A 72,089-nucleotide genomic window follows, 5' to 3' on the forward strand; every position below is an offset into this window, starting at 1 on the left:
TATACAGCCTGGTCCTACAGTACACTATACAGCCTGGTCCTACAGTACACTATACAGCCTGGTCCTACAGTACACTATACAGCCTGGTACTGTAGTACACTATACAGCCTGGTCCTACAGTACACTATACAGCCTGGTCCTACAGTACACTATACAGCCTGGTCCTACAGTACACTATACAGCCTGGTCCTACAGTACACTATACAGCCTGGTCCTACAGTACACTATACAGCCTGGTCCTACAGTACACTATACAGCCTGGTCCTACAGTACACTATACAGCCTGGTCCTACAGTACACTATACAGCCTGGTCCTACAGTACACTATACAGCCTGGTACTGCAGTACACTATACAGCCTGGTCCTACAGTACACTATACAGCCTGGTCCTACAGTATACTATACACTATACAGCCTGGTCCTACAGTACACTATACAGCCTGGTCCTACAGTACACTATACAGCCTGGTCCTACAGTACACTATACAGCCTGGTCCTACAGTACACTATACAGCCTGGTCCTACAGTACACTATACAGCCTGGTCCTACAGTACACTATACAGCCTGGTACTGCAGTACACTATACAGCCCGGTCCTACAGTACACTATACAGCCTGGTCCTACAGTACACTATACAGCCTGGTACTGCAGTACACTATACAGCCTGGTCCTACAGTACACTATACAGCCTGGTCCTGCAGTACACTATACAGCCTGGTACTGCAGTACACTATACAGCCTGGTACTGCAGTACACTATACAGCCTGGTCCTACAGTACACTATACACTATACAGCCTGGTCCTACAGTACACTATACAGCCTGGTACTGCAGTACACTATACAGCCTGGTCCTACAGTACACTATACAGCCTGGTCCTACAGTACACTATACAGCCTGGTACTACAGTACACTATACAGCCTGGTCCTACAGTACACTATACAGCCTGGTCCTACAGTACACTATACAGCCTGGTCCTACAGTACACTATACAGCCTGGTCCTACAGTACACTATACACTATACAGCCTGGTACTGCAGTACACTATACAGCCTGATCCTACAGTACACTATACAGCCTGGTCCTACAGTACACTATACAGCCTGGTCCTACAGTACACTATACAGCCTGGTCCTACAGTACACTATACAGCCTGGTCCTACAGTACACTATACAGCCTGGTCCTACAGTACACTATACAGCCTGGTCCTACAGTACACTATACAGCCTGGTCCTACAGTACACTATACACTATACAGCCTGGTACTGCAGTACACTATACAGCCTGATCCTACAGTACACTATACAGCCTGGTCCTACAGTACACTATACACTATACAGCCTGGTCCTGCAGTACACTATACAGCCTGATCCTACAGTACACTGCACGGTGGTGTAGTGGTTAACACTGTCGCCTCACAGCAAGAAGGTCCAGGGTTCGATTCCCGCTTGGGGACCAGGTTTCCATGATCCCAGGTACCCAGGTGGGGTATCTCCCAGGCCTTTCTGTGTGGAGTTTGCATGTTCTCCCCGTGCTCGCAAGGGTTCCCCCCCCGATAAGATAAAACCCAATGGAAAAACATGCACAACAACAAGATCGCTAACGCTGTGGCGTCCTTGACGAAGACGGACAGGAGCACTTGGATTGGTCCCCTGGCGCGGCTCACGTTGACGCCTGTCTGCTCCCGGCTGCCCTTGGGGGGGAAGGACGACGGGATGGGTTAATCGCAGATACGAATTGCATGCATGCATCGCATGTGTGCCAATTGATGACCTCGGAGCAGGTCCTAAATTCTAATTCTTCACTATACAGCCTGGTCCTACAGTACACTATACAGCCTGGTCCTACAGTACACTATACAGCCTGGTCCTACAGTACACTATACAGCCTGGTCCTACAGTACACTATACAGCCTGGTCCTACAGTACACTATACAGCCTGGTCCTACAGTACACTATACAGCCTGGTCCTACAGTACACTATACAGCCTGGTCCTACAGTACACTATACAGCCTGGTCCTACAGTACACTATACAGCCTGGTCCTACAGTACACTATACAGCCTGGTCCTACAGTACACTATACAGCCTGGTCCTACAGTACACTATACAGCCTGGTCCTACAGTACATTATACAGCCTGGTCCTACAGTACACTATACAGCCTGGTCCTACAGTACACTATACAGCCTGATCCTACAGTACACTATACAGCCTGGTCCTACAGTACACTATACAGCCTGGTCCTGCAGTACACTATACAGCCTGGTCCTACAGTACACTATACACTATACAGCCTGGTCCTGCAGTACACTATACAGCCTGGTCCTACAGCACTCTACTAATCCCCCTCTCCTCTCTCCTCTCTCCTCTCCTCTCCTCTCCTCTCCTCTCCTCTCCTCTCCTCTCCTCTCCTCTCCTCTCCTCTCCTCTCCTCTCCTCTCCTCTCCTCTCCTCTCTCCTATCCTCTCCCTCTCCTCTCCTCTCCTCTCCTCTCCTCTCCTCTCCTCTCCTCTCCTCTCCTCTCCTCTCCTCTCCCTCTCCTCTACTCTCCTCTCCTTAATCAGAGTTTCCAACGCTATAGGTCTATATGACAGGCGTTGTACTCTTAAACAGTAATGTATATTTGTATATCTGGTATGTCATAAATGTCTGGATGTAGCAGTACTGTCTATATCTCTGTATGTCATATATAGATGTAGCAGTACTGTCTATCTGTATGTCATGTTATGATGAATTGAAAATGGGGGACCCTGATGTAAACAAGACGAAAGTCTTTCTCTGGTCTGCATCCCCTTAACAATTGTGTGTATTGAGCCGTACTGTATTGTACCCATTCTGCAATCTGTTAAATAAAGTTTTCATTCATTCATTCATTCATTCATTCATTCATTCATTCATTCATTCATTCATTCATTCATTCATTCGTTCATTCATTGTCCTTGTGTTACATAAAACCCATCTGTAGCCTCGTGCAGAGGAAGGTGGTAAATACATGTTAAGATATTCCAATGTACAGTTTTGCATACCATTGACTCAGAATGGTCTGTTTTATTGAAATCGTCACAGCAGTATAGTTTGTTTATACTTCAGAAGTATGATATTTAAACCCCAAAATGAATGGAAGCGAATGAGGAGCCTGACACCTGGGAGGAATGTGGGTGTTGCAGCGTTGGGGATGTTTAAAAAATATAATTTAATATATAATATAATATAATAATTTGTGCTTCACCTAAAAATTTGGTCAGCAGCCTCCACTGACACAGAGACATAGAGAGCGAGAGAGAGAGAGAGAGAGAGAGAGAGAGAGAGAGAGAGAGAGAGAGAGAGAGAGAGAGAGAGAGAGAGAGAGAGAGAGAGAGAGAGAGAGAGAGAGACAGACAGAGAGAGACAGAGAGAATGAATAGTAATAAATTATAACCTAGTCCCTGCTGTCTGGACCCACGGCTAACCTGACAGGTGGTCTGTTACAGATATAACCATCCTGGAAGTCGTCCTTTTAAACTGTTTGGGACAAAACTAATAAAATAATAAAGAACATCTTTGTAGCCGTCGGTATTTACTCGAAGGATGCCGATTGGTCAGAACCACTGTGTGGTTCAGTCACAAGCGCATACATTGAAGCCTGACAAGATGGATTCTTGTGTGATCTCGCCAGGTGCCGTGCAAGGTTAGAGCCCAGCAGCTCAGCCTCATCCAGGTGGAGTTGGAGGTTAAAGGTTAATAGGGCCTTCAGCAGAGGGACAAGATATGTGGACCTCATTTAAACCTGAATATGAAAGCTGGGACATCCCCACATTAGTCTGGATTACTGATGCACCGTACCACATAATTTTACTGTTAGATCTTTCTGCGTGTCAGTTGTTTCCTCAAGCTATATGGAATTATACCAGGTAACATAAACCAGGTAACATATACTAGATAACATATACTAGATAACACTGGCTCAGGAGGTAGAGCAGCTGTCTGGTAATCCGGAGGTTCCTGGTTCGATTCCCCCTCCTCCTGGGCAGCGTGTCGAAGTGACCTTGAGCAAGACACTTAACCACTAATTGCTCCTGATAAGCAGGTCGGCACCTTGCATGCATGGTGTGACTCCGTCAGCCGTTAGCCGTCAGTGTGTGACTGAAATATGAGGTACACATTTTAAAGCATTTTGGATAAAAACGCTATATAAATGCAGTCTATTTACCATAACATTATACTAGATAGCATACTACTAACATACTAGATAGCATACTAACATATTATTAGGTAACATATACTAGTAGTGGCAGAGACCTGATTTGCACTGGCATGTTTCTACATAAATCCATTGTTGGATCTGCTTTTAGCTTGTGAGCAGACATGAATGTCCTGCAATGTACCTTAAAACTCAATGTATTAGTATCCCTTGAACAGTGTAATCCTTAACACATTGACCGCCAGCAGCAGGGGGCGCTGATCCCCCTTCATCGCCAGGTCTTTATTCAATGATATAGTTTTAGTTTTAGACTGCGAGTGCTTAAAATATATCTATCTATATTATATCTATGGGTCTAATAACTCCATCGAGTCTCAGTGAATTGCTTCCAGTCAACATGACCGAGACAGATTGTTTTTTCATCCGTACATTTCCGTTTATACCATTTTGAATAGAGTATGGTTTGGGTGCTTTTCAGTAATTCCAGGAAAAAGACGAGAAAAAGGCATTTTACTGTGATCCAGTCATCACGTTGTAATTTTTCGGCTGAATATCTAATCATCCTGAAATCAACGCTAGATTATCATTATTTTATTACATGGCGTTTTCACATTCGCCGAAATGCTTGCTTGTGATTGGTCAATAGCCCCCGACAGCGGTCATTATTTTTCAATAATGACCGCTGTGGGACAATAATGACCGATGTGCGCAGCTGTTCGCAATCAAGCCCACATCAGTGCAGCAAATCAGACACACCTGCCGCGGCTGCACTGACAGCGGAGTGTGTGTAGATTACAGCGGAGCCAGAACAGAGGCTGCCCGCGATAATAATAATCACTTTATTTGGGCTGACAGAGCCACAGAACAACTGCGATTTGTCAAATGAATTAGGTATATTGTTAGTAAGTTAGCCATGTAATAAGCGGGATAATGTATAGCTTTACTCGGTCATTGTCGCAAAATAATTGACCTTCACTGACGTTTAAAACACCTCGCCGAAGCGGCTCGGTATTTTAAACTACGTGTCGGTCAATTATTTTGTGACAATGACCTCGTAGCTATACATTATCCCTTACATATCTCGTCGTGCATACATGAAATGACCGTCGTAGCGGGGCGCTCGCCCCCCCCACCGCAGTCAACGGTAATAAGCACAACACGGTCTACACAGATACTGTAGCTGTGATCGCGGTAGAAATAAATGTCAGATCAACGATCAAATTTATATATAATGTTCTTACCTTGTATCTGATGTAATGCAAAAGTAATAATCCAAATATCTGATCGCAATTCCAAATACTGCTTGTGGAGGTCCATACTACACTACTGACCATTTCACAATGACGGGCGGGCGGGGTTACTGTTCGATGCCATCGTTGTATAGAACTGGCTCGCCTGAGTATTTAAACCCCCCCCGCCCGGCTCAGATCAGCTCCTAAAACACACCAGCCCATTTTCAATGTGATGCAATAGCTCCGCCTGGCAGTAGAGGGCGGTGTTGACCGTCTACCAGCTCAGACAGGGTCTGAAGGCTATACCAGAGGCTGCAGCTATGAATTATGAATAATAATAATAATAATAATAATAATAATAATAATAATACTTCGTTTTATATAGCGCCTTTCAGAGGACCCAAGGTCGCTTTACATAAGGGGGGGGGGGGGGGGAGATAACAAGTCAACAAACATAGTGGACAGACACAACACATACATATAAAGTGAGAAGGTTAGGGGTTGAAGGCCAGGTTGAAGAGGTGGGTTTTGAGCAGTTTTTTAAATGAGTCCAGAGTTGGGGTGGTGCGGAGTTCTGCGGGGAGGGAGTTCCAGAGGGTGGGAGCTGCCACACTGAAAGCTCTGTCCCCGAATGTCCGCAGTCTGGTTCGGGGGATGGAGAGCTGACCAGTGTCCATGGATCGCAGGGACCGTGACTGAGTGTAGGGGTGGAGGAGGTCAGTGAGGTACTGAGGTGCCAGGGCGTGAAGGGATTTGTAGGTGAGCAGAAGGGTTTTGTAGGTGATGCGGGATTTGATGGGGAGCCAGTGGAGCCAGTGGAGCTTAGAACCCTGGCAGCTGAATTTTGAACATACTGGAGCCTGTCCAGGGTTTTGCTTGGGACCCCGGACAGGACCCCGTTGCAGTAGTCCAGGCGGGAGGTGACGAAGGCGTGGATGAGGGTCTCAGCTGTGGTGTCGGAAAGTGATGGTCGGAGTCTGGAAATGTTTCGGAGGTGAAAGAAGGCGGATTTGGTGAGGGAATTTACATGGGATTGATAGGAAAGGGTGGAGTCCAGGATAACGCCCAGGTTGCGGACCTTAGAGGATGGGGAGATGGAGCAGCCGTCAATGTTGAGGGTGAGATCCCCAACCTTCCGGAGCAGGGCCTTGGGTGCCACAACCATGAGCTCGGTTTTATTGTTGTTGAGCTTGAGGAAATTTGATGACATCCAGGTTTTTATTTCGTGCAGGCAGTTGATAAGGGAGTGTGGGGGGAGATGGGGGGATGGTTTGGTGGAGAGGTAGAGTTGAGTGTCGTCGGCATAGGAGTGGAAGTTGAGAATAGATATAGCGAATAAACAAAATAACGATCCCAAAAAAGTGCTAACTCGTTTCTGGCACTGAACACATGGCGGGCAATAACGAGTTAACTCGTTTCCGGTGCAGATTGTGTTAATGACCAACCATTTCACCCCAGTCTGTAGTTGTTTTTATTGTTTTACTGTTTTAATTTTTATATGTATTGTTGCTGTATTTTCTCAACATGATTGGAAATTAGTTTACTTTCCAAGAGACGTTTTTAAAGGTGCAGTGTAGTGAGTCAGAGAAGTGAATAAAGGTATATTTTCTCAACTGAATAACAACAAACCTGGGCCCTATTCCCCGTACCTGGTTCAACTAAGTAGATCAAAAGTCCCATTATCCAGATTCAATTAACCTGATGTTTGAATCCGCGCTTTTCCTGTTCCTCGAAGGTGGATTCAGTCTCGTTCATTTGAACCAGACTTGAGACTCAGGATAATTGCGCGCGGCCGCCTCAGCTGAAAAGACAGCAGGTGTCGATCGCAGAAATCCTGATTTTCTAACGGCATTGATTAGTTGATTGATTTAAAACTTTATTAACAGATTACAGAATGGGTACAATACAGTACGGCTCAATAGCCTCGCCGACAAGTTAAATGCATATCTATAGGTTCATTTTAAGTCCCTCATTACCCCAATAAATCAGATTATATTTCTTTAAATGTGCCTAGGCTTAATGGAATGAATAATCAAATGAGATCTTGCTAGCGAAAATTATTTGTTCAACTCTTTCAGAATAAGGATAAAAACAAGCCCAAATAGTATATCTAATTGATACGAATTATATTATGAGGATATCTGTAGGCCTACTGTATGTGCTTATGTATTATGTACTATATAAATATTATACATGGTTCCCAGAGAGAGGCTTGGTACACTATTAATCAGGTTTTAATCTGTTCATCCATACATGCATTGAATTGATTAACCTTCAGTTTATACCAGTGACACCTCATGTTCATCATCAGATAACAGTGCTTGAAATGCATTTTCTCAAATTCATTCATCAAAACGTCAAAGGCTCATTCAATTTATCAAGTCACGTCATCAAATCCATCAAACAGCGGATCTCCTCATATATTTTAAACCCAGTTACAATATCACAATAACGTGTGACACTGTCACAGTGACAGTGATACAATTAAACACTCCACAGATTCAGATTCCTCATAATTCATATCCACAATCCGCGCATAGACGCTTCAGCTTGAATGAAACACAATCCGGGCACTCCGTTAAGCAAATACACAGCAAAGAATATGAAACTAATCAGAGCCAAATGCCCGATAGGTTTCATTCATTAAAAATATCCCTGCGGGATTCACATTTGCAATGATCTGTTTAGTCGGTTATTAAAATAACTGTGTGTGTCGCGAGCACCGTATCCGTATAAATATGACGTGCATAATAGGACAATGTAAATTCATAGGCTGAATATGATTTATTATCAGCGTTACTGCAGACCTATTATTTTACATTTCAAACGAAGCACAAAAACATAATTCAGAATGGTATAATGGGATCTAGACTGTGAGAAATATTTCAGGAAGGGAGCTGGCATTTCTTTGCGAGGGTGTGGCCATGCAGGTTATCCAGCTAACTGAACTAAACCCTGCCCTCGACCAGGTTCAAACTTTCTGATCTGTTACCATGGCGATTTAGAAAATCCGACGTCGGGGAACGGAAATGTCTGGCTTAAGTCAAGCTATGCTGAAAATTATCCGGCTAACTCAGTTAGCCAGGTACGGGGAATGGGGCCCTGGAACACTATCGTGCTGTTGTTTACAAAGACAGGGCCTGCAATTTAGTTACCAAACATATTCTAGGCTTACGTTTGATTCAGTCCCTAAGAATTATTTTGTTTTCATTCATAACATGAGATAGAATCATTATTTTTTTTTTTCTTTTTTGGTCTTTTTTCCCCCTCCATTTTCCTCCGATTTTCTCCCATCCCAATGTTAGTCGTATGCCAATTCCCAGTCCCTTCCTGGTCGCTGCGCTTTACCCCCCACAGTCAGATCATTTGGGAGAGTGGAGGCTACCACATGCTTCCTCCGACACACGTCCAGCCAATCACCGCTTCTTTTCACCTGGCAGCGCGGATTCTCATTGAGAGGGCGTAGCGTGTGGGAGGACCACACTATCCCCCTCACGTCCAATCCGCGCTTAGCAGGCGCCCCGACCGAACTGTAGGAGTCGCTGTTTACAACGACCCGGACCCACCCCGCCAGCTTCTCCCACCCTCTGATACAGCCAATTGTATCAGTGCAGACGGCCAGCCAAGCTGGTGACAACCCCGGAGCTGTGAGCTGGATTCGAACAGGCGAACCAAGCTCACAGCTCCGGGGCTGGTGACGAACGCAATCTCCGCTCGACCACCTAACCGCCCGAGAGATAGAATCATTCTAAGAATTACAGTAAATGTATTTTGCAAACAAACCCTGAAACGGCATAGTGCACCTTTAAATATGAGTTAATGAATTATGATTAATGTGGGCGGCTAGGTGGTGTAGTGGGCAAGGCACTCGCCACCAATGTGGAGACGCTGGCATTCGCGTGTTCGAATCCAGCTCTCCACATTGTTTTCAGTTTAGCTGGTCGTCCGCAGTAATACACATTGGCCGTATTACGGGGAGGGAAACTGAAGGGTGGGGATTGGGCGTTGTGGACCGCGTCTCCTACAGGTCGGTTGGTGCGCCTGCGTTTTGAGGAGTTTCTTGAAGCAGTCCAGAGTTCAAGTTTCAAGTTTCTTTAATAGTTGTCATACAGAAGTACAGAATACTTTTATACAAAATGCTTCTTACTGTTACGCTCCAGAGACTGTGCAAGACAAGATAAGTATGAAATAAAATAACATAGTATAGCATGTAAATTAGAAGTAAAAAAAATTAGGTCACAGTGTTCAGTATAGACATATGTACAATGTTCGATGCAAAATAGACGTAACTGAGTTACCATATAATATACAATACTATGCAGTGTACAATATACAATACTATATAGTGCAAGGCAGAAATGGGATGAGGTGCAATTTAGGTACAATTTACAGTAGGTGTACGAGTTGTAGTGCAAATCCTTTATCAATAAATATAAAGTGTGATTGTGTGATCTAAAGTGTGGAGAGTGGGTGCTGCAGTGTGTTGTTTGTTTAAGTGAGTGTGTGCTGTGTGCATTTGATGGTTGTTGCATAGTGTTTATTGGGGGGTGTTACGGAGTTCTGCAGGGAGGGAGTTCCCATGGTGAAAGCTCTGTCCCCAAAGGTCCGCAGTCTGGTTCGGGGAATGGAGAGCTGACCAGTGTCCGAGGATCGCAGGGACCGTGACTGAGTGTAGGGGTTGGAGGGGGTCAGTGAGGTTCTGAGGTGCCAGAGCATGGAGGGACTTGTAAGTGAGCAGGAGGGTTTTGTAGGTGATGCAGGATTTTATGGGGGTGGGGGTGATGTGCTGCCAGGGTTTGGTGCGGGAGAGAACCCTGGCAGCTGAGTTTTGAACATACTGGAACCTGTCCACGGTTTTGCTTGGAAAATTAACCCCGGACAGGACCCCGTTACAGTAGTCCAGGCGGGAGGTGACGAAGGCATGGATGAGGGTCTCTGCTGTGGAGTCTGAGAGTGATGATGAGGTGATTTGGCACTTAGGGCTGGAATTATTGTATGAAAGCTGCTAAATTATAGCTTCATTATTATTATTTAAACAACCGTGTACCGTCCGTCCTTGTTGCAATATATATATATATGGTGGTATTTTAGTATCAACTTTTTATGTAGAGTAATAATGAATCAATTTGAATAATTCCAGAGCTTTTACAAAGTACTGCCCCCCCCAAACAAATGATTAACTCATTCTGCGCCATCCCTTAACACTTTGGATGCCACGGTCCCGTCTCAAAACATGGTTGAATGCCAGCACCCACTTCAATGATAGCGTTGTGAACGCATAAACTATGTCATAAATTATGGTGATGTGTCTAATCTGGCCGTCACTTATCAATGACTTGTTTGCAGTCAACATTGTCGAAACGGATTGTTTTTTAATCGGTTCATACCATTTTGAAAAACCCTCATTTTCTTGAAAGTTTCAGAAAAATATAAAGATTCTGTGATAAACGGCCTTTACTGGAATATTCTGGAATGCACAAAAAACGTTGTCATTTTTCAGCCTATTTATGAATCGTTTTCAAATAAACGCTAGATTATCGATAGTATGTGTACTTATGCACGCTAGAGAGACGAGCTGAAAAATCTATTCTCATTTCCTGATCAGCGCACACACACACACATATGGCACACGCTGATATCTCTGTGAAAACAGCTCTGATTATCCTGATCAGATGTGTTAACAGAATTCGGCTATAGGGCGACAATAATGTGGTCAAGAGGCATGGTTTCTATCTTGAGCCTTAACTGGCGTGGTTTATTTATTCACATGAAGAGCAGCAGTTCTACAGGTCTTCTCTCACTGAGAGACATGGGGGGAGAGAAAGAAGTGGGAGGAGACATGGCTACTTATACTCGCCACCTGGTAGTACTCCTGAGTGTCTCCGCCTAGGACGCCCTCTAGTGGACACAGTAATATATGCAGGTAGATAGTTAACACTTTCTATGCCACTCACGAGTTTTCTCGGAATTATTAATATCTCGTTGAAAGCCACTCACGAGATTTCTCTGATTCTTTTTTTTTTTAGCGATCTGAAATCATATTGCATCACGCAAGCCTACCCTAGTCTACCCGAGCGCCGCCGGCGATCAGATGTGGAAAAAAGCGCCCCCTATCGTCTCCCAGATGACATAAGGGATTTTGGAATGGACTCAATGAAAATGGATGGGGAAAAAAATCCTGTACTCCACATTTTCCAGTCCACTGATGCAGCCGGGGTTATCAGAGTTCATTCTGGAGCCTCTGAGCCCCGCGGAATCATGTGTTCTACTGTATCACGTTGGATCTATACACTTATCGATTTTTTCGAATGGTGATAAGGAATTGGAATATACCAGTTGGATACCATCTGATGTCAGGTAAGGAATCTATGTTATCAGTGTTAGGATAATCAGACTCATTTTGATGAAGATATAAGCTGTTTTGTGAAATGTCCTCTATCGGTTTCACTGTAAAAATCCAAGAGGAAATGAACACGGCGATTATCCGTGCGCGGCTCGAATGGGCGTGCGTGTATGTATAATATTGATAATCTAGCGTTTATTTGAAAACGATTCATAAATAGGCAGACAAATATCAACGTTCTGGAATATTCCAGTAAAAGACGATTATCATAGAATGGCCCAGAATGGACTGTTTTCTTTACCTCAAAACGGGTGCTTTTCAAAAAACCAATCTGCCTGGACAGCACTGACTGGAAAAGGATTATTTGATAAGCGACGGGCAGATTAGACACATAGCCATAATTTTAAACATAGATTAGGCGATATTAACGATAACATTGGCGCCGATGGTGGCATTCAAGCGCTAACTCTGGCGCCACCTCGTGGCACTGAAAGTGTTAATAGTGTGAACAGTTATATATGCAGTTAGACAGTTACTAACAATCCTACACAGAACCTCTGCCTTCAACACTCCCACTTAGGGTTTAGCATACTGGCTGACTTCTTGGAAAAACATTTTAAAAAGGAAATAATATAATCCCCAAAACATCAACAGGGTATGACAGTCAATATCTTCACATTAAACATGACCCTTGCAAATCCCTTCAATTTTAATTTGAAACAGGTTTCCTCATAGTGTCTGCTACTCTGTCGTCCATTGGACAGTAAACCGGTGTCATCCTTTCTTCTCTGATGACATACCTGATGAGATGAGATTTTCTATAATGGCATGTTTACATCTATGTTGACACATTGGGTTCCTAGCAATCACAATGGTCCCCTGGTTGTCCTCATAAACAACAGTCTCCATATATACACAATGTCCATCATTTTAAACAGTGTTGACAGAACGCCCATCATCTACAAAAGCACCATATTCAGCATAGAGGGTACATTTCAATTACCTACTACATATTTGAGCAATATATTCATAATCTTTTCTCCATCACTTCGAACAGTTGTTCTAGATAAACACATTTTGCATTGACATAGCTAGAAACATATACTCAGCTTCACAGGCTGATAGTATCACTGTGGGCTTTAAGCCTTAAACCTTTGCTGTCTTTTATGAAACACTGCTGTCCGTCTGTTGCACCTCTGGGATAACGAAAAACATATTTTTGACGTAGTTCAATGCTTCTCTGTGGGGTCAACAAAAATACTGTGAGTACCGGTGGTCTAACAAAATGAAGCTACCCACAGTTTATCTATACATCTCTCACTTCAGTCAAAACATCTCAGGAGCTTTTCCACATAATCTCCTCTGGGATACCTCCACACAATTTCAGTATTTTAAACATGGTAACTCATCCACCTCTGTACTTAAACATGGGACCCATTTCTGTATTTAAACGTGGAATTAAACATAGGATTCATTTCAGTATTCAAACCTGGATTCTACTCCTCCCGTATTTAAACCTGGAGTATCCTCCTTCAGCATTTAAGCAATTTTCTACGAACCATACTTTGTATTTGCTGTGGCCTTCAATACCCTCCTGGATTGAATACACCCACTTTCCTCCCACTGTCTGTCTGCCCTCTGGTAACTTGGTTAAATTCAACCATTTCCCTCCCACTGTCTGTCTGCCCTCTTCGGGGGACAAGGTGGCCTCTTTAAAGGTCGGGTTTACCCCACTGACTACCCTGTAGTAGTACTCAACGGGGTAGGTGTATTGTCCTCCTCATCACTCCCTTTCATGGCATAGTCTGTCAGATATTTTGGGGGTTTGTGTTCCCTTGAGGGATACCTCCCACTGCTCGGGGCACTTGACGTCACCCTCGGGTGCTCCTCATCATCGCCCTCTGGGGGTTGCTGACTGTCTGTCTGCACGACTGTACTAAGTACACTGGGTTGATGTGTCTCTGTTTCTACACACCTTGCTCTGGCTCCTCTGTCTGTGTCTCGCTCTCACAGGTTGTCTTCGTGACAAACTTGATTAGCATGTGCATTCTGCACTCTCCCGTTACCGGGATGATAAACTAGGAAAGCAGGGCTTCCTTTGTCGTGTCCTACGAAAATTCCTTTTACCCCCTTGGACTTGGGTTTTCCCCTGTCCTGCAGGTACGCATAACACACTGATCCAAATCGGTGCATTCTGGCTAGATTACACTTCTTTCCTATCAGTGCTGTATACGGGGTGGTGCCCAAGTGCTTATTAAAGCTTCTGTTTCTGGTGTAAGCGGCTTCTTAGGTAAGTTACTATCTGCTAGCTTACTCTTAGCCATTTCGAAAAGGGTATGCCATTCCCTCTCTGCCACCCCGTGTGGGGGATATGGACGTGACGTCTCGTGTCTTATCTTATACCTTCTCAACAGTGATTGGAACTCTCTGTTTGTGAACTCGGTTTCGTGGTTGGACCTCAAACATCTTACTGTACCATAAGGGGCTACGTCTGCCAGGAATTTCTCTGTGGCCTGGAGTGTGTCACTCTTTGCTTTGAGAACGTAAACAAACACTGCCCCTGTACATACGTCTGTAAAAGACTGTACATATCTAAAACCTCCTATGGACTCGTTGCTTACTGGGCCTGCTAGGTCCATGTCAACTAGTGCAAGTGGTACCCTTACTCTGTCTGTGGGATTTCTGTATCTCGGTTGAGTAAACTTCCCCGTTTTGCACATTGCACAATTTGTCAGGTCTACGCTTTTCCCCTTCAATGTGCATGCCCTCTGACACTACTTGCAGTTTCAGTAAATCCTCGTAATTACAATGACCCATAATCTCATGCCATGTCTGAATATCGTGACTGGCCGTCCCGCTGCACACATCATCATTATCATTACTGTAACTGAGGGGTACAATTCCCTGACTGTATTGAGAGTATGGTATTATTAAACCACTACTTAGTTATGTACTTTAATTACTGGCCATACAGTACATGAATATATATGGTGAACACCCACACAAGAATACGGCAATGACACATAAAGTTCTATTTAGAGGGTATTTATTATTATCAGAGCAAGCAACGTTAGGTTACAGATTGAGAATTATACTCGCGCTTGTAAGGCGAAGAACACACATAAAGTAGGTCAAGAGCGTAAGTCAATGAGAATAGTAAGATGGGTCTAAACTGACGCCACCTGTAGCATAGCAATTACATAAGGCACACTAGTACCAGCTGGAGACACTGGGGGGTTCCCTCCGGGTGTAAGGCCGGCAGGGTAGAGGAATGTTCGGGTGCAAAGTCTGGGTCAACGAGGAATAACGAGGTTCCAGATACAGGAACCAGTGCAGTACTCCCTTGATCGGTAGACAAAGCAACAGCTATAATCCAGTATGCTCGACAGCATGGATGAAAGCTAGCCAGCCTCTTCCTAGAGGCGGGCTCGAGGGATGCTCCTCACGGGGGGTAGATCCCACACGATAGTGGGGTAGACGGTTCTCTGCTCCAGCAGTCACGGTACCAAAGCAATATAATCCAACCAGAAAAGGTTCTGCAGTCGCCGGTGTAGGTTCTCCGGTGTACATATCCAACGGTTCTCGTCTAGGACTCCTCGGGTGGGGGCACGAGTTTAGGCCGCCCAGCCTGGATAAGTGCACTAGCTATATACACGACGAACCGGTGGTAATGCTGGTCACTGAAGAACGGTAGCCGCACGATACACTATAAATGATAGACTATTACTTCACATTAGAATAAGTCGAACTCAACGGTACTGCGTTAAACTCTGACACTTTAGCAATCTATTCGCACGCGGTTCTCAAGGCTCTATTCAGGGGCAAAGTTGCCCACTTCACTACACGTTGTCTCGTGGTGAAGGCATCAACGTTTTAGTGCTAAGTGCTGCTGTATCCACCTGCGCCGTATTTATACGTAAGGTGAATTATCTAGTGCCAACCTCAGTTCTGTCTCGTATTACTGCGCAAACCTGGACATGTTGAGACATGCCTTGGCGTTGCCTTTGAACTTGCCATTGGGGGTATGGTCGTTGGCGCCTAGGGGTCGCTGTCCAATAGGAGAACGAATATTATGGTCTGGTTTGTACCCAGGTAAAGGGATATTCCGTGTATATATACAAAGAATATACAAGGGATATCAAACGATATACAAATATTATACAAGGGATCTCAAGCAATAAATATATATATTCGGTTTAATCTTTTGTAACAATTACACTGGTCGTTGTCATTCCACACCGTTTTCAGATAATATATTCTCTGGTACATCTTTATGTCAAACCGGGTACAGTCAGGTTCTACAAGAACATTTTTACCTTTATCGAAGAATACCTTGGCACCGCTTGCAGTAGCAGCTATTACAAAGAATAGTCCTTGTGGGAATGATGGTACGTAGAGAGCGTTCTTTAACGTCACTGCACGCTGGCGCCCCTTACTGTCAGTGAGGCATACCTGTGCGTCTCCCCTCTCTTGCGCCAATCCGTAGGTGCGTCTCCCGTCCGCCAGCTCCATGCTGTGCCTCTCCGGGTGGAAAGTGTTGTCAAAGTTCTTGAACCGACTCCTGTCGTTGATGATATGGGACGACGCACCTGTGTCCACGATCAGTCCCCTTCTCTGGGCCCGCTGCAGCTGGGCCGGTCCGGCGCAGTCTTCTTTTTCCGTTATTCTCCGGGCATCGTCTCGATCCGTCTCACGCCGACCGTCACCGCCATCGTGTCCGCTGTCGTCATCCTGTCCACAGCCGTCTTCTTGTCCGTAGCCGCGATTTTGTCCGTGGCCTCCGTCTCGTCTGTAGCCGCCATTCCGTCTGTAGCCGCCATTTTGTCCATGGCCTCCATCCCGTCCATGGCCGTCGTCTCGTCCATGGCCGCCATCTTGCCCATGCGCGTATAGCGCGCTCTGGTCGTGTTTCTTCATGCACGCTCTGTCTGTGTGCCCCGTGGATTTGCAGAAGCTACACCAGACAGTCTTTGTGCAGTCGCTTCTCCGATGGCCTTTATCTCCGCATCGCCAGTTCCGTCGTGGTCCTGGTTCTCTCCCTTGGCGTCGCTCGGCCTTTAGCACCCTCTCCCCCTCCTCCGCAGCGGCTGGGTGGGTGTCTTCTGAGGCCTCGAAGTTCCTCAACTTAGCCTTGAACTGTCCCAACGTCATGTCCGTTGAACCGTGTGTTACCACGGTTTGTACAGCTCCGGTAGTCCTCTCATTATCATCGCCATCATTAGCCCATCGCTTGGTGCTTCTCCGGCACTCCTCAATGGCGTCGTGATCTGCTCCGCTTTGTTGACGTATTCGGTCACAGTCTCTGTGGGCCTTCCTCAGGCCCGTTAGTGCTATGTAGAGAGCCACGACTCTGGGTCTTCCTCGCCCTATGTAATGCTCTCTCAATTCCTCCAGGCTTTCTCGGCCTCAGTCTTTAGTGTCGCGGAATATCAGCCCCAAGCTGGTGTCGTCGAGCAGCGGCGCTAACTCACAGTACGCGTTTGCGTTACGCTGGTCGTCCAGGGCTTGCTCTTCCGCCGTCAGGTCTCCCATGGGGGTTGCCAAGATCGTCTCCTTCAGTCCCGCTCCGTGCATGCAGCATAGCATGCGCTCTTCCCAGAGCTCATAGTCCTCTGCTTTTCCATTGAATGTCGGCCATTTGCCCCTTCTCTTGTTTTCCATCCTCTTCGTTAGTGGTATGCTTAGCTTTTGCTCTTGTTGGCCTAGCGTCTAGCCACGCGGTGCTCCCGGCGCTAACCTATTCTTCAGCTAAGCTTGCTACAGTACCCTTATTATTTCGCCCCAGCGTTATCTGGGCCCATAACCTGTTAACAGAATTCGGCTATAGGGCGACAATAATGTGGTCAAGAGGCATGGTTTCTATCTTGAGCCTTAACTGCCGTGGTTTATTTATTCACATGAAGAGCAGCAGTTCTACAGGTCTTCTCTCACTGAGACATGGGGGGAGAGAAAGAAGTGGGAGGAGACATGGCTACTTATACTCACCACCTGGTAGTACTCCTGAGTGTCTCTGCCTAGGACGCCCTCTAGTGGACACAGTTATATATGCAGGTAGACAGTTAAAGTGTGAACAGTTATATATGCAGTTAGACAGTTACTAACAATCCTACACAGAACCTCTGCCTTCAACAAGATGTTCTCCAAAAAGATTATTCCAATTCCTGATTGCCATTCCAAATATCGATCGCGTTTATTGATTCAGCGCTGGGTACTGGAAATATGTATTTCACGCTGTTTTGCGGCTCGGCAATAACTTGGATCTCTTCGGATGCCTTGCCGGAGAAGTAAAATGAGGAAACTGGACCCCCCCCCCCCCCCCCCATCAGTCTAATCCAATGGGGTGCAGGGAGAGACGATAGGGGGCGGTATTTTCCCAATGGAGCTCAGAGAGTTTGCAGCACTAATGTGAGACTAGATTGATGAAATATGAATTCAAATCGCTAGTAAAAAAAGAAAAAAAAACGCTATATATGTCATCGCTGGCATTCAATGGTCGGCATGAACTAACGACATATAGTGTCGTTGGCACTCAAAGTGTTAATGTGCCAGAGGGCACTAGTAAGGCGTACGCCATCGCTTTAATCAATGGGGGGACTGCGAGATTTGCAAGTGCTTAAAATATATCTTATATTATAGCTATGGGTCCAATACATCAGTCGATTGTCAGTGAGTTGCTTCCAGTCAACATGCACAAAACGGATTGTTTTTTCATCCGTACATTTCCGTTTTGAATATGAATAGTTTGTGATTCTTAGTAATCCCAGGAAAAGACGCGATAATAGCCCTTTAGTGGAATACACTAAACACGTTGTCATTATCTAATCATCCTGAAATCAACGCTAGATTATCGTTATTATCCTTCCTCATGCAAGAATGAAAAGGGCCCTAGAGCGCGGCTCTCCCCCGCCACCTCCTCCCACTCAAGGGCACACAGCCACACACAGACAGCCGCAATCAGGGTAGAAAGAAATATCAGATCAACGCAAGATTTTATATATAGTCCTTACCTGGTATCTGATGTAATGCAAAAGAAATAATCTAATTATCTGATCGCCATTCCAAATACTGCTTGTGGAGGTCCGTCCCACATTACAGAGCGTTACACATGAACGGGTGGGCGGGGTTAGTGTACCATGCCATCGTTGTAAAGGCCTGCCTCATCAGAGTATTTAGACCCCGCCCGCACAGCTCAGATCGGCCCTGAAAAGAAACTACACGATTTGTAATAGAGTGCAATACCTGCTGGAAGGCGTAGGCGGCGGTATTTGCCCTTTTGCGAGCTCAGACCCATTCCCAATGATAACATCAGGCTGTATGGATGAAAATGGATATAGCTAATAAAATAAATAACGATTAAAACCCGACTATACTCGTGATTGCCGCTGAACGGTTGGCTAGTTAACCCGACTATACTTGTGACTGCCGTTGAATGAGTTAATGAATTTATAAAAAATTAAATACAGATTTAAATAATTGATTTTTTAATAATAATAATGTACCCGATGTGCAGGTTGGCACCTTGCATGGTTGTTTCTGCCATGAGTGTGTGAATGTGAGTGGATGGGTAAAATGTGAGGAACAAATTGTCGCTTTGGATAAATAAATGCAGCCATTTATTTACCATCTAGTGGCTGAATGTTGTCTATAGCACCTTTAACATCTAGTGGCTGAATGTTTTCTATACCACCTTTAACATCTAGTGGCTGAATGTGTTCTATATAGCACCTTTAACATTTAGTGGCTGAATGTTGTCTATAGCACCTTTAAATAAGACGTTGAGACCTTTTATTACCACCGTTGAATATATTTACCACCGTTGAATAAAATGTAAGGCCACTTTTGCAATAGAAATAAAATGTGAAAATGTAGACAAACTCAGTTCAAAATGATCAGTAAGGCAAAACGATAATTCCTGAATGTTATCTATAGCAGCGGTTCTCAACAGGGGTGCAGAGAGCGGCCTTGAGATTAAAAAGAAACGTTTTTTTTTTTATTCTTTTTGGATTACATAAAATGACCACTAAAGTGCTATCTGTTGCAGCTGCACTGTTTTCCATGAAAATACCATATTTGGATAAGTTTGACCATTTCTCAAAATCTGAAAATCATTATTTAATAAAACACAGAAAAGGATCACCAAGTTACTCTGGATTAAAAAAAATGTTAAACATTGAGACAAAGCTTCCTGACACATCTCCATCCAAACTCTTGGAAGAACTCATTGAAATCTCATCTGATACCACCTGGAGAGCTAGTTTCAGAGTGTGGTGCTGAGTACCAAGTATCTCATGATGCAGCAGTTAAGGTGTTGATACCATTCAGCACCACATATCTGTGTGAAGCTGGCTTTTCATCCATGACAGCTCTGAAAACAAAATATAGGGCCAAGTTGAGCCTTGAGGATGACATGCGTGTTGCCTTGTCAAAGATCTCCCGACGTATTGACCGTATTATTAGCCAGCAGCAGCAGACCTCGCATTGAGCTAGAAATGTCCACTGAGTGAACGAGTGCTTATTTTCTGTATTTATTTATATTTTTTGAGAAATGGTAACTTAGTGATCCTTTTCTGTATTTAACAAAAATACATGATTTTCTGTTTTTGAGAAATGGTCAAACTTATCCAAATATGCTATTTTTATGGAGAACAGTGCAGCTGCAACAGATGGCACTTTAGTGATCCTTTTCTGTATAAAAAAAAATACATGATTTTCAGTTTGAGAAATGGTCACACTTATCCAAATATGCTATTTTTATGGAAGTGTGCAGCTGCAACAGATAGCACTTTAGTGATCATTTTCTGTAATTTTATTTAAATATGCTATTTGATTTACTACAAGCAGTGTAATGTCAACAGTACTAAGCTGTTAATAATGCATTATATAGCCTGCATATACACACAAATGTGTTTCCCGGTTATTTTGAAAGCAAGCACTTTTGTCATCATTGTAGCAAAAAAGACAGGACCGGAAAAGTCTTTATCGTATGTAGGGGTGCCCTGGAATATTTTATTGAACACAGGGGTGCCTTGGCAGCAGAAAGGTTGAGAACCCCTGATCTATAGCACCTCTAAATAGGGCTGACCTCGACTAGTCGAATAGTCGACTAAACGATCGAAAGGAGCCAATCTCTCAGTCGATTGGATCATTCCATTTGGGCTGTGGGGGGTGCTTAATGTCTGGTCTGCCAGTCGACTATCAGTGAATTTTGGCCAATCAAAGTCGACTATACAAATCCTTAGTCGGGGACAGGCCTACCTCTAAATAAACAAGTTGCAAATGAAAAGCAAAGCAAAACAAAACAAGCGCAGTAAACTGGAGCAACAGAGAGCAGAATAACCGAGTGGTAAAGATAGTTTATTTAGAAATCAAAGACACAGGAAATAGGCTGAGATCAAAGGAAAGCAATGGCACATGACAGGGATACATAGTCAGTCACTACATCAGTGTTCATGTCCGCCCACTAACTAACTGGAAATGCAGGCCGGTCACCGCGCCGACGTCTTTGATACGGTAGAAGCGCGGTGTCAACATGGCGTCCCCAGCACGTTGACGCTCTGGTGTGATCTAGTGTCTCTACCGTCTGACCACATGTCTCTCTACTCCAGAATGAATCAGCACATGCGTTTTAAACACGTCACAGATAATAGAGTTCTTAATGATCAGATATGATCATTAGGTGATCATTCAGCCACGACGGCTGACATTAACAAAATGTGCTATTATCACCATTAATAGTTAATCTACAACATTTATTTCAGCCCCCCCCCCCCCCCCCCCCCCCCATGCATTCCGACTTGTCTTCAGATAACCAGGTTTGAAAACATGGATGTTAGGGTCTGAAGGAGGGTCTCCAGGTTGACTTATTTTCTGGGCGTGCCTCCTTTCTCCTTCTTAAAGCGGGCGATCTGGTTGAAGATGTCCAGTAGGTTTGTGGGCAGGTCTTTCTTGGGCCCACCTCCCTGCCCGTTACTGGACCCGGCGCCGGTCACTCTCCTGTCGCCTCCTCCCTCCGACTTGCCGCTCGTTCTTCTCCTCTCGTCGCCCCTTTCTCCCCTCTCCTCCCTCCCTCTGCTTTCCTCGTCGTCATACCTACCGCCGTCCAGGGAGGTTCTACCACCATCCAGGGAGGTTTTCCTGGACAAGGAGCTGTCCCGTCTCAGTCTGTTGTGGGAGCGTCTGGAGGCTGAACCAGAGCGTCTGGAGGCTGAACCAGAGCGTCTGGAGGCTGAACCGGAGCGTCTGGAGGCTGAATGGGAGTGTCTGGAGGCTGAACCAGAGCGTCTGGAGGCTGAACCAGAGCATCTGGAGGCTGAGCGTCTGGAGGCTGAAGGGGAGTGTCTGGAGGCTGAACCTGAGCGTCTGGAGGCTGAACCAGAGCGTCTGGAGGCTGAACCAGAGCGTCTGGAGGCTGAACCAGAGCGTCTGGAGGCTGAGCGTCTGGAGGCTGAACCAGAGCGTCTGGAGGCTGAACCAGAGCGTCTGGAGGCTGAGCGTCTGGAGGCTGAAGCGGAGCTCTGCTCGTAGCGATCAGACCTCTGGGAGGGGGAGCGTCTCTGGGATCTCAGAGAAGACTCCGATTCCACAGAGGAGGTGGAGCGTCTTCGCCTCTCCTTCTCCTCTAAGCTGCTCCTCCTGCAAGCCTCACTGTTCCTCCTCTCTCCTCTCCCGTTCAACTCCCTCCCTCTCTCTCCGCTCCTCCTCTCCCCACCTCCGCTCTTCCTCCTCTCCCCGCCTGTGCTCCTGCTCCGGCTGTCTCTCTCCATCCTTCCCCTCCTCTTCCCCTCCTCTTGGTCCTTTCTCCTCCCCTCCCTGCGCGAGGAGGAGTCCGAGGCCTCGTCTTCAGATGCTCCTGATAAAGAGTAGAGCTGGCTGATCCTTCTGTCCTCCTGCTCCTCCTTCTCCGCCTCTTCCCTCGCCCAAAACCCCCCCGGGCCTCCTTTCTGGTTGAGGAAGGAGGCGCAGGTGTTGGCAGGTGCAGGACACCACTCCTCCTCTTCCTCCTCCTCCTCCCTAGAGGAGATCCTGCGCTGTCTCTTCTCAGACCTCCTCCTCTTCTTCTTCCTCTTCTTGGACCTCCTGCGGGAGGACGAGGAAGAGGAGGAGGAGGAGGAAGAGGAGGAGGATCTCTTTCGTTTCTTTTTCATCCTAGAGAGAGATTAAGCAGTCAGGCGGATCTGAATCACAAACATTCTAATCAATACTTTAATCTGCCGTTCCTACGAGTGCCTTTAGATGTAATGCCACAGTAACCTTTTAATGCCACCATTTAATTAAATTTAACATATTTTAAGAAGATTAGCCTAAAAATACATACCTAAGTAAATGGAAGATTGCTCCACTTCTACAAGGTCCATTTGCAAATTGTGTCTGTTACTAGGCTTGAGTAAATTGTAATGAACCAAAGGAGAATATAAATTATTTGTATTTATTTTTTTCATATTTGACGGTGAATAACACCATGCTAACATTGACCAGACGTGAATAATTGCCACTGAGCTCATTCAGGTCAAGTGTACAAAACATCTAAGCAAATGAATAAAGGGCAGATGATTTACAGGGTTTTTTGTAGATACAGTATTGAATTTTGCCATCCGTACACATGCAATTTGAAATATGAATATAGAATATCAGGCCTATAAATGACCGTATTATGGCCAAGTCACATCTATGGATCGGGCAAAATCTCCTCTTTCCAATGGCAGAGTTCAATCTGGATTTAGTACCACCAGGCGTCCCTGACAGTGACAGGGCAGCACAAACTGTAAATGAAATCTACTGTAAGTACAGTTACTTTTTTGTAAGTTGGCCCGATCCATAGATGTGTGACTTAGCCATAATAAGGTCATTTATAGGCCTGATATTTTATATTCATATCTCAAATTGCATGTGTCTGGATGGCAAAATTCAGTACTGTATCTACAAAAAAAAACTGTAAATCATCTGCCCTTTATTCATTTGCTTAGATTTTCTGTACACCTGATCTCAAGAGGGTGCTGAATGAGTTCAGTGGCAATTATTCACGTCTGGTCAATGTTCACATGGTGTTATTGACTGTCAAATATGAAAAAAGAAAAAAAAGAAATTGTATATTCTCCTTTGGTTCATTACAATTTACTTAAGCCTAGTAACAGACACAATATTTCTGACACTGGGAATACATTTCCTGAGATCCATAGATGTCCCTAGATACCAAGAACATGCAAATGGACCTTGTAGAAGTGGAGCAATCTTCCATGTACTTAGGTATGTATTTTTAGGCGAATTTTCTGAAAATAATTATGGGTAGGGTTTAAGAGCCTGCAATTGGATACATTCAGAAGGGGCGTGGTCACCCTGTAATCGGATACATTCAGAGGGGGCGTGGTCACCCTGTAATCGGATACATTCAGAGGGGGCGTGGTCGCCCTGTAATCGGATACATTCAGAGGGGGCGTGGCCACCCTGCAATTGGATACATTCAGAAGGGGCGTGGTCACCCTGCAATTGGATACATTCAGAAGGGGCGTGGTCACCCTGTAATTGGATACATTCAGAGGGAGGTGGCCTCCCTGTAATTGGATACATTCAGAGGGGGGCGTGGCCACCCTGTAATTGGATACATTCAGAGGAGGCGCATCCTCCAGCCAGCTGGCCGGTAGTTAATATTCCAGACTCACCTCTTCTCCTCTTTCATGATCTTACGTAACTTGGCGGCGCTGGTCTGGCTGCTCTCTAGCTTCTCCTGCTTCTCCTGCTCTTTGGCTAGAGCTTCCTCTCGCAGACGCAGGGATTTCTTTACAGCAGCGACCAGACGACGCAACGCAACGCATGGTAGAAATGAAACCAGAGCAGCCGCACGGCCACAGAGGCAACGTGTTCCAACAGCAGCAACATCACAAGCAAAAGTTCATACCCCAACAACAACAGGAGAGGAGAGAAGAGAGAGGAGAGGGAGAGGAGAGGAGAGAAGAGAGGAGAGGAGAGAGGAAAGGGAGAAGAGAGAGGAGAGGAAAGGAGAGGAGAGAAGAGAGGGAGAGGAGAGAGGAGTGGGAGAGAAGAGAGGAGAGGGAGAGAAGAGAGGAAAGGGAGAGGAGAGGAGAGGGAGAGGAGAGAAGAGGGAGGAGAGGGAGAGGAGAGAAGAGAGGAAAGGGAGAAGAGAGGAGAGAAGAGAGGAAAGGGAGAGGAGAGGAGAGAAGAGAGGGGAGAGGAGAGGGAGAGGGAGAGGAGAGAAGAGAGGAAAGGGAGAGGAGAGGAGAGGGGAGAGGAGAGAAGAGAGGAACGGGATAGGAGAGGAGAGGAAAGGAAGGGAGGATGGAAGAGAGAAAATGATGATAGGAGGATGATAGAGATAGAAGGATGAGTTCATACCCCAACAACAACAGGAGAGGAGAGAAGAGAGAGGAGAGGAAAGAGAGATGAGAGAAGAGAGGAAAGGGAGAGGAGAGAAAAGAGGAAAGGGAGAGGAGAGAAGAGAGGAAAGGGAGAGGAGAGAAGAGAGGAAAGGGAGAGGAGAGAAGAGAGGAAAGGGAGAGGAGAGGAAAGGGAGAGGAGAGAAGAGAGGAAAGGAAGGGAGGATGGAAGAGAGAAAATGATGAGATAGGAGGATGAGAGAGATAGGAGGATGATAGAGAAATAGGATGATAGAGATAGGATAATGATAGAGACAGGGGGATTATAGAGATATGAGGATGATATAGATAGGATGATAGAGATAGGAGGATGAGAGAGAAAGAAGGATGAGAGAGATAGGAGGATGATATAGATAGGAGGATGCGAGAGAGATGGATGAGAGATAAGTGATAGATAGGTGATAAAGATGGGTGTGAGAGATAGGTGATAGAGCGATGGGTGTGAGAGATAGGTGATAGAGATGGGTGTGAGAGATAGGTGATAGAGAGATGGGTGTGAGAGATAGGTGATGGAGAGATAGGGGTGAGAGATAAGTGATAAGAGAGATAGGGGTGAGAGAGATAGACTGGCCCACAGACCGCACAGCCATACAGAGAGAGGATATATACAGGGATGAAAGGATTAACGCAGAAAGACAGAATGTAGGATAGACAGCCAGGATAGAGAGATAGAGAAACAGACAGACAGGATAGAGAAACAGACAGACAGATAGAGAAAAAGACAGGATAGAGAAACAGACAGACAGGATAGAGAAACAGACAGACAGGATAGAGAAACAGACAGACAGGATAGAGAAACAGACACAGATAGAGAGATAGAGAAACAGACAGACGGATAGAGAAACAGACAGACAGGATAGAGAAACAGACAGACAGATAGAGAAACAGACAGACAGATAGAGAAACAGACAGACAGATAGAGATAGAGAAACAGACAGGATAGAGAAACAGACAGACGGATAGAGAAACAGACAGACAGGATAGAGAAACAGACAGACAGATAGAGAAACAGACAGACAGATAGAGAAACAGACAGACAGATAGAGATAGAGAAACAGACAGGATAGAGAAACAGACAGACGGATAGAGAAACAGACAGTACAGAGAAACAGACAGACAGTACAGAGAAACAGACAGACAGACAGAGAAACAGACAGACAAATAGAGAAACAGACAGACAGATAGAGAAACAGACAGGATAGAGAAACAGACACAGATAGAGAAACAGACAGACAGTAGAGAAACAGACAGACAAACAGAGAAACAGACAGACAAACAGAGAAACAGACAGACCGTACAGAGAAACAGACAGACAAATAGAGAAACAGAGACGGATAGAGAAACAGACAGACAAATAGAGAAACAGACAGACAGGATGGAGAAACAGACAGACAAATAGAGAAACAGAGACGGATAGAGAAACAGACAGACAAATAGAGAAACAGACAGACAGGATGGAGAAACAGACAGACAGATAGAGAAACAGACAGACAGATAGAGAAACAGACAGACAGATAGAGAAACAGACAGACAGGATGGAGAAACAGACAGACAGATAGAGAAACAGACAGACAGATAGAGAAACAGACAGAGAGGATGGAGAAACAGACAGACAGATAGAGAGCGGTTGTCATAGTTACCACGTCAGCACCATAGAACACCGGTGGCCATCAGCAGAGACCGTGTTTGTTTGTTTGTTTGTTTGTTGATTTGTTTGTTGGTTCCCCGGGCAGGCAGGTGGTGAGGTCATGGCAACGCAATGGGTCAAAGGGCAAAGTCCCGGGGTCACAGAAACACAACACACAACAAAACACTTCATCAGTATTACTAACCAACCCACTGGTATCTGTGTGTGTGTGTGTGTGTGTGTGTGTGTGTGTGTGTGTGTGTGTGTGTGTGTATAGTTGATAATGCAGGGGATCTCAAACTTTTTTATACCGCGACCACATTTTATTTAGTATTTTTTTTTTTGGGGACCCCACACTTAATGTATCGCTTAATTTCAAACGTGGAATTAAGGAATATCAAAGTAAAAGCACACGTTGTTGAACTTGATCATGCATATTTATTAGAAAGTTTAATTACAGCACTATGTTATCAATACACATTTATAAAACGAGGCATATTTAGCCAGAATATGTTGCAAGAACAAAAAAAATATAGTGTGTCTAACCTGTATGGTTGAGTGTGTCTAACCTGTATGGTTGAATGTATCTAACCTGTATGGTTGAGTGTGTCTAACCTGTATGGTTGATAGTGTGTCTAACCTGTATGGTTGAGTGTGTCTAACCTGTATGGTTGAGTGTGTCTAACCTGTATGGTTGAATGTATCTAACCTGTATGGTTGAGTGTGTCTAACCTGTATGGTAGATAGTGTGTCTAACCTGTATGGTTAAGTGTGTCTAACCTGTATGGTTGAGTGTATCTAACCTGTATGGTTGAATGTATCTAACCTGTATGGTTGAGTGTGTCTAACCTGTATGGTAGATAGTGTGTCTAACCTGTATGGTTGAGTGTGTCTAACCTGTATGGTTGAGTGTATCTAACCTGTATGGTTGAATGTATCTAACCTGTATGGTTGAGTGTGTCTAACCTGTATGGTAGATAGTGTGTCTAACCTGTATGGTTGAGTGTGTCTAACCTGTATGGTTGAGTGTGTCTAACCTGTATGGTTGAGTGTGTCTAACCTGTATGGTAGCAGTGATCTTGCGTAGAGCCTCCTGGGCTTCAGGATAGGTGTTGTCTAGAGACAGAGCTCTACGATAAAGACCTTCAGCTGTTACCAGCTTCTCCTGGTCCTCTAGCCTACACACACGCACACAATTTAGATTAGATTACCGGTAGTCACATTTACAGTCATCATACAGCACAAGTACAGTACAACAAAAATAAGTCCAACCAGAGTGCAAATGTAACAGTAAAGTGTAATAGTATTCACACCACAACACACACACAGTACTAACTGCTCTCTCTCCACTCTGACTGAGGTACTTACTGCTCTCTCTCCACCAGGGTCTGACTGAGGTACTTACTGCTCTCTCTCCACCAGGGTCTGACTGAGGTACTTACTGCTCTCTCTCCACCAGGGTCTGACTGAGGTACTTACTGCTCTCTCTCCACCAGGGTCTGACTGAGGTACTTACTGTCTGCCTCTCTCCACTCTGACTGAGGTACTTACTGCTCTCTCTCCACCAGGGTCTGACTGAGGTACTTACTGCTCTCTCTCCACCAGGGTCTGACTGAGGTACTTACTGTCTGCCTCTCTCCACTCTGACTGAGGTACTTACTGCTCTCTGAATGAATGAATGAATGAATGAATGAATGAATGAATGAATGAATGAATGAATGACTTTATTTGACAATATAAAAAATAAACATGTGACAGAAGAGCACAGTCAGGATATACTGCCAAGGATGAAACACAAAAAAGCTCAGAGCTTATTTCCATTGTGGTCCTTGTAGGGGGGTGGGGAGTGTGATGCTTAATACATGCATCATACAAAACGTGACATCACAACACATCACATATACCATTTAACATTTATATACATAACAGACTCATACAACATGCAAGGGTGCCTTAAGCTAAGTGTCTAGGTCAAGTATAGTCCCTTTTGAGCCATGTCTTCAGGCTGGACTTGAATCTAACGGCATTGTCTACGATTTTCAGGTCACTGGGCAGACTGTTCCAATAGATAGCTGCTGAATACAGAAATGACTCCTTCCCCATACAGCTCCTGAATCTGACTGGCACAAAGTCAGTTGAGCTGCGCCTAGTTTGGTATGCATGGGTGTCTCTGATTCGGTTGAAGTAGTTGTTAAAGTACACTGGCACTACCCCGTGCACTATTCTGTGAACTAGGCACATCCCTATCTGGTTTACTCTGTCTTCCACCTTAAGCCATCTCATGATCTCAAAGTGAGATGGGTCAAGGTGGGTTCGGGCAGGTAGCCTAAGTATTACCCTGATTAGCTTGTTTTGTGATGTCTGTAGTTTTATTTTCTGACTTTTGGGGGCACTGTTGTACCAGGAGCCACACGCATAGTCATAGTGACACTGTATGAGTGCTCCAGCAAGAATCTTCATCGCTGACTGATCTAAAAAATTAGAGATTCTGGCTAGGTATCTAGTCCTGTTATTGATCTTTGTAAGTGCTTAGTGAGCCATGCTTTCCCCTGATAAGCTGTTTTCCAGGACGCAACCAAGATATTTCACAGATGTTTTGTCTGTGAGAACAGTATCTCCTATTCAGTCTTCCCCACGTGGAGGGACTGCTTGTTGTGGCCTAGCCAGTCGCTAACCTTCTCTAGTTCTGCACTCAATGTCTGCTCAACCACAATGTCTGCTCTCTCCACCAGTGTCTGACTGAGGTACTTACTGTCTGCCTCTCTCCACCAGGGTCTGACTGAGGTACTTACTGTCTGCCTCTCTCCACCAGGGTCTGACTGAGGTACTTACTGTCTGCCTCTCTCCACCAGGGTCTGACTGAGGTACTTACTGTCTGCCTCTCTCCACCAGTGTTTGACTGAGGTACTTACTGTCTGCCTCTCTCCACCAGGGTCTGACTGAGGTACTTACTGTCTGCCTCTCTCCACCAGGGTCTGACTGAGGTACTTACGGTCTGCCTCTCTCCACCAGGGTCTGACTGAGGTACTTACTGTCTGCCTCTCTCCACCAGGGTCTGACTGAGGTACTTACTGTCTGCCTCTCTCCACCAGGGTCTGACTGAGGTACTTACTGTCTGCCTCTCTCCACCAGGGTCTGACTGAGGTACTTACTGTCTGCCTCTCTCCACCAGGGTCTGACTGAGGTACTTACTGTCTGCCTCTCTCCACCAGTGTCTGACTGAGGTACTTACTGTCTGCCTCTCTCCACCAGTGTCTGACTGAGGTACTTACTGTCTGCCTCTCTCCACCAGGGTCTGACTGAGGTACTTACTGTCTGCCTCTCTCCACCAGGGTCTGACTGAGGTACTTACTGTCTGCCTCTCTCCACCAGGGTCTGACTGAGGTACTTACTGTCTGCCTCTCTCCACCAGGGTCTGACTGAGGTACTTACTGTCTGCCTCTCTCCACCAGGGTCTGACTGAGGTACTTACTGTCTGCCTCTCTCCACCAGGGTCTGACTGAGGTACTTACTGTCTGCCTCTCTCCACCAGGGTCTGACTGAGGTACTTCTTGGCGTTACGGTGATCAGGGCACGTCTCCAGTCCCACTTCAAAGTCTGTTATCGCCTTCAGGATGCTACCTTTATTAGCATAGCTGGGATACAGACACACAGAGACAGAGGGACAGGCAGTTATAACTAATTATTAGCTAACACCAACTAACTATATATTAACTAACTAGTTATTAGCTAATCCTAACAAACTAGTTATTAGCTCATCCTAACCAACTAGCTATTAATTAACCCCAACTAACTAGCCATTAACTAACTAGCTAATAAGTTACCCTAACTAACTAGCTATTGACTAACCCTAATCCAAACTAACTAGTTATTAACTAATCATAACTAACTAGATATGAACTAACCATAACCAACTAGTTATTAGCTCATCCTAACCAACTATCTATTAAGTAACCCCAACTAATTAGCCATTAACTAACTACAATAACTAGCTAATAAGTTACCATAACTAATTAGCAATTAACTAATCCTAACTAACTAGATATTAACTAACCCCAACTAACTAGCTATTAACTAACTAGTTGTTAGCTAATCGTAACAAACTAGCTATTAGCTCATCCTAAGATATAAGGTTTCAAAGGGTGCTCGATACCGCCGTCTAGCTGGATGCGGCCGGTATTGCACTTTGGCGATCTCATTCCCTATGGTAACACCAAGGTCCCTGGATGAATAATGAATACACAGCCGCTAAAACGCGAATCAGTTGACTGTATCACTTTCTGTAGCTAGCCTAGCACGCTAGTTAACTTTCTCGGCTCGTCTGCAGTCAGCCGCCAGAGGCGAAAATGTGTGACAAACGAAAAGGAGATGACGGCAGCTCATCTGCAAAAAAAGTTAGGACCTACAGCAATCGCGAAAATTACATCACCATGGGCTTCACTGAGGGACCAGACAAACGACCTGAGTGTGTGATTTGTGGAGAAAAGTTGGCAAACTCGAGCCTGAAGCCCAGCAAGCTGAAGAGACATCAGGCGTCTAAGCACCCAGAAACCGTTGGGAAGGATCCAAACTTTTTTCGGAGGAAAGAACAGTCTCTCAAGGCGAACAAGCCTGTTGATGTTAGAGTAGCGTGGAGCAGGGGTGGCAGTGATTTACAGAAGGCTACCGAAGCCTCCTTTGAGTGTTCGCTTTTAATTGCAAAAGCAAAGAAACCGCACAATATTGGCGAGCAGCTCATCAAACCAGCCTGCATCAAAATGGTTTAGAAACTGTGCGGCCCACAGGTGGCGGATAAACTAAAATCAGTACCACTCTCGAACAATGTAGTGAAAGACCGAATTGATAAGATGTCAAGTGATTGCGAGCAGCAGCTGTCAGAAAAGCTTAGAAAGGGTCCATTTGCCATACTGTACAACTTGATGAAACTACAACTGTCGCAGACGAGGCTGTGCTCATCGTTTATGTGCAATATATCGAAAATGAGGATCTGAAGCAGGACATTCTCATGTCAGTCAACCTTACTACCACCACTCGAGGTGAGGATATTTTTACTGCAGTGGATTCTTACTTCATTCAACATAAATGCAAACCGTTCACCATTAGGGCCTGATTTGAGAGGATGAATACAGGATTTGAATATTGGCCAAAATTTTGAAATACATATGGTGCAAGATTAGATTTGTTGATTGAAGGCACAAGTCAAAGAAGCATAGTGGGTCTAATTATGATGCATATGCCTGTGTATAAGCAGTTTGTTATTAAAATGACAAAAAAAAGGTATTAAACCCAGCTAGGACAGATTCTCTCTGCTACTGATTGGAATTTCCTGTCTCATATTTAGTTTAATTTGTTGCATTGATTTGTTCCATAAATGCAAACCGTTCACCATTAGGGACTGATTTGAGAGGATGAATACAGGATTTGAATATTGGCCAAACATTTTGAAATGCATATGGTGCAAGATGAGATTTGTTGATTGAAGGCACAAGTTAAAGAAGCATAGTGGGTCTAATTGTGATGCATATGCCTGTGTATAAGCAGTTTGTTATTAAAATGACAAAAAAAAGGTATTAAACCCAGCTAGGACAGATTCTCTCTGCTACTGATTGGAATTTCCTGTCTCATATTTAGTTTAATTTGTTGCATTGATTTGTTCCATAAATGCAAACCGTTCACCATTAGGGCCTGATTTGAGAGGATGAATACAGCATTTGAATATTGGCCAAACATTTTGAAATGCATATGGTGCAAGATGAGATTTGTTGATTGAAGGCACAAGTCAAAGAAGCATAGTGGGTCTAATTGTGATGCATATGCCTGTGTATAAGCAGTTTGTTATTAAAATGAAAAAAAGGAGGGGGTCCGCGAATTTCATCAGAGATGTTTGGGGGTCCCTGGGGGGAAAAAGGTTGGGAACCACTGCTCTAAAGGTTACTCACATGGCTCCTCTAGGGTTAGTTACTCACAGGGCTCCTCTAAAGGTTAAAGGTTACTCACATGGCTCCTCTAGGGTTAGTTACTCACAGGACTCCTCTAGGGTTAGTTACTCACAGGGCTCCTCTAAAGGTTAAAGGTTACACACAGGGGTCCTCTAAAGGTTAAAGGTTACTCACAGGGGTCCTCTAAAGGTTAAAGGTTACTCACAGGGGTCCTCTAAAGGTTAAAGGTTACTCACAGGGCTCCTCTAAAGGTTAAAGGTTACTCACAGGGCTCCTCTAAAGGTTAAAGGTTACTCACAGGGATCCTCTAGGGTTAGCTACTCACAGGGCTCCTCTAAAAGGTTAAAGGTTACTCACAGGGCTCCTCTAGGGTTAGTTACTCACAGGGTTCCTCTAAAGGTTAAAGGTTACTCACATGGCTCCTCTAGGGTTAGTTACTCACAGGGCTCCTCTAAAGGTTAAAGGTTACTCACAGGGCTCTTCTAAAGGTTAAAGGTTACTCACAGGGCTCTTCTAAAGGTTAAAGGTTACTCACAGGGCTCCTCTAGCCACCACAGCCTCCACGTTGTTGGTGTCGATCTCCAGAGCTTTGTTGTACTCGTTCATGGCCTCAACATGACGACCATGTTTAAAATGATCCACACCTGCACGCACGCTGAGGGAGAGACAGCAGAGATGGAGGGAGGGAGGGGGAGAGAGAGGTGGAATGCTTAAAGGAGCAAAAAACAAAAAAAAACACTGATTTATCTTGCTTAAGTTATTGAGTTATTAACACTTTGACTGCCTAAAAACGCTTTACAGCGTCATTGCTGGCCATGCTAAAGTTGCCGGGGGACGCTGTACAGCGTCCTTATATCAATATTTCAAAAATCTGGAATCGGATTCATATTCCCCCTCCGCTGGCCTGAGGTCCACCAGCAGGACCCACTGAGCTCTCTGGCGGTTCAGGAGCGCCATCTGGTGGCCGATCGGCGCAACCGCTTAACAGGAAGCGCAGTAGAGGTTTTGCTGGTCGGCCCTATTACTTCCGGGCACTCAGTATTGGTTCCGGCATTCTAGCTCGTCACTCTACATAGCGATCGATTGCCAATAACTCGATAAACAACATGATTTGGACGTATATACCATTATACAAGCTGGAGATGGACCGGGTAATAATATATCCCATAATGATAAAATTTCTACTCGACGATGATCGCCCAACGGCGCGCGGAGACTGGGGTGAGTTTCAGCGTGTAACGTTACCATCTTCGATACTAACTGCTTTTATCAACATTTGACCCACATTAGATGATTGGTATAACGCTGCCCACGGAATTATAAACGCCCCCTCGCCCATCCGGTCAACATCAGATGACGTGTAGTAACTTCTAGAAGTACGTCTAGTTGGAATTTTTTATATCGCGCTGATTGCCATCAAACTGTATTTCATCATCAATATAATGCATTTGGGGCTATATATCACGTTCTGGAGAAAGTTGCAGAAAGAGATGAAAACATACTTATACATTAGACCATACTTTACTATGAATATGTGAATGAAAAAGTTTAACGTTGCTACACAATGAACAATACATATAGGACTTTGAATGGGCCCTAATAATGGCAATGTAGCAATAGAATTAAAAAAGTTATAGCCCTGCAAAGAAGGGGACTTTCTCCATAGACAAATAGCGCTGGCAATCTATGGTATATCATTAATTTAACCCAAGGCAACCAAAGTGTTAAGAGTAAATTAGTTAGAATATGGCCACCAGTGATGTTATCAGGGACATTGATTGAATCCTTGTGTTAATTACAGCTCCTTATACAACGGCATGCAAATATCTCGATTCTGATTGGCTGAAAGTCAATTTACACGTATGTATCCGTCACAATTCCACGCTCTTGGTCCCAGGACCCGCCCACAACCGAATCACTATCACTCCGCGTCCGAGTTAAAAAAAAAAAAAAACAAGATGGCGGACAATAATCTTTACAAATGGATATGTTGATAGCGTCATAACGACTAAATAATAACCGATTCTGTCACGGTGAATGTCTTAGTCTCTTACACAATGTTGGATTGTGCAATCTATGGGTCATGAGTCATTGTGGAACAAAGGAAAATCGCGGATTGATTGATTGATTATTTGTAATTTTTATTTTTTTCCCCTTCCTTTCCCCTGACTGCAGAGCTCACTCTCTCACACACACACACGCACACTCCTGTCTGCAACGGCGGGGGAGAGTCAGACTGAGAGAGAAGCAGCTGAGTGCTGCGCTGTTTTAAGTGAGCATGGCATATTGAATTGATTGATTGATTGCTAATTTTATTACTGTACGCCTGGTTTCCAACTGGTTAAGTTTAGGCCCTCTAAAGTAGGTTTAAAAAAATAAATAAAAAAATAGGGCGAAGAAAACTTAAAAAATAGGGCGAAGAAAACTTTTTTTTCCCTATAAGGCAAAGAAAACTTTTTAATTTGTTTTACCTACTTTCTATAGAAGCATCTAAGAATGAAGTTCTATAGAAAGTAGGTCTGCATCCCCTTAACAATTGTGTTTATTGAGCCGTACTGTATTGTACCCATTCTGCATCTGGTAATAAAATTTTCAATCAATCATTCCAATAACAACCGCTAACTTCATAATTAAAAACTAAAGAAAAGTTGGACGTGTTAGTTGGTTGGATGTCTTAGTTGAAAGACAGTTGGATGTGTTAGTTGGTTGGATGTCTTAGTTGAAAGACAGTTGGATGTGTTAGTTGGTTGGATGTCTAGTTGAAAGACAGTTGGATGTGTTAGTTGGTTGGATGCACTTCCGAGCTGCTTCCACATGGAGGCAATTTCTCTTTTTTGTTGTTGTGGGAACTACTTTTTGTGGCGGATGTTTTTTTCAATAAATCTTCGATTAATGTGTGTTTATTGTATAGCAATAAGGTAGGTTGGATGAATGTGGCAGTTGTATAAAAGCATTACACCACTTGCAGTCGTGATTTGTGAAAAATAAACCATGCCTAGGGGGGTCTAACGACCACCCCTAGGCATGGTTTATTTTTCACAAACCACTCCTGCGCGTGATGTAATGCTTAAATAAAATTATGAGGATGAAAAACTAGCGATACTTTGTCTCATAGGGAACTGCTACCTTATCATTTCATTGAGCTGTAATTAACGGAAGGATTCAATGTCCCAGATGACATCACTGGTGGCCATATTCAAACTAATTTACTCCCTCTCTAATGATCAGTCCTGGACTATGGTGACGTAATCTATAGACATGCTGCAGCCTCAAACCTTAAATCACCTGCCATCAGATTAATCATTAATGATGGATATGACACTCAGCACTGTGTCCTTTATGAGAAGGTTGGTTGGTCCTCTCTGACGGAGAGGCACAACAAAAGCCATAAATCCATCTCTACAGACTGTATGAATTAATGTTGCATATTTTTTTCAAATGTAGCCAAGAGTAAAGACCCTAGGCTATTATGAGCATTCGAAATTGGATTAGAAATTGGATTAGATTGGACATTTTAATTCATTATATCAAGCGAAGAATTGAGAAATTTGACACTCCTGATGAATGAAGTTATTCCAGAACACACTGCCTATTGAGAAATTATAGGCTGATCAGCCCCCAATGTTTAACACCTACTGTACCTGACTGCCAAGGTGTTGCCAGACTTTAGATACTGTAGTGCTCAAATACTTTATTATAATATGCAATGTTATTTGCAAATTACGAATGTATGCAATGGATATTCCATATTGTGTGTGTGTGCGCCCTTCATGTTGCATACTAAAGGGGCTCCATTTATACCATTTATACTAAAGTCCATGATTTTATTAAAACTCATGTTATGAGTTTTAATAAAATCATGGAACATAATGCAATAATCTAAATGCAAATTTGCGTCGTGTTTGTGACATTGTGAAGAAACTAAACACCTGGGGTTGTTGCTTGGTCCTCATGTTTTTTCTTTAAAGGTCCCCCATCTTATAAATGGCCTTTTCCAGTGGTTTGCATTGTTTTATAGCAATGTGGGGTTGTACCAATACTGACTAGATGTGAAATCTCTACCCAGTCCCATTTCTTCAGTACAGCTGAGACAGGAACCTCCCCCACTGAACCAAGTAATTCTGAATTTACGCCGATCTGTGACGTGTAAGAAATCTGATTTGCATACCTCAGCTCCTTCTGTGGTTGTAGCCACCGCTCACAATCAACAATTCGAGGAAGTTAGCGTAACATTGAAATTATGAGCAAAACGGGCAAGCAGCGAATACATCCTTGCACTCATTTCCTAATGATATCGTGCTCCACAAGCAATGGGCCAAGTTCGTTTTTGGAAGAGACAAAGGACTTTATAATGCTGCAGTGATTTCCTGGCTGTTGCTAAAGAAGGGAGCTAGCCTGTACCAAGTCTTCGGGACTGAAAGAAAGTATTGAATCAGTAAGTACATACGTCGTAATTAGTTCATTAGCAGTAGGACCTTGTTCATTCATCCGTTTGTGTCAATAGTGTATTAACGTTAGCGGTACTCCTCGTGTGTGTGTGCATTTCATATGGGAGTTGAAGCTGAACTATTGGCCATTGATTGGCCAACTGTCTGCACATGTGTCAATAGGGAGGTGTAGTGGTTACGTCATTGCTGTTTTTCGTGTTCCACCCTCTGTCCAATGCAATGTATTTCCCCATTGCCCATTTCTAAATCGTGTACCTTTCTGTGCTTATTCATCCACAATCTATAGCTCAACATGAAAATATTCGCAATTAATCATAAAAGAAAAACGCCAAATTTTATTTCAACCAAAAATGCTTAAACAATAATGTTAGTGATAGAAGGGAACTCATTTTGTGCAAAAATTGAAAGCTTTTCAATTTCCAAGCGGCAGAATTGTTACAATAGCCGATAATCCATTTTCCCAATGATAAATCCCTATACGGGTGGAACAACCAGTGACGTCAGACTACACCTCCCTATAGTGTATTAACGTTACTATTTTACTATCTGCGTTTTTCCTCTGTGCTAGCGTATCAACCATCTCTCAGGTAGGCTATAGTGCAGGTGGGTGACTGTCACTCAAAGCACATTGCGAGTATGGGTGGAGCCCAGCCAAAAACAGCTTGGACTTTGAAAGGGCAGAAAGTGGTGCACCAAAGTACTTGATAAAAAATTCGATCTGGTGTATTTTCTGAGCCGATCTGAGCCGTGGGGGCGGGGTTTAAATACTCAGGCGAGGCAGGCCTTTACAACGATGGCATGGAACACTAACCCCGCCCGCCCGTTCGCCTGATTACTTTTACCAACGGATTTCCAGTTCCGCGTTCGCGTTCTGCGATCTGATTGGCCACTGACGTTTCTGGTTGCGCCGAATCGTGTGACGCCTGTTTCTCTCATCGGTTAAGCTTAGGCACTCTTTCGAAGTTGGTTAAGGTTAGAGTTTGTCTTAGAGCAAGGCGATAGAACACCAGCCCTGATTCCAAACTCTAACCTTAACCAACTTTGAAAGAGTCGCCTAAGCTTAACCAGTGATAAACTAGGCGTTAGGTAGTTTGCAGCTGTTCGAGGCGGAAATGGGCGCGTCACGCGATTGGGCGCACATGTCACATGACCAGAAACGTCAGTGGCCAATCAGATCGCACCAGAAACGTCAGTGGCCAATCAGATCGCAGAACGCGGAACTGGAAATCCGTTGGTACAAAACTAGACGCCGCCCGTTCATGTGTAACGCTCGGTAATGTCAGGGACAGGATCGCTGTAGATAACTGGAATGGCGATCAGATAATTGGATAATTCTTTTTGCATTACATCAGAAACAAGGTAAGAACACTATAATAATAATAATAATTTAGGACCTGCTCAGAGGTCATCAATCGGCACACATGCGATGCATGCATGCAATTCGTATCTGCGATTAACCCATCCCGTCGTCCTTCCCCCCCAAGGGCAGCCGGGAGCAGACAGGCGTCAACGTGAGCCGCGCCAGGGGACCAATCCAAGTGCTCCTGCCCGTCTTCGTCAAGGACGCCACAGCGTTAGCGATCTATTGTTGTGCATGTTTTTCCATTGGGTTTATCTTATCAGGGGGGAAACCCTTGCGAGCACGGGGAGAACATGTAAACTCCACACATACTATATATATATACACTGATATTTCTTTCTCCCGCGATCAAAGCTATCTGTGTGGACCGTGTTGTGCTTTCTACCGTTGGCTGCGGTGGGGGGGGGGGGCGCTCCGCTACGAGGGCCATTTCATGTATGCACGAGGAGACATAAGGATAATCTAGCGTTGATTTCAGGATGATTAGATAATCAGCCGAAAAATTACAACGTGATAACTGGATTACACAAAATGCCTTTTCTCGTCTTTTCCTGGAATTACTCAGAATCACTCAAACTATACTCATATTCAAAGTGGTATAAAACGGAAATGTACAGTATCTGTATCTGTTTTTTGCATGTTGACCAGAAGCAACTCACTGACAGTCGACGGCGTTATTAGATCCATAGCTATAATATAAAATATAGTTTTAGGACTAGCAAGTTTGGCATTCTAAAACTATATCCATTGAATAAAGACCTGGCGCTGAAGGGGGATCAGCGCCCCCTGCTGCTGGCGGGCAATGTGTTAATATATTTCTTTCATGACCCATCTCACAGGATAAACAAAATAGAGGGATACATCATATGTGGATAACGTGACGTATAGTTTATTTTCAATTAAACCGTTAAAATATATGTATGGGGCCGTGCGATCAGCTGACTTGGCGCAGTTCTCCAGGGTGGGGGCGGTGCACAGGATGGCGGTTCACCATCTGACGTAATTTGGGAACGACCCGTTGTAAATTCCAACGTTGACAGCGGCTCCATCACCTGGGTGCGCCTGTTATCAATTGCTTTCGCTACTCGCATGCTTATCAAAAGTTGGATGATTAAAGTTTTTAGTCCCAGTATAAAAAGGCACTGTTTCTATTCGCCAGAGTTTTCACAGCATAGTTTGCACCACATCATTGGGCATCATTCGTTTGAAGCCAGCCAGCCGACCTCCTGCAGCCACTTTTCCTGCAGCAGGCTATAATGAGCAATCGAAATTCATTAGATTGGACATTTTGATTACTTATATCAAGTGTCCTGACGGCCGTCTGCATCGCAATACATTAACATCTGTTATTATATGGCGTTTTAACATTCGCCAAAATGCTTGATTGTGATTGGTCAATAGCGCTCGGTTGCCCATAGCAGCGGTCAATTATTTCTCGATAATTCACCGCTGCTACGGGCAACGCGCAATAATGACCACTGTTCGCAGCCGGAGCAATCAAGCCCACTGACACACCTGCCGACCCATGAGGCAATTAACCACAGAGGCCTGTTGTTTGTATAACCTACTTTTCAAAACGACTGCATAAGTTACATCCACAATGGCCTACAGTTACAGTGTTGAGAATTTTAACATTAATTTCGATTTAAATCACGAATGGTCGCCCCCGGCAAAACAAAGTAAGACAACGGAAAATATTACAACCGATCACGTTAACGTTGAGAAAGCGGCCACGGAGACAGGCACCAAGAGACATCGAGATGTCGGTGAAAATGAGGTGGATCGAATTGAAGAGGACCGGCATGAAAAAAACACCAAGAAAAGTACAGTGTGGGCAATGGGGGTGTTTCAGGACTGGCTGAAGGAGACGAAGAGACCACTAGATGTGGACGGAGAGGTCAGCGCTGAAGAATTTAACCAGGCACTCCGCGTATTTTACGCATCCGTTCAAACAAGCAAAGGAACGGCTTACTCTGTGGCAAGCTACATGGCCCTGCGCGCAGGAATCTGCAGACATTTTTCAAAAATGGATGCAATGAAGAGTCCTTCTTTTGATCCATGTAACGGGGTGTTTAAGTCCGTAATCAAAAAGCTGCGTAAAAATGACCAAGACACCAGACGACACCATCCTGGCATCACCACAGCGGACATGGCCATCCTGCGCAGTGCGCAAGTCCAGTGCGTTGGCACCAACTTCGGCGACTGGACTTGTGCGCAAAGTGTGGTTCGATATTCAATTACACCTGGCCAGGAGGGGACGAGAGGGAACGAGGGAGATGAGAAGAGATTCCTTCGAGCTGAAAGTTGACGAGAACAGAAAATAATATTTTGTCCTGACGCACAACATCGAGTCAAAAAATCACAAAGACGCCAGGGATCCCTGCAAGGAGATGTACAGAGGAACAATGTTTTCAACGCCCGGCGACCCCACCTGGCCCGTGGCCAGTCTAAAAAAATATCTCTCCCTGTTACCCTCTTCTGCTAGTACTGCCCTTTTCCACCATCCGCTGAGGAGACCACAGCATGACTTAAACACAGAGTCAGTGTGGTACTCCAAGCTATGGGGCATAATCATCTAGGCCAAATGATGCCCACCATCAGCCTCGCAGCCGGACTCTCGCAGCGTTATACCAACCACAGCCTGCGGAGCACGGCCGTGCAGCGCCTGTCCGAGGCAGGTCTCGACACCAGGGAGATCATGACAGTGACCGGGCATAGGTGCGAGGGAAGTCTTAAGTCATACTGGACCCCCTCCACCACAGACAGGGAGAAATGGAGCAATATCCTGTCTGGTGAGTGCTAGCCTATAACATCCTACTTACTATTTAACAGCCATCACAAGTGCCAGGCTTAACGCATAGCAAACTGATGTCTATTATGTGTTGTAGGTATGCCCTCCAGCCGTGGTGTCCTCCGGGAACAGACACGCTGGTAAGTAGGCTATAGTAGTAACCCAGTACAAGGAGAGGCCTAAATAGGTTGCATAGAAAACTTGTTATATTATTTGTGTTGTAGGTGCGGAAAGACCTGGACCAGCCGGACCAGAACGCACAGAGACGGGCCTGAACATGAATGTCCCGACGAACGCCCCCCTCAACTGGTCCAATTTCACCATAAATGGAAATGTCCAAATAAATTACCAGAAATGAGACCACGCCGTTAAATTTTTTTGTTAGTAAGTTAGCCATGTAATAAGTGGGATAATGTATAGAACACCTCGGCGAGGCGCCTCGGTATTCTAAACTCCGTGTCGGTCAATTATTTTGCGACAATGACCTCGTAGCTATACATCATCCCTTACTTATAGTTACACTCATCGTTTGTCTTACTTATTATTATACTTATTATGCAGAGAGCCCTAAGCGCTACAACTGTATGTATGAACCCTTATTTCTGTATGTAAACTCAAACTCAGGTCAGGGTAAAAGTTAAATGTCCGGGTAAAAATGAAAGTTACCACTTGAGAGCCCAGGATGCAGACTGTTTCTTCCTAATCACAGATGCAAAGTCTTCCTCCTGGAAAAGTTTACTGGAGAGGGGGGGGAGAGAGAGAGAGAGAGAGAGAGAGAGAAGTCAGTAAACCAGTCAGCCAGTCAGTGAGTCAGTAAACCAGCCAGCCAGTCAGTCAGTCAGTAAACCAGCCAACCAGTCAGTCAGTAAAACGGGTCAGTCAGTCAGTAAACCAGTCAGCCAGTCAGTAAACCAGCCAGTCAGTCAGTAAACCAGTCAGTCAGTCAGTCAGTCAGTAAACCAGTCAGTCAGTCAGTAAACCAGCCAGTCAGTCAGTAAACCAGCCAGTCAGTAAACCAGCCAGTCAGTAAACCAGGCAGTCAGTAAACCAGTCAGTCAGTCAGTCAGCCAGTCAGTCAACCAGTAAACCAGTCAGTCAGTCAGTAAACCAGTCAGTCAGTAAACCAGTCAGGCAGTAAACCAGTCAGTCAGTAAACCAGTCAGCCAGTGAGTAAACCAGTCAGTCAGTCCTTAAACCAGTCAGTCAGTCAGTCAGTCAATAAACCAGTCAGTCAGTCAGACAGCAAACCAGTCAGTCAGTCAGTCAGTCAACCAGTCAGTCAGTAAACCAGTCAGTCAGTCAGTCAGTAAACCAGTCAGTCAGTCAGTCAGTCAGTCAACCAGTGGGTTAGTCGTACCTCTGTAGGCCTCTCATTAAAGATGGAGGCTGTGTGTCGCTGACCCCCACCTTCCCCAGGAGGTACTCCACCACGGAGGGGTTGTGGTAACCATGGCAACTCTTCAGGACGCACTCATATGTCTCACTGGTGTCACTGGCCACACGCAAACTACGACTAGAGGAGAGGAGATGAGAGAACAGGAGAGGAGAGGAGGAGAGAACAGGAGAAGAGAGGAGAGGAGGAGTGAACAGGAGAGGAGAGAACAGGAGAAGAGAGGAGAGGAGGAGTGAACAGGAGAGGAGAGAACAGGAGAAGAGAGAACAGGAGAAGAGAGAACAGGAGAGGAGAGGAGAGAACAGGAGAGGAGAGAACGGGATAATAGAGGAGAGGAGAGGAGGAGAGAACAGGAGGAGAGAGGAGGAGGAAAGGAGAGATGAGGAGGAGAGGAGAGGGCATGTTTAACTCATTCTGCTGCAACCACGTAATATTATGTGTTTGCTCGCCAACCGTTAGATCGTTTTTCCTTTTTTTCGATTTTAATATCAATAGTACACTCACGGACCTATATGTTACAGCTGAAAACCATACGGAGATGCCAAAAGTGCAGTACCGGCCAGATCCTGCTAGGTGGCAGTATCACCCACCCTTTGAAACCCTGTTCCAGACCCTGTGTCACATCTAATGTCCTCCGGGCGGAGAATTTGGTCCAGGCAAGTCTAACGCTCGATGCATGTGTTGTGCCGGATTATGTCGGGGACCCGATGGACACCAATACTGGAAATCACGATCAGACAATTGGAATATTCTTTTTGGAATACCCCTGATCAAAGGTAAGGACTATCTGACGTCAATTCCACCTTGATCCTACAATGATTTCATATCGATCCAGCTGATCAGCGTGTGTGGTAGGGGTGGAACGATACGCATTTGGACCGTGTACCGTACGGTACGACCCCCACGGTTCGGGGCGTCTGTGTATCGTACGGTTCAGGGGATGCGCAAAAAAAATAAAATAATAATAATTTGGCACGGAGCCGGGAGAGGTGAGCGCTGGCTGCAGCAGCAGCACTGCAGCCAGGTGCTAGTCAGTTTGTGTAAAAATGGCAAGCACAATATAAATCAATCTTCATTACAACTTTAAAAACATAGCCATTAACATTACATAGGCCTACACACATCTTGCCATAGCGTTAGCAGTTTGTACAACACAACGCATGTTGAACTATGGTAGCCCGCCAGCTAATACAGTCAATGCAATGTTATCGTAGCTACTACTACTAATGTTAGTCTAAATAAATGTAGACAGATAATGTACGTATTTTAAAAATAGAATGAATCTGGGGGGGGGCAGGTGGCGCACGGAGATTACGTTCGTCACCAACACCGGGAGACACTAGGATTCGCCTGTTCGAATCCAGCTCCCGGCGTTGCTATCAGCTTGGCTGTCCTCTCACGCTGATACAATTGGCTGTATCAGGGGGTGGGAAGCTGAAGGGTGGGTCCTGGGCGTTGTGGACAGCGACCCCTACAGTTCGGTCGGGGCGCCTGCTCAACGAGGGTTGGATCTGAGGAGAGATAGTGTGGCCTCCCACACGCTACACTCTCCCCGGTGAGAACCTGCGCGGCCAGGTTGGCCTGCCCCAGGCTGCACATGCGTCGGAGGAAAGCATGTGACAGTCTCCGGTCTCCCGGACCAACAGTAGGGGAAAGTACGCAACAACCAGGAAGGGTGGGATGGGAGAAAAATCGGGAAAAAGGAGGGGAAGAAAGATAATATAAAAAAAAAAAAAAAAAAAAATGAACAGAGCAGTGTTGTTTTGAAACAGTACAGTGTGTGTGTTAGTTTGATGTATGCTGCAATTTATATTGATGGCCTTCTAATTTGTTTATTTTAAATAACAGTGACACTTTTCCAGCCATATTCCTTTCATTGTATTTCAAATACTGCACTTAAATTTCAAGCAGAAAACAACTCTTTCCATTAAGAACTGACAATCAGGGAATTTAAACATTGTTTTTTTGTGTTTATATTAAAGAAAGGAAAGTCTAGTGCTGGCTGAGCATATTGTTTGTTTGCACAAAGTTAATACTTTGACAAATGTAGCCTATATTTTTCAGTCAGTTCGGTCTTTGTGTGCCAAACATTATTTAAGGCTGTAAACACTGTAAACCTATATATTTTTTTATTAATAAATTATTCAGATTCAGATTACTTTATCCACCATATTGCAGTACAAATGGAACTTGATTTGACGTTTACAGTGCATGCTTTTTTTCACATTAAGAACAATACAACAGTAAATAAATAATTATAAGTAAAGTGCAAGACAGGACAGAACAGTGAGACAACAATAGACTGTAAAAAGTGCAGTGAGAAGCATGTTTAGATTTTTGAGTGTTACATTTTTTTTTATATAAAAAACAACGTATATCGAACCGAACCGAAAACCGTGACCCCAAAACCATGATACAAACCGAACATTTTGTGAACCGTTCCACCCCTAGTGTGTGGTGTTCAAAGCGAATGCCGTTGATGACGATCAGAGCATCAAAAAACGACCCCCCCGCCCTTTGATGCATTCATGATGAAACATAATACCTATTATATACATTTGATTTGGAAATAGTAGCATGTCCAGGCGAGAAACGCCAACAACTTTAGCTAAATTCACATAGTGCCCTATAACTCAGCTTTTCAGGAATTAGCCCAGATCACTCCTAAACTATACAATATTCACCACGGGATAACGTGCAAACGTATACATGAAAAAAAGTATCTATTTTTTTGCATGTTCGACGGGAGAGAGTGACTGTCAAATGACCATAGTATTGTCTCCATAGCTATAATATAGAATATAGATATAGCTCTCCAAACATAGTGACGCACAGTGAAAATAGGCTATGGAAAGCTGCCACATTAGCTACAGGGATAAGGGGCGCTGAAAGTGTTAAAATAAAAATACAAATAAATCACAGATGTTACACAAAATATTTGTCTTAAAGCTCCTCTGTTCTCTAACAGACTGATGTGTTACCTGTAGTGAAGCGGCAGCTCCTCTCTGGCTATGACACCCAGTTTGATGTGTTCAAGGCGTGGAGAGAGAGACGCAGGGAGCAGAGATACTGTGATCTTCTCCTGGTACCGGTCAATGTCCTTTACTCCAGCTAGGGGCAGCACAGAGCTGGTTAAATAGTACCACCATACACAGCATAGTTCCAGTAGACATCAAGAGTTTAGAACCAGTTTAGAATGTAGAGATCTAGAGTTTAGAACCAGTTTAGAATGTAGACATCTAGAGTTTAGAACTAGTTCATAATGTAGACATCTAGAGTTTAGAACCAGTTCATAATGTAGACATCTAGAGTTTAGAACCAGTTTATAATGTAGACATCTAGAGCAGGGGTCTCAAACTCACGGCCCGCGGGATGATATTTTGCGGCCCCCTACTTGACATCAAAGTTTAGTGTTAATGCGGCCCGCGCGCAACTTGTTGCCGAGTCGTTGCGCGAGTTGGAAGTTTTATTTATTTTATCACTTGTAGGCTATCATAGCGCAGGCTCATGACAGCAACGTTACGTTAGTGACTTGGTTGAAACATGATTCCGGAGTGATACCAAGTAAAGTGGAAGGCAAATGCATCCTCGCTATCTCTCTCCTCTGCGAGCAGTGCTCTGCATGTCCGGCTGCACTGCCACTGTCTGTGTCTGTGTACGGGTCTGGTCCAATCACATTCAGCGTCCCGTCAGAGTTTCTCCCCCCCCCCCACCCACAGTCTGCGAATCAGAGGCAGAGTAGGGGAGTAATAGGGCGGGTCTTCAGGGAATGCGTGTCGTCTCTTTCAGTCCGAGTCAGAGCAGAGAGTTGACAGCGCATCTACAGTAGCCTTGCTCCCAGTTTTATCTCCGTGAGATAAATGTAGCTAGTTTCGCCAGCAGGCAGGCAGCAGACAAATATGGGATATTCAAAGATGGCCAGTAAAAGAAAAGTCGACTGCAATTCAAAGGTGAATGGACTGAAAAATATGCGTTCATCCTGAGTCCAGCACCAAACCAATGTGACTAATATGCCAAGAAACGGTAGCTCTTGTGAAGAGTGGCAATATGAAACGCCACTACAAAACAACAGTTATTTTGATGGAACCTTCCCTCAAAATTCAGTGCTAAGAACCACACAAATAAATGGAATGAAAATCATATCAAGCTGCAAGCAGAATTATTGTTAAATCTATGTCACAACGAGAAAAAGCAACCACGGGTGGCATGGGTGTTTGCTAAACACAAGAAGCCATTCTCTCTCTCTGATGCATACATAATAAAATAATGTATGACTGAAGTGATGGAGACCATGTTTGAAGGCAAACAAAAGCAAATCCCCCTCAGATCGCACAGCAACCAGAATAACTGAAATACTGGCTGGTGATTTGATTAAACAGCTTTGTGATAGAATAAAAAAAAAATGCAGTGCATTTCCATAGCTGCATGTGGATGAGTCCACTGACACCACTGAGAAGCCTATGTTCTGAAGAACCGTTCATGTTCTGAAGAACTGTTCATGTTCTGAAATGTTATTGCTAAATATTGAGAAGATTGGATCAGTTGTACTTTTTTTTGGAATACTTGAAACCCTTTTTTTGTGGAATATTTGATGCGGCCCAGCCTCACCCAGACTCTACCTCCAGCGGCCCCCAGGTAAATTGAGTTTGAGACCCCTGATCTAGAGTTTAGAACTAGTTTATAATGTAGAGATCTAGAGTTTAGAACTAGTTTATAATGTAGACATCTAGAGTTTAGAACCAGTTCATAATGTAGACATCTAGAGTTTAGAACCAGTTCATAATGTAGACATCTAGAGTTTAGAACTAGTTCATAATGTAGACATCTAGAGTTTAGAACTAGTTTATAATGTAGACATCTAGAGTTTAGAACCAGTTTCTAGAGTTTACAACGCAGGCTGAGGCCTGGCCAGAGTGGAGCCTGAGCTGAGGCTTGTAGCAGCCGCCATCCAGGCTGGAAACCCCGTCACGATAAGGCCCTTTTCAAACGGTTCCTGGAATAAAACACGTTAAGCTGCACCCTCAGATATAATCCTCTCTCGTTTGGATTAACTATAGGGGTTAGGGGTGTAACAGTACACAGAAGCCACAGTTCGGTACGTACCTCGGTTCTGGGGTCATGGTTCGGTACAACAGGAAAAAAATATGTATAATGATTATTATATATTTATTTTTATTACGTTATACTTAGTTCCACCTAGGCTTGCCGCGGTAGTCAGTCGGTGATAACGGTGTCATTCTGTGTTCAGGAATCCACGTTAGTAATCATCATCATCTAAATGTGGCAATACAAGCTTGATATTCAACGTTAAATATAATGACCTTCTGTGTTAAGACTGTTAGTAAGCCAGTGTAAAGTAAAAATATTGAGCATATATTTGTAAAATGTGCAACCCTAGTTTCACCTAGTGGTATGAGACGTATGGCTGGATGTACCGAACCGTGAAGTCGCAGGACGAATACACGTACCGTTACACCCCTAATAGGGGTTGATCGTATCGTCTTGCCAGAGAGCTGGGAGAACTGCTTGGTGAAGCCATTTGAGCTGAGCTTTTTGCCGCGGGTAGAGGAATTGTCTTGTGTTTTGCTTATCTGATTGCCTCTTCTGAATGGCCTTCATGTGTTTTGCTGATCTGATTGGCTCTTCTGAATGGCCTTCATGTGTTTTGCTGATCTGAATGAAAGAATATGGACCGATATGATTGGCGGCTGATCGATCAGAGCATTGCTAGTTTCTAACTGGATTTACCTCTGATCAGGTCTCCTATCTGGTAGTAAGAGAGAGGGTCGTCGTGGCTGCCAGTGGAGGGAATCTCTTTGATGTGACACAGTGCCTGGAGAGGAAGATGTTAACACAGAACAGAGTGTTGTTCACACAGCATCAATGTTATTCTGTTACAACTGGACACAGCAAGCTGGTTTAATTTACAGATCGGATGATTAAAGGTCCAATCTGTAAATTATTTGACCATATAAAATGGGGCTGTATGCTACAGACTGTAGATGGGAAATCAGCTATTTCTAACGTTCATTAATGAATAACTGAAAATACCAAGCAAATCTACTGACTCGTTAACTAGTGTAGTGGCTGGTTGACTGGTGTAGTAGCATGTTAACTAGTGTAGTGGCTGGTTGACTGGTGTAGTAGCATGTTAACTAGTGTAGTGGCTGGTTGACTGGTGTAGTAGCATGTTAACTAGTGTAGTGGCTGGTTGACTGGTGTAGTAGCATGTTAACTAGTGTAGTGGCTGGTTGACTGGTGTGGTAGCATGTTAACTAGTGTAGTGGCTGGTTGACTGGTGTAGTAGCATGTTAACTAGTGTAGTGGCTGGTTAACTGGTGTAGTAGCATGTTAACTAGTGTAGTGGCTGGTTGACTGGTGTAGTAGCTGCTTAACTGGTGTAGTGGCTGGGTGACTGGTGTAGTAGCTGGTTAACTGGTGTAGTAGCATGTTAACTAGTGTAGTGGCTGGTTAACTGGTGTAGTAGAATGTTAACTAGTGTAGTGGCTGGTTAACTGGTGTAGTAGCATGTTAACTAGTGTAGTGGCTGGGTGACTGGTGTAGTAGCTGCTTAACTGGTGTAGTAGCATGTTAACTAGTGTAGTGGCTGGTTAACTGGTGTAGTAGAATGTTAACTAGTGTAGTGGCTGGTTAACTGGTGTAGTGGCTGGTTAACTGGTGTAGTGGCTGCTTAGTTGGTGTAGTGGTTGGTTAACTGGTGTAGTGGCTGGTTAACTGGTGTAGTAGCATGTTAACTGGTGTAGTAGCTGGTTAACTGGTGTAGTAGCTGGTTAACTGGTGTAGTAGCTGGTTAACTGGTGTAGTAGCATGTTAACTGGTGTAGTGGCTGGTTAACTGGTGTAGTGGCTGGTTAACTGGTGTAGTGGCTGGTTAGTTGGTGTAGTGGTTGGTTAACTGGTGTAGTGGCTGGTTAACTGGTGTAGTGGCTGGTTAACTGGTGTAGTAGCATGTTAACTGGTGTAGTAGCTGGTTAACTGGTGTAGTGGCTGGTTAACTGGTGTAGTGGCTGGTTAACTGGTGTAGTGGCTGGTTAACTGGTGTAGTAGCATGTTAACTGGTGTAGTAGCTGGTTAACTGGTGTAGTGGCTGGTTAACTGGTGTAGTAGCTGGTTAACTGGTGTAGTGGCTGGTTAACTGGTGTAGTGGCTGGTTAACTGGTGTAGTAGCTGGTTAACTGGTGTAGTGGCTGGTTAACTGGTGTAGTGGCTGGTTAACTGGTGTAGTGGCTGGTTAACTGGTGTAGTGGCTGGTTAACTGGTGTAGTAGGTGCTTAACTGGTTGGCTAACTGGTGTAGTAGCTGGTTAACTGGTGTAGTAGCTGGTTAACTGGTGTAGTGGCTGGTTAACTGGTGTAGTGGCTGGTTAACTGGTGTAGTAGCTGGTTAACTGGTGTAGTGGCTGGTTAACTGGTGTAGTAGCTGGTTAACTGGTGTAGTGGCTGGTTAACTGGTGTAGTGGCTGGTTAACTGGTGTAGTAGCTGGTTAACTGGTGTAGTGGCTGGTTAACTGGTGTAGTGGCTGGTTAACTGGTGTAGTGACTGGTTAACTGGTGTAGTGGCTGGTTAACTGGTGTAGTAGGTGCTTAACTGGTTGGCTAACTGGTGTAGTAGCTGGTTAACTGGAGTAGTAGCTGGTTAACTGGTGTAGTAGCTGGTTAACTGGTGTAGTAGCTGCTTAACTGGTTGGTTAACTGGTGTAGTAGCTGGTTAACTGGTGTAGTAGCTGGTTAACTGGTGTAGTAGCTGCTTAACTGGTTGGTTAACTGGTGTAGTAGCTGCTTAACTGGTTGGTTAACTGGTGTAGTAGCTGGTTAACTGGTGTAGTGGCTGGTTAACTGGTGTAGTAGCTGCTTAACTGGTTGGTTAACTGGTGTAGTAGCTGGTTAACTGGTGTAGTGGCTGGTTAACTGGTGTAGTAGCTGGTTAACTGGTGTAGTAGCTGGTTAACTGGTGTAGTAGCTGCTTAACTGGTTGGTTAACTGGTGTAGTAGATGGTTAACTGGTGTAGTGGCTGGTTAACTGGTGTAGTAGCTGCTTAACTGGTTGGTTAACTGGTGTAGTAGCTGGTTAACTGGTGTAGTGGCTGGTTAACTGGTGTAGTAGCTGGTTAACTGGTGTAGTGGCTGGTTAACTGGTGTAGTAGCTGGTTAACTGGTGTAGTAGCTGGTTAACTGGTGTAGTAGCTGGTTAACTGGTGTAGTGGCTGGTTAACTGGTGTAGTGGCTGGTTAACTGGTGTAGTGGCTGGTTAACTGGTGTAGTGGCTGGTTAACTGGTGTAGTAGCTGGTTAACTGGTGTAGTGGCTGGTTAACTGGTGTAGTGGCTGGTTAACTGGTGTAGTGGCTGGTTAACTGGCTGGTTAACTGGTGTAGTGGCTGGTTAACTGGTGTAGTGGCTGGTTAACTGGTGTAGTGGCTGGTTAACCTCTTAACACTTTGAATGCCAGCCACAACATAACACGTGTTAACAGCCCGCCCCCTGAATGCCCAGCACGACAATTCGCGTGATTTTTTTTATTAGCGATCTGAATTCATATTTCATCAACCGAGTCTACCGTTGGGAAACCAGCCTCATCAGGAGCTGAGATGTGAAAAAGGCGCCCCCTATCGTCTCCCAGATGGTAATGCACCCTTTTGGAATGGACTCAATGAAAATGGATGAGAAAAAAAAACTCCGGAATCCACATTTTACTTCTCACGCATGTAACCGGAGATGATCCCAGTCATTGTGGAGCCTCAGAACAGCGTGTAATATGTCTTTACAGTATCTAGCGTTGGATCAATAAAAGGATCGATTTTTGGAATGGCGATCAGGAATTGGAATAATCTTTTTGGATACCATCTGATCTCAGGTAAGGAATCTATTTTACCAGTCTTAGGATAATCAGACCTGTTTTCACGGAGATATAAGCTTTTCCCCTATGTTTAATATGGCTGTTTGGCTGTGCGAGCGATCAGGAAATATTTCAGAGCAGATATCAGATTGCCTATATAGCGTGCATACGTACACATACTAGCGATAATCTAGCGTTTATTTGAAAACGATTCATAAATAGGCAGAAAAATGAGAATGTTTTTTGTGTATTCTAGAATATTCCGTTTATTATGGAATATTTTTATTTTCCTTGAAAACGAGGGCTTTTCAAGATGCTATAAAATAGAAATGAACCGATAAAAAAACAATCCGCTTCGACAATGTTGACTGGAAAATGAGTCATTGATAAGCGACGGGCAGATTAGACACATAGCCATAATTTAAAACATAGATTAGGCAATATTAACGCTAACATTGAAGTGGATGCTGGGCATTCAAGCACTAAATCGTGCGCCCCCTGCTGGGCACTGAAAGTGTTAAGCATCGTCGTGTGCGCACGTCGCAGCACTTTCCGGGCTGCGTTTTCGCTGATCAACAAATACATTTTTGGACGGTTGAATTTGCCGCCTTTTGATCGTCACCACACTCGACCTAGTGCATGATTCCATTCTCGAGTTACAAGACGAAACATACGGCGAGCGTCCTTTGACAAGCTGTTCGGACGAGTGACCATGTCCGATAGTGAGCGGTCCTGAACTGACCTGTCACCGCTGATGGCAAAAATTATTGACCACCGTTGTAGCCAAGGGGCGTCTGCTCCGAAAGCGATCCGAGATGGGCGCTGGGAGTGGGGGAAGGTGACTAAGAAGACGAAGAAGTCCATTGTTTTGACTAGAGCATCGAAATGAATGGCTGCGGACGGCCATTTTGGATAATCATGCCGAATTTTTATTGGTACACACATTACAAAAACATTTGTAAAAACATACATTTTCCGTGGGATTGTTATAAACTTTGTATCTTTACTACATAAGACGCTGGGCTCCAGACTAACTTTTTACATTGGTTGCACCAGTGCGCCTAACTTTTTCATTTAGGTGCACCAGCACATAATTTCGGTGCACCCAAACATTTTCACCACGCCTTTTGCCGCTGCAATAATACATTTTAAGTGTTACCTTTAAATGTCAAGTTAGACTGCGCTCTCAAGATTCGACACTGGGTGCTGAAATCCCATTAAGTATTATATAAAAAAGAAGCAGTGAAGCTAGACCAGCACTCTCAGGTTCAAGTATTTAATGGCAGCCTGAAACTTTACAATTACATATTCCTTCGTCAGTGTTATAGCTTGCCTCGCCGGTACGCGGATACGTACTGTACCGCCTCAATGTGGTCCTCTCCGGTACAGTACGGGCTGTGCACCGAGCGATTGCAACGATATGGAACCTTTTTTTGCGAAACTTAAATCCCCCCGGCCCTAATATAACGTGCACAACTAACCGGATGTTGTTTGTTCATTCCACGCAGCACGCAGCTACACTGAACGAGAGCTGTAATTCAGCATAGCATATTAGCCTTAGTATTAGGGATGGGTACCTTTCACATTTGAACCGATACCGGTACCGGTACCTGTGAATCGATACCGGTACCCAACGGTACCTTTTTTCGGTACTTTAGTCTCAAGAAATTTTATTTACCTACCTCAGTCGTAAAAAAAAATCCAAACTTCAAATAACTACAATTTCGACGGTTTTCGGCTTGTCATTGCTCCGACTGCTTTGTTGTTGAATCAAGTCAAATCCTAGGTAAGCATATATTGTGCGTGTGAACGTTGACATGAAAAAAAAAAAGTAAAAAAAAAAAAAAAAAAAAAAATAATAATAATAAAAAAATATATATATATATTTTTTTTTATATTTTTTTTTCGGTTTCTCACTTGATTCGATACTCGGTAGTACCGACGTGTTTCGGTTCGGTACATCAAAAGTACCGAATTCGGTACCCATCCCTACTTAGTATGGCGAGTCAATACTAACTGACAAGCCAGTTATTGTTCAACTTTATTGCGAACTTTATCACGCATTTGAAACGGCATCACCCGAATGTGAATATCACTGTCTGGTACACGGAATAAACATATCCTAGTGCAAACCCAGCTCCCCGTTGCATTCAAGCAGCATCTCTATTAATTCACACCGGGCCAAAGCAATAACAAACGCCATATGTGTTTTTATAGCAGCAGATCTGCGACCATACTCCGTTGTCGAGAACACTGGGTTTAAGCACATGTTAAAAGTAATATAGCCCGCTACCTAGTTCCCTCTCGTCATTAGGGGGACCCTGATGTAAACAAGACAAACGTCTTTCTCTGGTCTGCATCCCCTTAACAATTGTGTGTATTGAGCCGTACTGTATTGTACACATTCTGCAATCTGTTAAATAAAGTTTTCATTCATTCCGTATTTCAGCCAGCAAGTCATACCACCAGCTCTGTATAAACTAGGGCTCCCCTTTCATGACTGTGATGCAAGCCCTGCCCCTGTATTCAAGCATCACAGTCATGAAAGGGGTTATGTATAAACAAGCACACGCTACAGTTGTCCACGACTTATCCTCCAAGGCATCTGCTATATAATAATCTTCAGATTTACTTAAGTGTTATTAATAGGTTACAGCAGTAAGCATTAGTTTGCTCAGTCAATTATGGCCAATTAGTTTTATATTGTTTAATAGTTAAATAAATAGATAAATGTAAAGCAATTTTTTTGTGAGTCTGATGCCTCACCGACAGCTCCAGGTCCTCGATGTCTCTCGCCAGGCCTCCAGCTGCACACAGCAGGGTGAGGAAGAAGCCGTACTCTCTGATGTTGTTGATCCTACCCACCAGCGCATCTCCACGCTCCAGGTCTCTGTAGAGCATCATCCTCCGGTCCTCATAACACACCTCCATGAACAGCTCTACTGGAGGCATCCTGGCATAGGGCTCTGACACACATAACACCATATAGTCTGTCAGCTTTTAAACTGTGTGGGTATCAAACAGAAAGAAAGACTGTCATGTTTTAAACTGTGTGGGTATCAAACAGGAAGACTGTCAGGTTTTAATATCAAACAGGAAGAAAGACTGTCCGGTTTTAAACTGTGTGGGAATCAAACAGGAAGACTGTCAGGTTTTAAACTGTGTGGGTATCAAACAGGAAGAAAGACTGTCAGGTTTTAAACTGTGTGGGTATCAAACAGGAAGACTATCAGGTTTTAAACTGTGTGGGTATCAAACAGGAAGACTATCAGGTTTTAAACTGTGTGGGTATCAAACAGGAAAACTATCAGGGTTGAATCTGTGTGGGTATCAAGCTGTAAGAAAGACTGTCAGGTTTTAAACTGTGTGGGTATCAAGCTGTAAGAAAGACTGTCAGGTTTTAAACTGTGTGGGTATCAAACAGGAAGAAAGACTGTCCGGTTTTAAACTGTGTGGGTATCAAACAGGAAGACTATCAGGTTTTAAACTGTGTGGGTATCAAACAGGAAAACTATCAGGGTTGAATCTGTGTGGGTATCAAGCTGTAAGAAAGACTGTCAGGTTTTAAACTGTGTGGGTATCAAACTGTAAGAAAGACTGTCAGGTTTTAAACTGTGTGGGTATCAAACAGGAAGACTATCAGGGTTTAAACTGTGTGGGTATCAAACAGGAAAACTATCAGGGTTGAATCTGTGTGGGTATCAAGCTGTAAGAAAGACTGTCAGGTTTTAAACTGTGTGGGTATCAAACTGTAAGAAAGACTGTCAGGTTTTAAACTGTGTGGGTATCAATCAGGAAAAAAGACTGTCAGGTTTTAAACTGTGTGGGTATCAATCTGTAAGAAAGACTGTCAGGTTTTAAACTGTGTGGGTATCAAACTGTAAGAAAGACTGTCAGGTTTAAACTGTGTGGGTATCAAACAGGAAGAAAGACTGTCAGGTTTTAAACTGTGTGGGTATCAAACAGGAAGAAAGACTGTCAGGTTTTAAACTGTGTGGGTATCAAACAGGAAGACTATCAGGTTTTAAACTGTGTGGGTATCAAACAGGAAGACTATCAGGTTTTAAACTGTGTGGGTATCAAACAGGAAGACTGTCAGGTTTTAAACTGTGTGGGTATCAAACAGGAAGAAAGACTCTCTCTACCTGTTGCCTCCTCCTCCTCCTGGATGTCGTCTTGTGGAGCTGCTGTCCTCCATGATGGAGAGAAGAGGATGTCAGCCTTCCTAGCGATGAACTGTTCCACCAGACTGTAGACCTCCCCAGCCCTACTGGACATACGCACACACACACACACACAGATACAGTATTGGGAGAGAAACTAACTGTCTGTGGCTCTGGCCAACACTTCTAGCTGTGGTGATACGAGGTTGGACAAGTGGATGTCTCAACACTGATGCCATGGCAACCTCTTCTTGCCAAGATAACTTATATTGTATATAATACGTTTCCGTCGCACTTGATTTACTGTCGGCCAGTACATGACCATATTGTGTTGCCCAGTTCTATAGAGACAGCCACGTGGTGACAGTCCAACCCGGACCAACTCTGTCTATGTATGGCTCTGGTTCTATAGAGGAGACGTCTATATATTGCTCTCATATGAGGCCTACAGCCCGTCTTACCTCTCATACGAGGCCTACAGCCTGTCTTACCTCTCATATGAGGCCTACAGCCCGTCTTACCTCTCATATGAGGCCTACAGCCCGTCTTACCTCTCATATGAGGCCTACAGCCCCGTCTTACATCTCATACGAGGCCTACAGCCCGTCTTACCTCTCATACGAGGCCTACAGCCCGTCTTACCTCTCATATGAGGCCTACAGCCCGTCTTACCTCTCATACGAGGCCTACAGCCTGTCTTACCTCTCATACGAGGCCTACAGCCCGTCTTACCTCTCATACGAGGCCTACAGCCCGTCTTACCTCTCATACGAGGCCTACAGCCCGTCTTACCTCTCATATGAGGCCTACAGCCCGTCTTACCTCTCATACGAGGCCTACAGCCCGTCTTACCTCTCATATGAGGCCTACAGCCCGTCTTACCTCTCATATGAGGCCTACAGCCCGTCTTACCTCTCATATGAGGCCTACAGCCCGTCTTACCTCTCATATGAGGCCTACAGCCCGTCTTACCTCTCATACGAGGCCTACAGCCTGTCTTACCTCTCATATGAGGCCTACAGCCCGTCTTACCTCTCATATGAGGCCTACAGCCTGTCTTACCTCTCATATGAGGCCTACAGCCCGTCTTACCTCTCATATGAGGCCTACAGCCTGTCTTACCTCTCATATGAGGCTTACAGCCCGTCTTACCTCTCATACGAGGCCTAGAGCCTGTCTTACCTCTCATATGAGGCCTACAGCCTGTCTTACCTCTCATATGAGGCTTACAGCCCGTCTTACCTCTCATATGAGGCCTACAGCCCGTCTTACCTCTCATACGAGGCCTTGGGCAGGTCAGAAACTACAGCCCGTCTTACCTCTCATATGAGGCCTTGGGCAGGTCAGAAACGACAGCCTGTCTTACCTCTCATATGAGGCCTACAGCCCGTCTTACCTCTCATACGAGGCCTTGGGCAGGTCAGAAACTACAGCCCGTCTTACCTCTCATATGAGGCCTTGGGCAGGTCAGAAACTACAGCCTGTCTTACCTCTCATATGAGGCCTTGGGCAGGTCAGAAACTACAGCCTGGAAGTCTGGGTTCTCCGTCTGTTCTCCCTCCAGCAGGTGGAACAGAGACTCTCCATGGTAGGTCAGACTCTGACGCAACAAGTCTCTGTCCATGATGTCCTTAAAGCTCTGCTGTCACTGTATCCTGACAAGTGGGAAAGGGATTAGAAAACAAACATTTGTTTATTTGATCAATGTACTCCTGAAAAAGAATAAGCACATCTCTGGTAAGAACTACATTTAAATGAGAAGAACATCTCTGGTAATAACTAGATTTAAATGAGAAGAACATCTCTGGTAATAACTAGATTTAAATGAGAAGAACATCTCTGGTAACTAGATTTAAATCATCATCAACCTTTATTTATTCTCGAAATTACAATTGAGGTCACCATCATTTTCAATGTAGTCGAGACTTTACAGACATTTAAATGCACACATTTCTACAATATAACAATAATAAATATTAATAACTATCTACATGGTACTCTCAGTCCAGAGTGCACCACAGCAATTAGTATAAAATGAGAACAACATCTCTGGTATTGTATGTGTGGAAACAGATATTACAGATTTGTTGATTAAAAACATACTAAGTACATTCAACCACTAGGTGTCACTAGAGCACCATGATGCGTTTAGAGATACTGCACAGACTAGATACATACAATAAGTTTAGAGGTAAGTTACTGCACATACTAGATAAATACATGTGTTTAGAGGTAAGTTACTGCACAGACTAGATAAATACATGTGTTTAGAGGTAAGTTACTGCACATACTAGATAAATACATGTGTTTAGGTAAGTTACTGCACAGACTAGATAAATACATGTGTTTAGAGTAGGGATGCACCGATCCGACGATTTCAGTCCCGATACCGAGTACCGATACCCATTGTTCAATTAATAAACTGTATGCCTCACTGTGTGGAAGAGACTGGGATCATTCTTTTGTGCAACATCAGGCTTGACTTAAGTTAAAACATTACTTTCCTAACTTAGTGAAACAAAATGTAACAAATTAACACAGATATAAATGTACTCAATTGTTATTTCTTATTATAAAATATATATATCCGGATATATATTTTTCTTTTACCGATACCCGATTCAGCTGGGTGGGCAAATTCTAGATTTTTTATTTATGTTTTACTCCTATACATCCCTAGATTATGTTTATGATACGATACCTTTTGGTTTTGTAGCTTATTAGTGGTCACCTCCTGAAGGTATGGAGTGCTTTTGTTAAAAAACTGAGTTTTTGCTAAATAAGTCTCCTGCCATATTTTGCTCCCCCTCATAGATTAACTCGTAGGTTGGGTTGTCTGGGTACTAGAGTCGAGACATGACCATAATTGACCATGATAATGTTTGTATGCGCCTGTGTCTCCTGAACATGTAGAGACAAACCCTGAGTCGATCGGACCTTCCTACACAGAGGTATGGTAACTTTTGCGCACCTACCCCCTATTACCAGTGAAGCTCTGATCGACTCGGGGGTGTCTCTACGTGTTCGGGAGACTCAGGCGCACAATAACCTGTTTACAATCATGTCTCTACCTCAACCACAGCCCGAGCCGTGGACGAATTACGCAAAGGGGAGCAGAATATAGCAGGGGACTTTTGTGGGGTCCACCTGAAAAGTTGAAAAGGGTAAAACATTTGACATAATAGATATCACCACAATACTTTCCCAGTTCATTACTTAAATTGAGACTATTCTTTTCTGTATAAAAGGTTTTTGGAAATGTTATGTTTAAATATGCAAATGTTGCATTGTCTACTACATACATATATGTTCATTTGCATATATTTCCAGAACATTGGTCCACAGATTGGATAAAGCCAGTAATTCATTTCTATACATCCCAAGATTATCTTTTGATAAAATAGACCGTTTGGGAAATGTGTGTGTTTGACAGTGTAATAGTAGTTAGCATCTCTGGCATTAAAAAAGACCTTTCTGATTCTGATCTAATCTAATCTATCTAATCTACAGAAACGGGGCTTGGGAACAGGATTGAAACGGAGGGGTATAGAGGCTGCTAGAATGCATATAGTAAAGACATGTTTAGCGGACCTCAAATACCTATTTAACTCGTTTGAAAAGGACTACAATATGGGACCTTTAAAACTATACCTGTTTCAAACTGTATCATTCAAATGTAACAACCTCAGAATGCTTTGTCTCTTTTAAACAAGAGGTGATTGTGGTCCTCCTGAGTGATAATTAAATAAAGTACATTGCCCTGGGAAAATCCACATTCAACTGCAACCATCCATTCAAAGTTTGTGAGTTGTATGCATGTACACCCCTGGCCTATACCTATTTTTATAATTCTATTCTATTGTGCTTCTATGTTCATTTCGTTTATATTCCAACTATGTGAAAACTACATGGCAACACAAGGGAACCTCTCGTACAGTGTTCAGAGTTGCGTGCGGGTGGCATGTTCCGAGAAGCAGCCATCACCAAACTTGACCAAAGGATGCTTGCGGTCACTAGTAGAGAGCTTGTTGCTGCTGAGGGCCATTACCATAGGTCCTGCTACCGTTGTATGGATTCTACGTTCACCGTGGAGACATGCGAGAAGAAAAATCATCTTCATGAATCCAAGGCTTCACGGGGCGAGTAACTGATACAATTGATTGATTGAAAACTTTATGAACAGATTGCAGAATGGGTACAGTACGGCTCAATACACACAATTGTTAAGGGGATGCAGACCAGAGAAAGACTTTCGTCTTGTTTACATCAGGGTCCCCCATTTTCAATTCATCAAAATTGTCAAATGAATCGTTTTTGTGTTAAGTGTTACTTTAACGTTCAATTTAGTTAGCAGTTCGCCAGAGAAGACGCCACTCTCGGCCATTTACTTATCTAAACGTGTGTGATACTAAAGTAGGAAGAATAATACAAAAGTGCACAATTCATTTAATGTCACATCTCACCCAAGGTATAATAATGCTAGATCGGACGACCCGGATTAAACACGTCGTGTGTTACATGTAATGAGTTATTTGTAGGTAGTGGTTATGGTTATAATGTGTACACTGACCGCGTGTGATCTAGCATCAAGCATCACACAACACCCCCCAGAATAGCATGCTAGCTAACGTTACATATCGTGAACAACAACATACGTGGCATGGTGGTGGCTGCTGTAACGATAATAATTACTGTCGACACAACATCACAACTCACCTTAAAGAATAAAGACCCTCCTTTGCTGCAGTTCATAATCATATTAATAAACGTGTACATTCGCGTTGTTTTCTCTTCTCGGTTGGTAAATAAACAGCAGCAGCAGACCGTTCCAGGCTGAAGTCAGTGTGTCACACTCTAAGCTGTCCCCTGAGAAACAATCTGACCGGGAAATACTGTGCAATGTTCCCAGTCTGTCCGCGGCAAGTTCTCTCACTTTTTTTAACCCCAGAATCGTCCCTCCTTCTCCAAGGCACCACAACTCTTTGAAGAGTACATTTTTTTAATAGACCTTATACTAAATAGGTATGTTATTTAGTTTTGTCTGAAAATAATGCCTTTGTACAACATTTTATAACAATGCACAAACAAACCTGCTTGAGACATGGCATGGTTGATTCGATTGATTGATGATTGATTGAAAACTTTATTAACAGATTGCAGAATGGGTACAGTACAGTACAGCTCAATACATACAATTGTTAAGGGGATGCAGACCAGAGAAAGACTTTCGTCTTGTTTACATCAGGGTCCCCCATTTTCAATTCATCGTAACATATATGACATACATGACATACAGATAGACAGTACTGCTACATATACATTTATGTTTATTGATTTTTATTTAATACAAATATTACAAAGAACATGTAGTACAGGGATAAGGATAACACATACAGTTATTCAACTGATTTCCACTGTGGTCCCAAAAATGTACAAAATGTACATTTGTGTATTTCTCCAATTAGTTTTAACAGAATAATAAAAGCATGGGCAATAATGCATTGGCTCAGTCAAACTTTCATTAAATAAAAAAAAAAATATGTATCAGAGCTTAACCTGTTAATCTGTAGACCGTTTTCGCATAAAAGGTACATGCCTAAGTAAATGGAAGATTGCTCCACTTCTGCAAGGTCAATTTGCATGTTCTTGGTATCTAGGAACATCTAGGGACCTGGGGGTATGTATTTCCAGTGTCAGAAATATTGTGTCTGTTACTAGGCTGAGTAAATTGTAATGAATAAATTAATTATGATTAATTATGATTTATGATTTTGATGATGATGATCAAAAATGTATGCGAAGCACGAGAAAATGCTCACTGAGCTCATTCACCACCTTATTGATTGATTGATTGATTGAAAACTTTATTAACAGATTGCAGAATGGGTACAATACAGTACGGCTCAATACACACAATTGTTAAGGGGATGCAGACCAGAGAAAGACTTTCATCTTGTTTACATCAGGGTCCCCCATTTTCAATTCATCAGGACATATATGACATACATGACATACAGATAGACAGTACTGCTACATCTATACATTTATGACATACCAGATTTGCAAATACAGTACTGTTTGTGATACAAAAAGAGTCCAGAAAAGAGAGTCAGGTGCAGGTTGCCCTGAATAGTGCCCATAAGTGTGGTGCATCCTTTGTAATGACTACAGATGACTGGGTGTCCAGTCTGATGGTGGTGAAGATGTTGGTGACTGGCACGGCAGCAATTAAACCTCATAGCAAGGTCTAGGATGCCACAATTCAGTCGGAGCTTCATCAAAGTCAGGAGTAGCTGATCGATTAGAGGCATAATTCAAGCACCACAACACATGAAGTACTAGGGGTCTGTGTAGCAATGTCAAGGTGGTTTGGGCCTTGTTCAGCTCTTCCTTCATCCTTCACACTCGCACGGAGCATTTGTTTTTTACGTTTGGTGGGAATGGGATAGCTGATGTGGTCGGGGAAAGCAGTGTTGGCCCAGCTGGGAAAATGCCACCCACAGACCCGTGAGTTACAGTTTGGGGTGAAGTCATGCCTGCAAAAAGAAAATAAATTGTAAACTGTGATATGAAGAAACAAACAAATAGATTTCTGTCTACTACAAGCTAAACATGTGATTGCTTTAAAATGGATGGAGATTCAGAGACCTGACTCAGGTCATTGGATCAAAGAGATGTCTAACTTCTAGAAAGCACAATCTCAGGAGGCTCATATATTAAGTGTTTCACTGTAATGTATGCATACCTTATGTGACAAATAAAACAAACCCTTAATTCATTATATTGTTTAAAATATATAAATCAGTACTACTGAGTAATAATGCTAATCAGATCATATGTATGTACAGAGTTGTAGTATTATTATGTACATTGATGCAGCAGGTATAAAGACACTATGGTAGTCATACTGGCCAGCAGCGTAACTAGTAAGAGTAGGTAAGGGATATGTACAGATATAGATAGCGTAGTATCTACAGATATGTAAAAGGATTATATGCAGTTATATGTACAAACACATGTGGATATATACAGTAGGCTACATTAAGAATAAATATAATTAGGGTATACACAGCATTATTGTACATGCCAAGATGCCATCATACACTTGCCAACCTTCTTATTACTGTGTTGTGTCATCCAAAAATACTTTAATTTAGAGGTAATTCACACCACGACCATGTTACTATCACAAGATAGCGACTTAACAATAACAACAGGTAATGTTTTGTATTCTGGTCGTCACGAGACCGCGATCAAACTTACTGTATCAACTTCAGGCTTCAGCCACCTTCTCTTCTCTTTGTCGTCGGGAGGAAAGCCGTAATAAGATACCGTTTTGTTGACATCGTTGAACGTTTATTGCAACACGGAACACAGAACTAACTGACTACCGCGGCGCGACAACATTGCTGCAGGGAAACACAGCAGCCTAGCGTCAACACAGCGGCCTCTGCCGCGGGGCGTGGCCGCGCCTGGTCACGTGGCCGTCGCGGCCAATCAGGCCTACCCCGGAAATGGAAACGGTTGCGGAACTGATACAGGCGGTCGGGACTGGGAAGCGAGGAAGGACCTCTCGACCCAATCGTTAGCTTGGGCTGTGAGGGAAATGGGAGTTTGGTGAGTGGGACCTCACTGGAGTCTGACACGGAGCCCTTCTCCAGCGAGAGCCTACCTGTCGACCAGTTAATGAAGGGGTTATTAGACGCTAACCAAGGGTGACCTAGCAAAATCGGGCACCCTGGTGAGGTTACAATAATAAAATTGTATCCACGTTTTCTCCTTATTTTTAAATTTTTTCTCGCATCCCAATTTCAAGTTTCCAATTCTCCCCTCCCCTGTCTTGAACATTGCTCGACTATGCCCCCCACTGGTTGGTTGTAGGGAGGATAGAAGCCTTGCATCACGTGTCCCCTCCGGTACACGAGGAGGCAGCCTGTCACATCTTTTCACCTGCCAGCGCGGACTCTCAGTGGCAAGGTGTAACGCATGGGAGGCTCACACTACCCCTGCTACTTCCTGTCTCTGCTGTGCAGGCGTCCCCCAACCGACCTGTAGGAGTCGCTGTCCACAACGTCCAAATCCCCACCCATCAACTTCCACCCTCTAACTCTGCCAATGAGTTAGTATGACGGCTGGCCCAAGCCGGAGGCAATGCTGACACCCGGATTCGAGACCGGAGTCTCTTGCATTGGTGACGAGCGCAATCTCCGCTGCGCCACCCAGCCGCCCTACAATAAAACATTTGATCTGTTCCCACTGTCCCCCTCCCACTTGAGGACGCACTGGCGCGTGCGTAATGGTACCTGTACCTAATGGTCGACCGTCTAGAGCCTGAACAGGGAATGGTTCCTCCAACTCCTCTAACGGAACTTCCCACCCCCAGGCTACTCCTTCGTCCATTAGATTACCCGCTGCTCCTGAGTCAACCAAAGCCTGTGTCTGTCTGATACCACACCCTCACCGTACACTTACACCAACAAATGTTCGAGGGTCATTAACCCCAGAGGGTAGATCCCCACCCACTAGTACCCCTCCTGTATACTAACAAGCTCCCAGTTTCCCGAGGTCCCTGAACAGGTGGCATAATGGTGACCACTATGCCCACAGCGAAAGCAGCGTATCTCCTCTAGCCGCCGCTGCCACCTCTCAATGCTGGAGAGCTGTGCTGCAGCCAGTTGTAACGAGCCTCTCTCCCGTGATCGCGCTCAGCGTCGATTGTCCACTAGCGCACAATCTCTACGATACCGTCCAACGGCTCTGGGAGCTCCCGGAGAGCCAGTTCATCTTTCATTCTCTCCGAGAGCCCCTGAGCAAAGAGAAGGACTACGGCCCTCTCCTCCCAACCCGCCTCCTTAGCTACGGTGCGAAACTCGATGGCATCCACAGAGCGATTCCCCTGGCGACATGCCGTGAGCCATCGACCGGCCTCGTGCACAGGTATCACCCGGGAGGTGTTGAAAATCTTGCGTAACTCCCGGGTAAATATTGTAACGTTGGTGCACGCCGGCGACTGGCTCTCCCATTCGGCCGTGGCTCAGGAATGGGCACGGCCCGTCAACAGTGTGATGATGTAGGCCACTCGGGACTACATTCAACTAATAAAGGGCTTGTTAAGTTGAATCAGGTGTGCTGGTGGTGGAATTTAACAAATACATGGAACGGCTGGGGTGCTTCGAGGAGAGGATTGGGAAGCACTGTGTTTTAGAGAGAGAGAGAGAGAGAGAGAGAGAGAGAGAGAGAGAGAGAGAGAGAGAGAGAGAGAGAGAGAGAGAGAGAGAGCTCAAAGGCGGGAATAGAATAGGTTGCATGAAAAACTCACCATAAGGCAGAATCAATGGCAAAGTTGGAAGGAGACGACATCGACGCATTTTCCGTGGAGATGAAAAGTACCAGTCCCTTGGGAGTCCTAGTTTATCTGCCACACGTTAGCACTCGATAACTTAGCAATTAGCTAAAGGCAGGGACGGTAACTAGCATTAGCTAACGCACGCTAGCTAGCTAGCGTTAGCTAACACTAGTTACGCGTCCCTGCCTTTAGCTAATTGCTACTAGTAGCCGATATAGCTATAGCCTGACTGAAGGTTCTAACATGCAACAACTTTCATCTTCAGTCCATCTGCCGAACATCCTCTTCGTCTTGGCAAAGTTGGCATAACCATCATACTTGGTATTGATAACAAGCTTATGGCACACAGTGTTATTTCTTCTGCTCCATGCTGCTTTTCAAAAGACATCCACTCGCTCCTCTGGATAGCGCTGAATAGATCCTGTACCTGGCTGACTGTAGCCCCTTCCCTCGTGGATCCGGGAAGAGCCCGGAACACTATTCTACAAACGTGTCTATCTGCAGAGCAGCAGAGCCGCAGAAACCGGAACACTATTCTACAAACGTCTAATGTGAAATATATAAGCATGTAAGCAAAACTAGATTTTAGGTCTGTGATGAAAAAGGGCCTCGCAGGAAGGGGGGCCTTGCAAAAAAAAAAAAAAAAAAAAAAAGATAATAATAATAATAATAATAATAATAATAATAATAATAATAATAATAATAATAATAATAATAATAATAATAATAATAATAATAATAATAATAATAATAATAATATATTTATATTTTTTTCTCGAGGCCCCCCTTCCCGCGAGGCCCTGTGCGACCGCACTGCTCGCACACCCCCTGAGGCGGCCCTGCACACACAATACAATAATCTTACACTAGCGGATACACACAGCAATCAATAATAACACTGTGATTCAAACACACCGGAGATTTGCTCCCTGAGGCGAGCAAACCCCAATGATGTCATTTACGGTCCAGTACCAGACCGCTCAGGCTGGAGCGGTTAAAGGGGAGGAATAATCGACCGAAATAATGTTTCAGAACTTTTTTTAAGGAGTTTATATAGTATGGAAAAGGTAACTTACAAAATCAACAAGAACGAAAATATGTTGGAAAAAATATGGGGTTTCTTTAACCCTCCAGTCACCCTTGTCGCAGTTCTGGTCAAAACTGGCCATCTGGTTTTGTGGATAGCATTGACTAGATTTTATGTATATGCCAAAAAAGTTGCTCAGTATCACATCTTGGACTCACATTACAATAATCCATGTTTATTTTTTTTAAAACAATCACTATTAACTCATTCTGCGCCAATCATGGAAAAAGTCGGGTTAACTTGCCAACCGTTCAGCGCGCAAATCACGAGAAAAGTCGGGTTTTAATCGTTATTTATTTTATTAGCTATATCCATTCATTTTCATCCATCCAGCCTGATGTTATCATTGGGAATGGGTCTGAGCTCGCAAAAGGGCAAATACCCTGCACTCCATTATAAATGGTGTAGTTTCTTTTCTGGGATGATCCGAGCCGTGTGGGCGGGGTTTAAATACTCAGGCGAGGTAGGCCTCAACAACGATGGCATGGAACAGTACCCTCGCCTTCGTGTGTAACGCTCTGTAATGTGGGACGGACCTCCACGAGCATTATTTGGAATGGCGATCAGATAATTGGATTATTTCTTTTGCATTACATCAGATACCAGGTAAGAACACTATATAAAATCTTGCGTTGATCTGATATTTCTTTCTACCCCGATCGAAGCTGTCTCTGTGTGTGATTGATTGATTGATTTTTATTGTGGAGTAAAAGACAGCATCCAAGGGATAAAAACATGAGAAAGTGCAAGCACTTATTTCCATCATGGTCCCTGATTTTGGACATGGACAGACATCATAAAACATAGAGCATCATAATAAAACAGAGCATCATAATAAAACATAGAGCATCATAATAAAACATAGATCATCATAATAAAAACATAGAGCATCATAATAAAACATATAGCAACCACATAAAACATGCCCTACCCTCTCCTTCCTAGACGTGGCTATTCTATACTTCACTGGCTAGCCATTTCTTTGTGGGACGTCTAAAGCTTCCCCCCTCTTCGATGTTTTTCAGGGCCACTGGAAGCTTGTTCCACTCCAATGCAGCAGAATATAAAATTTGTGAGTTGAATTTTGGCAGAATGAAATCAGTACTGCTCCTTCTAGTGGAATATGAATGAATGTCACGGAATCGATTAAAGTAATTGGATAGATATTTCGGACCTGTATTTTTAACTATCTTGTGTGAACACCTCATTTAATGTGAATGACCCTTTTATTGACCGGAAGCCAGTTTATTTGCCTAAAGAAAGGTGGCCCTAGGTGAGTGTGTGGAGGTAGCTTAACACTTTGGTTGCCAACAACGAGATTTCTCGTCCTAACACGCCATGCGTTTTGTGCCAATAACGAGTTTTCTCGTTATTTAATCGTTATTTCTTTTATTCAGATTCAGATTCAGATTACTTTATTCACCATTTGAAATGTTATTTTACTGTACTTTGCCTATTGCCATACTTTAATTACTGTTGTCTTATTAATGTGATGCTTTATTTTTAGTACCCGGAGCTGCTAACTGGCTAACGTTATGAGAGCTAACATTGCTACCTACTGTACCCGGAGCTGCTAACTGGCTAACGTTATGAGAGCTAACGTTGCTACCTACTGTACAAGTGCATTGGTTTAGTGCACTTCCTACTTCCTACTTCCGGTTGCTGCTGAACAAGTACAAGTTCTTTTTATTTAGTGCACTTCCTACTTCCTAACTGGCTAACGTTATGAGAGCTAACGTTGCTACCTACTGTACAAGTGCATTGGTTTAGTGCACTTCCTACTTCCGGTTGCTGCTGAACAAGTACAAGTGCATTGGTTTAGTGCACTTCCTACTTCCGGTTGCTACTGAACGGACGTGTTTGTGCGGACCTGTTCTCCCAAACTTTCTTGACTGTTTTCCTTTTTACGTTATTTTTCTTTCTGTTTCGGAGTATAACGTTGGATCAATAAACGCAATCGATATTTGGAATGGCGATCAGGAAATGGATTCATCTTTTTGCAGAACATCTGATCTGAGGTAAGCACTCTATGTTACCAGTTTTGGGTTAATCAGAGTTGTTTTTCACAGCGTTCACAACGTGTGTGTGTGTGTGTGTGTGTGTGTGTGTGTGTGTGTGTGTGTGTGTGTGTGTGTGTGTGTGTGTGGCGTTAGGCGCTGAGTGCGGCACGAATAAATGAGTTTTCAGCCCGCTTTTGTATCATGCATAAGAACACAAATACTCTCAATAATCTAGTGTTTATTTGAAAACGATTCATAAATCAGCCGGAAAATGACAACGTGTTTTGTGTATTCCAGTAAATGGCTATTATCGCGGAATCTTTTTTTCTTTCTAGAAATCTCCAAAACTATACTTGTATTCAAAACGGTATAAAACGGAAATGTACTGATGAAAAAACAATCCGTTTCATACATGTTGACTGCAAGCAAGTCATTGATAAGCGACAGGTCTATTAGACCCATAGCCATAATTTAAGATATAGTTTAATCGCTCGCAAATGTGTCATATCCGGCCAGCACACAATGTGTTAAGGACTACTCTCATTAATTTGTTTTGAGCTGTCTGAAGTTTGTTTTTCAGGACCTGTGGAGTGCCACTAAACCAGGAGGTGGCACCATAGTCAAAATGACTTTGTACTAATGCGCCCGCTAGCATTTTAAGTAGGGATGTCCGATATTATCGGCCTACCGATATTATCGGCCGATATTGGCATAAAAATGTGATATCAGAAAATATCGGTATCGGTTTAAAAAAAAATATATATTTTCTTTACATTTATTTAACCTTTATTTACCCAGGCAAGCAATTAAGAACAAATTATTATTTTATTTATTGTCAAAGTATGCATAATGTTGTGTTAATTACACGACAAGAGATATGTAATGTTAATTACCTGAAATTATTACGTTTTTTTGGGGGGGAAACCCTGCATATATCGGTATCGGTTGATATCGGTTGATATCGGTATCGGAAATTAAGAGTTGGACAATATCGGTATATCGGTATCGGTAAAAAAGCCAATATCGAGCATCCCTAATTTTAAGTGTTGCCTGGTCCAGTAGTTCCCCTTTTCTAGTTAGGAATTTAGTTTTCTGGCAGATTTGAGTGTGGGCTTTTTTAGCCATGGCCTCTCCTGTAAGATGTTTGTCAAGTATGCAGCCTAGATATACTACAGAATCAATGGGTCTCATTCCCGAAAATTTTTCAAAGATATATTCTGGAAGACTTATCTTGGAACCACTGAGACATAATCAATGACAAGGTCACTCTGAGTCCTGAACGTGCTGGTAATATGTCTTAAGTGGCTGAAAAGGTCGCACAAATTATATGATCTGATATCTGCTTGGAGAATGGCATTCTGTCTTAAACTCGAAATCGCGTTCCCGTTCAGGTAATTTACATACAAAACAACGCCTCCAGAGCTCCTTATAAGGCAACTAGTGACGCAGCTGTGTGCAAATGGAATGGCGGAAGTGCTTTGCGAGTCTTGCGAGCCGCGTGATTACGAAACCTATCGTCAGTCAGTGCCAATCAGAGAGCGTCTCCGAGAAATGCGGCTAGGTTTCGTAATCACGCTTGCGCGCCATCAAAACTAGATTAGATTAATGTATTGGCATCATATACAGCTCGCGCTCGCGGTACACCTGCCTCAGCGCGCGCACACACATGAATGAATGAATGAATGAAATATAATATATATAGCCTACGGCGGGCATAATGAATGAACGCAGTATGGCTTATTATTCCATAATTAAGCATATAGGCTACTGTTACAAAGGATCAGATTAAACCGAATATATATATTTATTGATTGATATATATTGCATAGTATTTGTATATCGTTTGATATCCCTTGTATATTCCTTGTACATATACACGGAATGTCCCTTTAGCCTAGTACAGACCATAATATTTCATTCTCCTATTGGACAGCGGTCCACAGGCGCCAGAGCCGTGCCTCCAGAGTCAGGTTCAAAGCCACCGTCAAGACATGTCTGTACATGCCCGGCCTTGCCCAGGGATACGAGACAGAAATGAGGTTGGCACTAGATTGTTCGCCGTGCATATAAATATGGCGCAGGTGAATACAGAAGTAGAGTTACCCAATAAGTTGAAGCCTCACCCACGATACAACGTGCGGTGAAGTATGGCCTGTTTGGCCCCAAATAGAGCATTGAGACCGCGTGCGAATTAATAACTGAATTGTCAGAGTTTGGCGCTATACCGTCGAGTGCGACATATTTCTATTAAGTCAGTAATAGTCTATTTGTGTATAGTGTATCGTGCGGCTAAAGTTCTACAGTGACCAGCATCACCAACGCTTCCTCGTACCAGCTAGAGTGCTTATCCAGGCTGGGCTGCTTTCATGGCGCTTTCACCTGAGGAGACCTAGACGAGAACCGTGTGGACATGTACACTGGATTAATCTACCCGACGACTACATAGCCCTTTGCGGCTGGATTATATTTGTTTTGGTCCTGTGATTTATGGAGCGGAGAATCGCCGACGCCTACACGTGTGGGATTTACCCTGTGAGGAGCCAGGTCGAGTCTGCGCCTCAGAGAGCCTGAGGCCGGCTAGCTTTCTTCACTGTGGAGCTACAGTCTACGGAGAACAGCTGTATTCGTCTGTGGATCAAGAGACTATTGCACCGTCTCCTGTACTTGGAGTCTCCTTAGTCATCGTTGACCAGACTCTCTACTACCGACAGATCCTCTACCCCTGCTGGCTTACAACCGGGGGGACCCTTCCAGTATCTCCCGCTATATATTACTAGTGTACCATAGATATAATTCCCTAAGATTCAGGTTGTATAATTACCTCCTGCGTAACCAGAGAATGGACATTCATTATTGATTTGCCTACGCACATTCCTTTGCCTTATAAGCGCATCCAAAGTATAATAGAGAAGTATATTATGTACCTTTTGCTGCAATAAATACTTGATTACACCTTGGTGTGGAACCGATTCATTGTGGGAAGTGTTCATCATATTTATATATCATGTACTGTATGGCCAGTAATTAAAGTACATAAAGCGGTAGTGGTTTAATGATACCATACTTACAGTCAGGGAATTGTACCCCTCAGTTACAATTGGTCCTTCGAGCCGGAGGGTAACTAGTGTAATATTAATATAGTGGTATTAATATTGACCTATGATGGCCTATGATGAACACTCCACAAAACGGTTCTCCTAAAGTAGATCGCCCGCAGCGTAGACGGCAGACACCTCAGTACCTAGAGGATTACGTTGCCAATATACTACCTAGCTTTCTACAGACGGTAAACGCGGAAAAAGTAGATAGTAAAATTATGTCCGACCCTATCGACCAGGCTACCCCGCCAATAGAGGCCCTAGTGGGTTCTAACGTAACTGACCAAGCTCACGGTAGGGACCAGGAGGGACCCGACATGACTTTACCCCCCGCCAAGACCGAAGAAGTAGTCCCCGGAGAGCTCCAGGATAAAGACAGCCCTCCAGGGATGGAACTCTACCCGCTACAAGAAGAGGAGAGCACCCCGGAGATGGATCTCCAGGACTCGCCACAGGAGAACAGATCTCCAACGAGTACTGCCAGGAGCGGATCACCTCAACCAGCGTCTTCCCCCAGCGAGGCGGACAAGATGCTGGCACAGGCATTCCTCGCCAGCCTAGCAGCCTCAACAGAGCGCGATCGACTCCAAGCACAGACGCTTAGTGAGCGCGAACATTCTTCCATGGAAAGAGAACGCCTTCAGGCGCAGCAACGGAGCGACGAAGATCGTATACGTCTAGAGATTAGACGCCTACAGACGGAAGAGAATATGGTAAGGGACCGGGCCAAAGCCCAGCGCGCCGCCGCCGAAGCCCAGCGCGCCGCTGCCGGTGCCCAAAGAGAAGCAGAGCGCGACCTCGCTCTCACCAAGCGCGAAGCCGAACGCGACCGATTACA

General features: G+C 44.1%; 1 protein-coding gene across 1 annotated transcript; it reads right to left on the reverse strand.

Annotated features, from left to right (window-relative positions):
* Positions 1-21,552: 21,552 nt before the first annotated feature.
* Positions 21,553-60,565, reverse strand: ttc14 (tetratricopeptide repeat domain 14). The gene is made up of 13 exons (XM_084310258.1): positions 60,437-60,565; positions 57,211-57,375; positions 55,703-55,827; positions 54,324-54,523; positions 48,453-48,537; positions 45,686-45,815; positions 42,669-42,824; positions 41,978-42,049; positions 33,248-33,367; positions 30,286-30,408; positions 27,834-27,951; positions 24,415-24,530; positions 21,553-22,903 (listed from the first exon to the last, which is right to left on the reverse strand). The coding sequence occupies exons 2-13, from the start codon at positions 57,342-57,344 to the stop codon at positions 21,619-21,621; spliced, it is 2,664 nt and encodes an 887-aa protein (XP_084166384.1). The 5' UTR covers positions 57,345-57,375; positions 60,437-60,565; the 3' UTR covers positions 21,553-21,618.
* Positions 60,566-72,089: the final 11,524 nt, after the last annotated feature.

Source organism: Notolepis coatsorum (genome assembly GCF_963971535.1).
Source record: "Notolepis coatsorum genome assembly, chromosome: 3".
Lineage (NCBI taxonomy): Eukaryota > Metazoa > Chordata > Actinopteri > Aulopiformes > Paralepididae > Notolepis > Notolepis coatsorum.

Bases quoted from the DNA above. Each gene is read 5' to 3' on its own strand.
- ttc14 (XM_084310258.1), bottom strand. From the start codon at position 57,344: ATGGACAGAGACTTGTTGCGTCAGAGTCTGACCTACCATGGAGAGTCT. The intron at 42,825-45,685 runs GTAACACATCAG...CCTCTCCTCTAG, and splicing joins GAGCTGCCGCTTCACTACAG to TCGTAGTTTGCGTGTGGCCA. The intron at 33,368-41,977 runs GTAACTTTCATT...TCTCTCCCTCAG, and splicing joins GCATCCTGGGCTCTCAAGTG to CGTGCGTGCAGGTGTGGATC.